The sequence below is a fragment of the Amborella trichopoda genome, chromosome 8, assembly GCF_054954075.1.
Source record: "Amborella trichopoda isolate Santa Cruz 75 chromosome 8, AtrichopodaSantaCruz75HAP2 v2.0, whole genome shotgun sequence".
In the NCBI taxonomy this organism is placed as follows: Eukaryota; Viridiplantae; Streptophyta; class Magnoliopsida; order Amborellales; family Amborellaceae; genus Amborella; species Amborella trichopoda.
Window position 1 is genome coordinate 39513065 of NC_142343.1, and position 71510 is coordinate 39584574.

General features: G+C 35.7%; 4 protein-coding genes and 1 non-coding gene across 8 annotated transcripts in view; 3 read left to right on the top strand and 2 right to left on the bottom strand.

Moving 5' to 3' along the window:
- The window catches only part of LOC105420588 (protein FAR1-RELATED SEQUENCE 5-like), a 5130-nt gene extending 4846 nt beyond the window's left edge, over positions 1-284 (bottom strand). For both annotated transcript variants that reach the window (XM_011624742.3, XM_011624741.3), the window contains exons 1-2: positions 242-284; positions 111-147 (exon numbers count right to left, since the gene is read on the bottom strand). The gene's annotated coding sequence lies outside the window, so the exon portion shown is untranslated. The remainder of the gene's footprint in view (positions 1-110; positions 148-241) is intronic.
- A 10561-nt stretch (positions 285-10845) lies between these two features.
- On the top strand, positions 10846-19101 carry ATERDJ3A (DNAJ heat shock N-terminal domain-containing protein). 2 transcript variants are annotated; one of them, XR_016061601.1, is made up of 7 exons: positions 10846-11265; positions 12370-12425; positions 12813-12886; positions 15921-16444; positions 16565-16909; positions 17185-17572; positions 18596-19101. XR_016061601.1 is itself a non-coding variant. In XM_006843574.4 (7 exons), exons 1-7 carry the CDS (start codon positions 11194-11196, stop codon positions 18875-18877), a joined length of 1713 nt encoding a protein of 570 aa, XP_006843637.1. In that variant the 5' UTR covers positions 10846-11193; the 3' UTR covers positions 18878-19101. The 2 variants fall into 2 exon arrangements, 1 of the variants encoding a protein (XP_006843637.1); XM_006843574.4 differs by having other exon boundaries at positions 17213-17572.
- Positions 19102-29303: 10202 nt separating this feature from the next.
- EM1 (Stress induced protein) lies at positions 29304-30742 on the bottom strand. Its single transcript, XM_006843575.3, has 2 exons — positions 30085-30742; positions 29304-29704 (listed from the first exon to the last, which is right to left on the bottom strand). The coding sequence occupies exons 1-2, from the start codon at positions 30197-30199 to the stop codon at positions 29535-29537; spliced, it is 285 nt and encodes a 94-aa protein (XP_006843638.1). The 5' UTR covers positions 30200-30742; the 3' UTR covers positions 29304-29534.
- A 7645-nt stretch (positions 30743-38387) lies between these two features.
- LOC18433488 (flavin-containing monooxygenase FMO GS-OX-like 4) lies at positions 38388-57584 on the top strand. Of its 2 annotated transcripts, XM_006843576.4 has the most exons (7): positions 38388-39147; positions 45400-45470; positions 55565-55717; positions 55838-55920; positions 56543-56678; positions 56783-56956; positions 57251-57584. In XM_006843576.4, the coding sequence occupies exons 1-7, from the start codon at positions 38502-38504 to the stop codon at positions 57452-57454; spliced, it is 1467 nt and encodes a 488-aa protein (XP_006843639.2). In that variant the 5' UTR covers positions 38388-38501; the 3' UTR covers positions 57455-57584. The 2 variants fall into 2 exon arrangements, with proteins under 2 accessions (XP_006843639.2, XP_088731055.1); XM_088874929.1 differs by lacking the exon at positions 45400-45470.
- LOC148781087 (small nucleolar RNA R44/J54/Z268 family) lies at positions 49689-49773 on the top strand. The gene has a single exon (XR_016039882.1). It is a non-coding gene; the product is annotated as a small nucleolar RNA R44/J54/Z268 family (small nucleolar RNA).
- Positions 57585-71510: the final 13926 nt, after the last annotated feature.

Genomic DNA, 71510 nt, shown 5'->3' on the forward strand with positions numbered 1-71510 from the left:
CGAGTGCTCGAATCATAAAGTTGGTTCTTGGATCTAAAGAATGTGAAAAGTCACAATTTTTCAGAACGAAAAATAAGCTAAAAAATAGAGAACGGAGTAACCGAGATTACATGTCGTAGGGTTTTCTAGCTCCCTGTAATTCTTCACCTGGATTGCAAAAACACAGAGGGAGATTACTTACTTTCAGGAGAGAGAAAAAGAGACACGTTAAGAGAGAGAAAGAACGAGAGAGAGTGGTTACCATGGCTGAATTTGGAGAGCTTTCGGGTCCAAGGGCAAGGGCTAGATGGTACCTATTAGTCTGGTTAATATATTTATAAGAAGCAAAACATATTGGAATTTGTACTGATACAATGTATGTTGTCGTGAAGGATATTGCCCGTCCAATCAACAAGTTGAACGGTGATGAAGAGTAGACGGGACCATTCGAAACAGGGGATAATTTTCGATCGCCGTCGAAAATTTGTGATGAACGATGATGAATGTCATGACCAGGTACTCATCATGAGTATGACAACTAAATTACCAAGGTTAGTCTTCTTGGGGTAGTTTTTTTGGGTATATTATGCTCTCTAAGAGGCACGGTGTAGTGTGCTCCCATGTACGATCAGAGGCATGCACCTTAGAGATCATTGACCACACTATTTACATGCTATTTATGAAAGGATGAGGTTTATATAAGGTGCCTACCTTCATGCTATTTATGAAAGGATGCGGTTTATATAAGGTGCCTACCTTTTTGGGGTAAGAAAAATAAATAAATAAAATGCCAGTGGGGATTTGGGCTTCCATCCTTAATGAAGTCAAAGATTTTACCATGGAGGCTCGGCAATACTACCGTCAAACCTCAGGTCATTCTCAATCTTCTATTATATAAATAACACCTCCTTCTAAATTCGGCTCGAAGATGTAGTTTCAGCGTGGGAAACTTTGAAATGACTTAAAAATCTATGTCCAACCCTAATTATCAAATTTAAAATTTTAAAAACGTTGTAAATCGAACAAATCTATAAATACTTGAAAATCTTGAAAATAGACGGTTCAAATAACTTGTTACAAGATGTATAATTTTTTAAAAATAATTTTTATATTTTTATATTCATACATCTCGAGATAGAGATAATCATTTGGAAGGTTTTCTAACTTTGAAATAATATTTTCTAATGGTGCACAGTAATATAAGGTTGTAAAGTTATAAAAACTTTTTCATTTATAAAATGTCAAAAGATTATATGCTCCCGTAGGTATGTTCTGCTAAGTTCGGGGGTAGAGACTTCCAACCCTATCCATCAACATTTTTTTAAAAAAAAAAAGGACAAAAAAAGAAAAGGAAAACAACATCTTTTATATACTTGAAAAAAAAAAAAACCCGTTTTCGAAAATCATGTAGGTCTTTTTTAGGTCAAAACTAAGTATTAAGCAAACTCAAAAATCTATTTATTTTATTTTTAAATATCATTTTATTATTCAAAGGTGGATTCCAAAATTGTAGATTTAAAAAATACTTTTGGAGGGCTTTTACATCTAGGAGTAAGTCTACGATGTTGTGCTCCTATAGATACAAATTCAACATTTCATTTGGTGGTCCTGGGGAGCCAAATTGTCCATTTTCTCCCTCCAGCAAAACACCAATTTGTGGGGCTTAAAATTTTTCAAGGATGAGTTTTCGTTGTGTGAATTGGTGCGCCCATTTAAACGGGGTCTTCTTTAAAAATCCATATTGGCTTTCGATTTTGAACTTTAAATTTTTTTTATATTGAAAATTTCAACCATCACAATTATGAATTTAAAAAAATAAAAAAATTGAATTGACACTTAAAACAATTATTTTAAAATTATTTTTAGACTGTTCATTTTAATTCTTCTCATATCGCCTGATATATACTATTTTTTAAGCTATATAATTATTATCTAAAGTCCTTGTTCTTAGAAACGATTATGATGCATAGTAGACAACTTTTTACATTGCTTTTGATTTCCAAAAAAAAAAATGTTATGATGCATCTTTTTTTTTCTCCGAAAATGGAAGACCGTGAACGAAACATAGAGGGTTGGAATGGTCATCTAGGAAGAAAACAAAAAACAACCAAGTAAAAGTGAGGCTGGTGAGAATTAGCCCAAGGCAGGGATGATTAGGCTAAGAGGGTGCCAGGCTTCCATTGTCAATAAGTTACAATTAAGCATTCACCAAAAAAAGAAAAAAAAGTAGTCAATGTCCTAAATCTTACGAACCATTTATGTACTTGTTGCATTTTCTTAAAAAATGGAGGATCATGCACAATCTAGAGAAGATTGGAGATGGTAATATAGGGTTAGAAATGATGATATAGAATTAAAAAGTGATGAACAAGTGAGGTTTTTTTTGTACCAATCTTAAACTTTCAAAATAAATAAATAATTCTTTATAGTGTGATGGTCCATATAAGTTTTATGGTCCTTTGGAACCATCACCACTTTTGTTGACTTTTGTTGACTTTAGTTGACGTGAATATCGTCGCACCTCATGTATGAGGGGAAGCTTAATAAATAATATAATAGTGTGTTTTAAGAATTTAAATAGGAGACGTGATTGCTCTCACCCTAAAAAACTTTTGTATAAGCTCTCCCAACACAGATTTTTTTCTCTCTAGTCAAAACGCAGTGAGCTCCTCTCTTTAGCTGAATTTTTATCGGAAGCTCCCTCTCAAATATTTTAAGTAAGTGACTTCATTATCTTGAAAAATAATCCATTCTTTTTAAAAATGAAATGAAATAATTACTTCTGCTTTTTATCATAAATTTTAGGAGCGATAAATTTTATGAGCAAGCGACCTCATTATTTTGAAAAGTAATCTTTTTAATAAAATTGTGATATTTTATTTATGTTAGAAATTTTAAATGCTGTAAATTCTTAAAAATAAATTTATTTTCTTGTTTATTGTTAGAGAATTTTAGATACGTTAAAATTATTAGAAATAAATGTGATACTTCTGTTTTTAGTAAAATTGTGAGATTTCTTTCTACTGTTTTTGAATATTTAGACATTGTAAAATTCATGTGCAAATGACTGCCTTATTATTTGAAAACTGATATTTTTGCATTTGATTATAACATTGTCTGTCAAATGTTTATTTGCGAATTGACATCCCATAAATTGTGATAATTCCATATTCTTGAATTTCTATAAGAGTTTTCTATACATACTAGATTGACAATTATGCTAGAATGTCCTTACGAACTGCTATCTTTCTGAATTTGAGCCCAAAATATTTGACTGGGTATTTTTGAAATGTTATTGAAAGTAACTGTTATGAATGGTTTCAGTGAAATTCATATTAATAATTTCAGTGATATGTTGAGTACATGATATTGCTGCTTTCGAATGTTTAAAGAGATTTAAAAATACTTTAAGTATGCAAGTGGACTCATCCGGTCACCGGTGAGGTATAAGTGGACCTATCTGGTACGTCGGTAAAGATTAAGTGGACTCCTCCAGTACGCCGGTAAGGTATAAGTAGACTTGTTGGGATTAAGTGAACCTATCTGGGACGTCGATAGGGATTAAGTGGACCCATCAGGACGCTGATGGGATATATAGGTGACCTACTTGGGACGCCAGTAGGGAATTTTGTGAAATCTTTTGAATTATGCATTGATGTTAAAATGTTATATGCATTTCAATTATTCGGATTATACTTAATTATGCATTTTTGAAAGTGAAACTGTTAATGCATTTCTGTTAATAGATCTCCTTCTTGAAAATATTGATATCTTTCAATAATGATTATTTTTAGAATTATGATGATCACTTACTGAGTAGCCAAACTCATCAAACTATGGTAAACATATTTTCAGGATAATTGCGGTTTCATTTGAGTGCTCGTTAGGATCAACTTTGAAAGATATTGTAGTTGTGCTTAAACTTTCTTTTGTTACTTTGTAAGAATTCGCCACTGTAACTTTGTCCTATCAAGAGATGTATATATGTTTTGACTGTCACATCTCAGGAATATCAGTATTGTAAATTCTTGGGGTGTGATATTTTTCCTTTATTAAAAAGCTAAAATTAATGGGGTTCAGACCTTAAATTGTCAAGTATGTAAAACCACATTATTACCACTAGGATTAATGCCTTTTGTAAAATAAAATAACGTACCAATAATAAATGTAGATATAATATCAGGCAAATGCAGATTATTTAGTTTTTCTAAGGGGTTTTTTTTTTTTGGGGTAATTTAGTGGGGAGCGCAAACCCTTAACCGTTTTTTCAAATAGTTTAAGAATTGTTTTTTAAGGTGTTCGTGGGGTAGTGTCAGTAGGAATGGAAACTACAACGTGATGATTAGGGTGTAGGGGTGCTCGTACCACTACCCAGTCCCTTTCTTAGGATTTTTTTACGTTAAAATTGAGTTTTTGATCACCGCTTCGGATGGCATGTAAAAAACATATAATCAATGATAAAATTAAATAAATAACTTGATCATATGGAATAGCGGTTCACCAAAATTACTAGCAATGCATGCATGTGTCCTAGTTCATGTCGATGATATTGTGATCATAGGCAATGATATTAATGCTATTAATACTATCAAAACCTTTCTTAGTGATTGATTTCATATCAAGGATTTAGGTCTTTTGACATACTTCCTTGGCATATCTTCGTTCTAAAAATAGGATCATTATCACACAAAGGAAATACACTCTTGAGATTCTACAAGACATTGGTCTTTTGACAGCAAAATCTGTCGTTTTCCCTATGGAACAAAATTTAAAATTGAATGGCAAGGATGGACCTCTTTTAGATGATCCCACGCCTTATCGACGTTTGGTTGGTAAACTTATATACCTCACAATTACAAGGGCAGACATTGTATACCCTGCACATATCCTCAGTCAATTCATGAACCAATCTCGAAAACCACACTTAGATGCTGCTACTCGAATTCTTCGTTACTTTAAAGGAACACCTAGTCAAGGCATTCTACTCTCTGCTAATAGTAGTCTGCAACTCTCTGCTTATTATGACTATGATTGGGCTAGTTGCCTAATGACCAAACGCTCAACTACTGGTTGTTGCACTATGTTAGCAGACAACCCTATATCTTGGACTAAGAAACAACAGACAGTTTCACAATCATCTGCAAAGGTGGAGTATCGGTCCATGGCAATTGCATCTTGTGAACTTACTTGGCTAAAATACCTCTTGTCTGATCTTGCCATTTCTCATAATGGCCCCATGATACTTTATTATGACAACAAATTAACCATACATATTTTTGCCAATCCAATTTCCCATGAGTGAACAAAACACATTGAATTTGATTGTCATCTAGTTCACAAAAAAATTTCAACAAGGTCTCATTCGTATGGTTCACATCCCAATTGAGTCTCAACGGGCCGATATATTCACAAAAGCTCTTGAAAAAGAGCAATTTCAGTTTCTCGTAGGAAAGTTGGGTGTATTCAATGTTTACCCTCCAACTTGAGGGGGAGTGTTGGGAGTTACCACAATTTTCGAATTGAAATTCAATATTTAATAAGAATTGCAACCTCTTGTATTCTCTACATATACCCTACATTTGGGTAATACAAGTATTGGAAATTTGTTTCATTCAAAATTGCTCCAAAGTTTGACAAGTTCAAATCGGGTGATATGGTTCTATGAATCGAGGTCATTAGTAGATCAAGTTAAAACTTGATAGCACTTACAAATCACATTAAGAAGCATGCTTCTATATGCATACAAGGAAGGAAAAAAAGTATAAAGCATCCATTTTAAAGAAGGATGCAAATAGGCGTTCCATCTAAAATGTTTTCTTACTAGAATTATTGTTTCTAGTCTTTAAAATTTACTAATTTTTTCATATTCATGATCTCCATATTACAGATTACATGTCCTTAAAAATTAAGTCCACAAATCCATCTAAAAAATATATTTATTAATAGGCCCACATTTCTACATATGAGGGCTTGGCCGCAGAGAAACCGGGTCCTACAAGTAATCCACAAGACCCGATAACATTGCTACTTCTGCACCAATGTTCAAAACCCGATGATTTTGGATCTTGATCACTAATTTGGATGGAAATCGATGGAATCAAACTGGTTTTGGATGGTATGATTCCCAATATGATTTCCAGTTTGGTTCTCTTATAAAAACCTAATTTTGTAGTTTTTGATATTTTTCTTTCAAGCTAACGTTTTCTTAGGTTCCTCTAACCCACCCCACATATCCCTTATTTTATTCTTATTCTATTTTATTTTAAAATATTTTCTGGATCATTAACTTTAGACCTGTCCAGACTGATCCGGATAACCGATCCAGAATGTTCCACCCCCACTGATCCGGGTTATAAAACACTAATTTACACTTGAACAATAATTAATCTGGATGTCATTCTACATATCAAAAAGAGGTTTCTGTACCAAGGCACCACAGGTCTACCAGTAATCGCATTCTCTATCCATTTTTGCCTTTCTCATTACATGAAATTGCATAGGATTTAAGAGAAATTCAATTTTTCATTTCTTCACATCAGCTGACTATTTTATCTATAAAATTGAATTGGGGATTCTAATTCTTCCTTGTCATATTCTCATAATTTATAACTAAACTATGTGTCCTTCTCTTTTCCTTAGATTTTAGATTTAGGCATTGTTTTCCCCCCTTGTTTTTTTTTCCTGTTTCCCAGTGCTTTAATTTGAATCGTTTCACCATTTTTTTTTTCCTGTTTCCCAGTGATTAAGTCTTTTGGGTTAGAAATTTGGGTTTTGAGTTTTATCAAGAAATTTGATAGAATTAGAAGCCCAATTGAATCATGTGGTACCATACAGAATACTATATGAAATCATGAGAGTCACTGCCTAAAACACCAGATCTTCATGAAGTTGAAGCAGCCAAAGCTATCACAAACACTCTCTAAAATGGAGAAAATTCATTGAAACGAGAAGCCATTTACACACGTGCACCATGCAGGTACCTGTCGCTCCTGCTGCTCAGTTACAGTAGCTGTTTTGCTGTTGCTCTCTCACTGCCAACCTCTACAGGCGTGCTTTCTTTCCTTTCTCATCTCTTTCTCTCTTATTTTTCCCTTTCATTTTTTTCTCTTCACCCCTTCCATCTCCATTCCCTTTCTTTGCCCATTCCTGCACCCTCCCTTCACCTTTCATTCATGATCGCACCCTCATTTTTGCCTCATTACCCTCTCCTAGACTCTCAGGTTAATGCCTAAGATAAGATATTCTCGTATTTAAGATAGAAAACCAAGGGCATTACCTTCTTATTTAGGAGGCCTTGGTGAGCTTTGTTGGTTTTCTAGTCTTCATTGGAGACTTCAACATGATCCGAAAGGGCATAAGAAAGGTGGCCATAATCCCAATGGATCTCATATGGAAGCTTTCAACGAATGCTGGACCTTGATCGGCAGCACATGAAATCAGTAGGGGTGGCAATGGACCACGCAGGACCCGGTCAGGTAATACCCGACATGGGTTTGGGTATGGGTCCAATATTTGGACTCGGTGGGTTGGGTCCGAGTCCAAAACCTTAATCCGAATACTATTCGGGTTCGGATCCTGATCCGATTGGACCCGACTCATACCCGACCCGTACCCGCAAACAGTTGGAGATATTCAAGCCCTATTCGGCTGTATTAAAGATCGTCTACAATAAGAACTCGTAGTCATCTTTAGCTATTAAACAACTAATCAGAAGGCTTGAACTCTAATGCTGGTGATTGTGACCTTATTGTCAACAATATAAGTGTATGATGGAAAAAAAATGGCAAAAAAAAAGCTCATAGTGAGGGTAGCAATGGATCTGACCAGACCAAGGACCCGATGAGTACGGGTATGGGTCCAACTTTTGAACCCGACGGATCGGGTCCGAGTCCAAGACCCAAATACTAGTTGGGTATGAGTATGGGGACGGATCGGGTCTGGGTCCAAGACCCAAATACTATTTGGGTATGCGTATGGGGTTCAGCCAGACTCGACCTGTACCCGACCCGAACTCACCCCTAGTTTCAAGTAGTTGGTTGGGATTTGAACTCCAGCATAGCGCCAAATACAAAAAAATTGGGGGAGTTGTAAGAACTCGTCCTATCTCCCTTTTCTTCAGTTCCGCTTCTCTTTGTTATAGCTTCTCCATCTGACTTCCCTCCCAGGTTTTTCTTTTCCCTCCCTTTTCTCCTTTGTTCTATTATTTAAACCTGAGTTTCTCCTTTGTTCTATTATTTAAACCTGAATTTCTTGTCGCTGGTTGTGTGCAACTCTGGTGCACTGTTATGTTTTTAAGGTTCCTTTTCTGGGTGTCGCTGCTGTGCTAGTTACATGTCACCTAAACCTCGGCCTGTGAGGTTATTGTAAAAGGGATGGTTGGTAATATTGGTATCTTTGTAAGAAAATCAGATCGAGTTTTAGAGGTCGCAATGGAAGTCAATCGTGGCTTAATTGGGGCTTTTGGCAGTGGTTAGGATCCCTTGAGGTAGGGTCAGTTGTGTTTGATAGTGTTGGTTGATCATCCTTGGATGGACGGAATACACTTTATATTTTCCTATTTCTTCCTGTTTTACCTGTACTTATGTAGCTATCTTCCCTTTATTAACGATAACAACGGTTACCACTATATAAATAAATAAAAGGAAAAATTACGTAAATATTTTTATTATTATCAAAATATCAAATATTTTCTATTATTATTGATATATCCATTTTTAGACTTCATAACGTATTTTTTAAAAAAAGACGAAACTACTTATTTTTGGTTTTTAAAAAACCAAAATCAAACTAGTTTCAGTTTTTGAAAAACCCTGCTGTTGAAGAACATAAAATTTTAATTTTTATGTTCTTCAAGAACCGAAAAATGTTCTCTCTTATGGTGTGTCATCTCTACCTCTTTAAAGTCTACCTCTTTAAAGTCAGAGCTATCCGATAAAATCAAATGTAACAACTAGTTTGAGCCCCTAAATTTAAGAGAAATCTTAGAGATTATGAGATTAAAAGATCGGGAGAAATCTTGTGGTTTATTCTCTCTACGTCTTCGAAGTCATTGTTATTCGATAAAATCAAGGAGGTATAGCTAGTTTGAGCCTCTAATAGATATCTCATGCATTATGAGATTAAGAGAAATCTTATAGTGTATTATCTCTCTACCTCAATTGTGGTATTTTCTCTATCTTGTGGTGTATTAGTAGATATCTCATGCATTATGAGATTAAGAGAAATCTTATAGTGTATTATCTCTCTACCTCAATTGTGGTATTTTCTCTATCTTGTGGTGTATTCTCTCTCTATCTCTCTGACGTCATAGTTATTTGATAAAATTAAGGGAACAACTAGTTTGAGCATCTACATTAGAGGAGAATAGAAAGCTGATGACCGAGCCCATGATGCCCTACCTTCAAGAAGAGAACTCTCGTCAATTCCTACCTTCAAGAAGAGATCTCTCGTCAATTCATCGAAACGAGGCCAAATTCCTCTCTCAATACGCTAGATGAAACTTACTAAAAAAAGGCTCGGTGAAACCGAAAATGCGTAGTTTCATTTTTTAAAAAAATTTGTTATGAAGTAAAAAACGGACATATCATTAATAACAGAAAGTATTCGGTATTTTGGTAATAACAAAAACTAAACACAGATATTTACATAATTTTCTCTAAATAAAAAGATGTAGTTGTGGTGCCAAAAAGCCTTGGCTCAAAAGGCGTATTCTCACCCTTAAATGTGAAGTTTAAACTTTTAAGGTTAAAAAAGGTACATATTAAGTACATTTATAAATAATTAAATATCTTAAAAAATGATGGTCTCGACACTCGATAGTGCATCACAAGATGCATTATATCATAAATTGATTTTTTTTTTTTTTTTTTTTTAATATTGGACTAGCATCGAAACAACTTTTTGATCTATAGGATTTGAGTTGTGCATTATTTCAATAGTGTATGGTTGTCATGTTATTCTCCATTAAAATGGCAACCCCTATTAGGGATGGGTACAAGGCTAGGTGGTTAGGATGGTGGCTGGAGTTCCATTCCAGCTACGGATGGCAGCCCCATCCTCACTAAACTACCCAAAAAAAAAAGCATCCGCTTTTGGTAAAGCTTATCTTTTGAGTCACCCAACTCGCAGTCACCCCTTCAAAATTCATCTTTAATAAGGGTTTTTGCCTCTAAAGTTTTAGGATCTGTTAATCTTTGATCCAAAATTTTGAGATTGGTTAATCTGAACTATCATGGTGATTTTAAAATATAAAAATCACATTTTTAATATATTATCCTCCACCAATTTTGAGATACAGTGGAAGCACCATTTATCAGTCGCAACAAGCCGGGCCAAAACAAATGAAGACAAAAAAAGAGGGCCAAGCCAAACCAATTGAGCAGCGGTGGCCCTAACCCGGCTCTTGGGCCTGACCCTACTTTCTTTTAGGCTCAGGCTGCGCCATACCGACTGGTCCATCGCTTGGCCTAGCACTATTTTTTGACGTCCATCTCCAAGATAGACGTTTGATATATGAGAAGACACATAGGACGTCTCATACATTAGGAGAAACAAATCTTTTGATGTGTCAGGCTGATTCACCGCAACCCGGACAACAAGGTGATATTCACTCTACACCCTCGGATCAGTGTACGGATTTCCGATTACCTCGCCACGTCATTTGGAAGTCGGTGCATTAATTGAAGCAGGAAACGACCACGTCAACACACACGAAACAAATCATTCATCTGAAACCTTATTGGTCGAAATCGTTGGAAACACAGCAGTCTGCCACGTGTCAAAGTTTGGAAGGATCTCGATGCGACGCTGATTTCCCGGATGCACTTCACATATATTTTCACTCGTGCACCTTCTCTGTCTGATGGTTTTCTCTGACCTAATTTTCAAAGCCGGATACCGTTCAAGCTCTCTCCTCGATTCCTGCAAATTTCCCGAGTTTTTTTCCTCTCTCTCAAAGTTACGTGTTCCTGCAAATTCTCCCCATCTCTCTAAGTTGAGCATTGTTAAATCTCTCTCTCTCTCTCTCTCTCTCTCTCTCTGATCCTGCACTTTTGAATCCTTTACTTTGTCCTCTCACTCTACGCTTCTGCAATTTTGAATTCTCTCTCTCTCTCTGGTCCTGCACTTTTGAATCCTTACTTTGTCCTCTCTCTCTACGCTTTTGCAATTTTGAATTCGGTTATGTTGTCTTTGGATTGTTAAAAGCTATCCATTATGAGCGCTTTCTTTCTTTTTTTCGTGTTCTCGACATTCGTGCTTGTGGCCTTCTCAATCGACCCATACAAGGTAAGCTTCTATTGTACCTTGTTTGTTTTGAATTTGTAGTTTGCCTGGTTAATTCGCATATTTCTTTTCATACTTCGTGAATTTCATTTCTTAGCCTTTTTTTTAGGGTTTGATCTTGAATGTTGGTAATTCACTATAGTTTTGTCCAATTCTCGTGCATTTTCTCTCCCTTTCCCTGGAGTAGCAGGTTAATTTTGATCCCTTTTGTTCGTTATCAACCTGCATTTTGTGTTGGTTTCATCTTGATAATTGCATAATTCCATCTGAATCTTCTTAGCATAATCTTTTAGGGGGTAATCCAATCGAATTTTTTCGGTACAAATTATTGGTTGCAGACTGAATTCCAGTGTTTTGGCTGGAATTCTCGTCACCTTTGTACCCCAAATTCCATATTCAGAAGCATATTCATTTCCCTGGTGTCAGCTCAGTTGAATCAAGATCAATGGTATTTTGAATGTTGAGAGAGTGTATTTTATTTTTTTAATTGTACTGAGAAATTGCATTTTCTGTTCCATTTAAACTCTGATGCATCCAGGCTCAACATTGAGTTTGAGGTTTTCATGCAACCATAGGATCAGTACTTTTTTCACGTGAAGTATTATAATTGCAGAGCAAGAAACATGGATTGTTTTAGTTATCTTGTTTTATAAGAGCGTTAGTTAGCATATAATGATCTGATGCTTCTAGCAAAGAAATGTATATTAAAAATCCATGAGCACTGATAATTTATATAATTATGAAATGTACCACTTAAATCAGATCCAGCAAGAACAAGGAAATCACTTACGTCTGAACTACTGAGAGCTCATTTCCACACAATTTGCAAGAGCTAATTATACCACAATCCAAACCTTTATTGCTGGATCCTTGTTTCTGCCCTCACTGAAAGAACTTAATCTACAATGAAATCAACTAATGATCGTCGGATTAGCCTTTTGGGTGAACAGTAGAATGTTAGGGCTGCAACATTATGTTTCTGTGATTTGGCCTTTTGGGTTAATTGTAGAATGTTTGGGCTGCAACATTATGCTTCTTTGGTTGGCCTTTTGGATTAATCGTATATTGAATTTGAACAAAGTCTGATTCATTTATGCATACTTTCAGGTCCTTGGTGTTGATCGAGATGCGAGCCAGCGTGACATTCAGAGAGCTTTTCACAAGTATGTACTCCTGGATAGTCGCATCCTTCCTAATGCATTCCTTTTCTTTAACATAACTAAGTTGTGCCATGAGTTCATTTTCAGATGATGTATTAGTAAAGTTCTGCACACTGTACTACCATTTACCTGTGGAAAAAGAAACAAGAAACATAATAGGGTTCCACATTCATCTTGCCTGATAAGTTTGCAGTCTGTTGGCATTCTTTTGATTGATAACACATAATTGATACTCTAAAATAGATGGGTTTTGGACCTCATGCTTTCATCTATAATTGTGGTGATGCTCATTATGAAGTTATGTTATTTGTATATTTGTACATCTTTAACTCAATGAATTGTTAACCGTTACCACTTCAAACAGTTGCCTAATGTATCAGATGTTTGCAGGCTCTCTCTTAAGTATCATCCTGACAAGAACAATGATAAGAGTGCGCAAGCAAAGTTCTCTGAGATAAATAATGGTAAGTAAATTTTTGTTTCTTTGGCATTTTGATTTTATCTGAGATTAAATAATTCCACATGAATTTTCCCTCTCCGGCATGCTCATTATCTTGTCTTCCATACATGCAAAACTGGGATTTTTAATGATATTCTATATTTTGAAGTAATTTGTAAGGAGAGATTTCTTCAAGTCTTGCAGAAGATTTAACAAGGCTTTTCAAGTGTCTCTCACTTTTAGCTTCATGCTTAGTTCACATGTACCTGTTTAGCCTACATATTGAGAATGCATAAAGAGTTCAATTTGTGACAATTTTGCTGAAATCTGTGTTCTAAACATGATTTTTTTAACATGCCCGATGTGCTTATTGAACAATAATTTACTTGATTTTGAGTCTTTAATTCAATTACTGTTTTTTGAGCTTCCCCATTATGAATCGTCTCGTGGTCTTTGTCTTAAGTTTTTTTCCTTCGTCCATGATGATCGTCTTTGCAAAGTTTTACGCCTGGTTTCTTCTCTAAGTGGACATGATCACATGATCATAATTACTACCATTGACATCTTTTGTCTATTCAAAGGAAACTACTTGTCTGTCCTTATGTAGCACATTGCAGGTATTTAAATTTAGTAAGTAAGAAGCATGAAATGAAATTGGTGGAAGTCAACCACTATGTCAGGGTCAAATTACGTTTAGAGGAATCCTCACACCGTAAATCTTCCTAAGTTCCCTTAGAAGCTGAAGAAATTTTGGTTTCTGGCAGAAAAGCTGATTGCTAATTTTGTAGGACTCAGCTGAGGCTTGCTTTCGACCCCAGCCAGTCTTATGAAGTAATAACTGTGTCCTTCCAAAATCATATTCTAATGGTTTTGTTGGGGTGTGCATTGTGTCTCCTTTTCGAGTATGTATGGACTGCTGTATAGATCATTTTAAATCTCTTGTTTCAGAGTCCTACGAAGCAAAGCGGATAAACTGTTATTTCTATAACTCCTTGTGGAGTTGCTTCTCTTTCACATGCATCATTTACCCTTTTGGATTAGACATTTCCTTCTCAAGGGTCTGACATTGGTTTGTAGTTGGCAAACTATGTTGGCTATGGCTAGTACATACCCTTCACAGGAGATCTAATTGGTTTGTTATTGCTTGTTGAACACAGAACACCATGTTGAGGGGAGGGTTGTACTTATTAGTAAATTTGAATTTTGATAATTTGAGAGTTGGGAAAAGGCTCTGATGATGTTGATGATATGTGAATTTTTTTTTTCTTTATGGAGAGTTCTTTGGTTATTTTAGTAATAAACATAATATGATCTTTTGGACTACCATTAGCACAATTATGCATGAAATATAGTTCTTATCCCATTGTAATCAATATAATCTTTGATTTGTCGTTTAGGATTTTATCATGAATCTCTGACAATGATTATGAGGGAAGAGTTTTTCCTAATCAATAGTTATAATTGTTGTGTCATGTGGAGGATAGGAAATGGATCTTTCCAGGATTGTTTGGTTTTTGATATTGCTTGGTCTTCTTGAGGATATGCAACTTGAACAAATGCTTCAGTTTCTTATCTACTAACTCCTTATACTGGACCGGTCCAAGATCTCTTGATCTATATATTTTTGGCAGTTGGTATAATATAAATAGGGCATGATAATTCTGGTGAAAGCTGTCACTGACTCCTTGGTTTTTGGTTGAAAGTGTCTGAGACTATTGGTCACCCTTCCTTTTCTTGTGGCCGGCACTTGTTTGCTTGTGTGGGAGCCAACCTGACAGATAAGAAAAGGATGCCGCCTCTCAGGGCATCTGAAAATGACTTTAGTCATCTCATGTCTGGTGTGGCATCCACTAGATCTGCAAAATTTAATAGTACATGTGTACTTGAAGCATTCAGATATAAAGGTTGATTCCTAGTATAAACATGACTGCGACGTCATTCTTGTATGTGAAGAAACCATCCTGATTTTCAAAGGAAGATGCTGCAAAAGATATCTTTCTCTGTTCTCTCATTACCATTTTCACTAGAGGGTCATAAGTCAGTTATGGGTCCAAAGGAGTGTTCCATCTCCTTTTTACAAATATCAATTTTCCATCTTCTTTTACAAAGATCAATTGTCCATTTGTACTTGAGGCATTCAGATAGAAATATTGTTTCAAGGATAAACATGACTGCAACTTAAATTCTTGTATATTGAAGAATGAGCCTGATTTTCAAAAAGATATCTTTTTCTCTCATTACTATTTTCACTAGAGGGTCATATTTGTTGACACTCCCTATTACAAATGTTGTTTCATGCGCTTCTTGTTCTGTTGCACATGGATCATAGGTGCAGTTAGAGAAGTTTTACAGCTTCTCTCGGTCCCTTTGAAGACTCCATTGAAGCTAGTTATGTAATATTTTTGAGGGACCAAAAAACCCCCAAAATTTTATCCTTGAGGTGTACAAGAACAAGAATCACCATTAATGGTGAACTTATTGCATGAGATTCTCAAAATGTTTTGTGGAATTAGTTTTTTGAATTACGGTTTGTCACTCAAAGGCAGCTTGAAGCACACCTTCAAGTTTATTTGGCAAAAGCCAAATGTTCTTTTTTAGCCACTGTAGGATCTTGTTTCTGTGTCCCCAAGGTTTATGAGAAATGAACTATGAAATTAAGGTTATTGTTTTTTGGTTATTTTATGCATTCTTTATGTTTCTAATGGAATTTATTTGAGTCTGTGGCGCATTTCTTATGCATTTTCTGTGACAATCAAACCAGAGTTAGCCATTCTGTCTCTATTCGTACTTTCACACTGCCACAAAAAATATACTGGTTACTGCAACAACTTGGGCAAATTTGCTTTTTCATTAACCTTGTTTTAGTTTGGATCAGATCTTCATTGTCTGTTCTGTTTGCTGAAAGGCCTGAAACGGCAATGAAGAATTTTTAGATTGTGATTCGGAAGCATAAGTTTCTACACGTAATCATTTATTCTACTGCTTTATGTCTTTTCTACTAAATGCTTTGATTTACCTCTGTTTTAATTGTTCACTAATTTGATATGTTCTCTCTGCAGCATATGAGATTCTATCAGATGAAGAAAAAAGGAAAAACTATGATCTCTATGGTGATGAGAAGGGTGGGCCCAATCTTGGTAGTGGCAACCCAGGAGGCCCAGGAGACAGATCCACATATTTCACCTATGGCGGACCAGGCAGTGGTAATTTTAACTTCAGACCTGGTGGATCTCATCAGGCAAGGCCGTCCTTTGGCAACCCGAGTGGGAGCAGCAGCTCATTTAGTTTTGACTTCAGCGGGTCAAACTTTGCTGAAAATATTTTTTCCACCTTTTTTGGTGGGGGTAACCCAAATGGTGGGAACTTGTTTGGTGGTTTTGGAAGCTCACAGGGGCCTAAATCGGGGCATGGTTCCACTCCACCCTCAAATGTTCAGCCCATTAATTCGAAGGTTTTTGCAAAGGAAGTGGCAGATGAAGGTCTCACCTGGCTTTTGTTGTTTTATACACCCTCATCAAATGGGTATGAAAATGCAGAATCCATTCTTGAGGACGTGGCAAATTCCCTGCACGGTGCATTGAAGGTCTCTCTCTCTCTCTCTGTCTCTCTCTCTCTTAAGCGCACCCATGTTTTTGTGTTAGTGGAAGTCCATTGCTTCTCTACTGAAAGTTCAGTGGGAATTAACTTTTGAAATGTGTTGCAGGCTGGTAGTGTGAACTGCAAAGACGAGAAAGCATTTTGCAAAGAGCGCGGTGTATGGCCCTTAAAATCTAACAGGATCTTTGTATACTCTTATAGAAGCAATGAGAAGGGCTCATTGGTGGAATACAAAGGTGACTGGAATTTCAAAAACTTGAAGAGTTTCTGCCAAGATCATTTGCCCAGATTTTCTAAGCGGGTGGAATTAACTGAGCTTGATCACTTTTTGAGGACGGCCACCAATGATCTACCAAAGGTGATACTCCTCTCAAGAAAGAAGGAGACCCCTGTTATTTGGCGGGTCCTGAGTGGATTATACCATAAAAGATATGCTTTTTACGACACTGAGGTATGCTAAATCTATATTGCGGCATAGCTATGATTTGATTCTAAATCCTTTAAAGTATGCCAATACTCTGATGGAGGAGGAAGAACCATTATTTGTTGGATTCACGATTGTAGGGTGACCAATGGAGAGTGGGAGGCACCCTAATTGTGGGTTTTACTCCCTCTCTATCACCATCATCTCACCAGATGGTCATGACGTGGTCATGAGTCATGACCCCAGTTGACCATGGTTTTTGTAGTCTATTGACTGTAATTTTAATTTCTCCTATTTTTCAGGGGTTATATTTGTTACTTTTTCCTGTAGGTTCATGATTCTTCAGACCCCAAGGTGAGAAGCCTTGGCGTGAAAGCGCTTCCAGCTATACTTGGCATGATGTCGAATGGTCAGAAACATGTATTGAGCTCTGGAATTGTTGTGAAAGATTTAAAAAATGGAGTCTCAGAGCTCCGTGGCATCCTTGAGAATTTTGAGAAAAAAAATAAGAAGGCTGGGGCTTTCGGTAAAACTACCAAGTCATCACCTTCAGAAGCTCGAGATGAGAAGGTCCCCCTCCTAGAGAAAGAGAACGTGGAGACTGTATGTGGGGAAAGTGCGGCTCTCTGCATAATTGGAGTTTTCAGATCATCCAGATCCAGGGAGAGTCTAGCATCCATTTTATCCACTGTGAGTACCCAAATTCCAATGCTTTTTACCTTTGTTCTACTTTCTCAGGTGGCTTAGCACGGAATTGTGATCAATGTTGTCTACACAAAAACTTCGATTCTTCAAATGATCTATTTCCAGAGCTCTTTAATAAGATTCTATACATGGATCCCTCCTTCCATCCTCTCTCTCATGTGTTTGTTGTGTGGGTGTGGAAAAGTTATGTTCAAGCCCTGGCCATAATGCTGCAATCTGTCATAACTACTTAACGTCATAACCACCTCATTGAGAAGCCAAACCCTATTAATTTCAAACATATTTCACTCGCAAGTGTATATTTTTGAAGGTGCATGCTTCACCTTAAAAAAATATGGCCTTTGATAAAGCAAAATAGCAGATCAAGATTCGTATAGCCGACCTTAAATAGTTGGGAAGGTTCTGATGATGATGATGTATGCTTCACCCTTTGTGAAACTTCTCGTTTTGGACCACTGCATTCCCATTCTTGGTATCATGGGAAAGCAGTGGATGTTGCACCTGGGAAAGCACTAGCGTGTGCCAAAAGTAGGACACTAATGTATTTTCTTATTGCCAATCACTTTGATGCCTATTTTGGTATGAAAGTGCTTCCCCATGTGACAGAGTTCATATTGGAAAGCTCTCTCCATATAGCTTCGAATGAAACGAACGTATCTAGCACGGATGGTGTGCAATGCTCCATTATGCGCTCTGCAAGTCCAGACATTTACATGCTTGATTCTGGGCCCATTATATTAGTTTTCCTAGGGCACGAGTTAATTTCCTTGGAGCGCCACTGACCACTGTAAATAGCGAGGGGGCATTTCCCCAGAGTGTTACCACTGTAAATGGGGAGGTCCCCAACTCAAGTTCACCCTTTAGTATTTTACTTTAATACCATTAGTATTTTACTGTAATGCGAAATGTCACAATTTGTCATAAAGAGAATAGAAATATTGATTCTGTATGTTTCGTTATGGAATAATGGCTAATAAATCTTGTGATTGTGAATACTTTGAAATGCAGATGTCACAGAAGACATTAACGAGGGGACAGTACCATGGTGGAAGAGATCCAGTTTCTTACTGTTTGTTAGATGCCAGTAGGCAAGCACAATTCTTGAATGCATTTGACAAGTCAGGTTTCAAGTCTCAAGATAAGCTTCTGGTGGCGTACAAGCCTCGGAGAGGAAAATTTGTCGTGTTCTCTGATGATTTTACACTGGAAGAGGTGGAAAGATTTATTGGGTCTGTTCTCAATGGTGACACAGAACTAAAGAAGATCCTTCGGAAACCTGAGCTGAGGTAGGATCAAGAGCAGTGAGTGAGGTGGAGAGAAAGAGAGAACAAGATGCCTGCTGTGTTCAGTATCTTTTGTGAAGAGGATGGATCAGGTGTGGGGTGGGAGCCTCTATTATTTTGGCTCCATTAACTAATGTGCCTATCTCATGAAAGGAGAACAATTGTACATATTAGAATTGTAGTTAAAAATATATATTTTGCCTTCATGGAAATAGAATGATTTTCCACAAAGTGGTGACGAAACGTATAACTAAATCTTTCCATTCTCATTTAGAACATGGTTTAAGAGGTAGGCCATAGGAGATTCTTATTTTCATACCCTCTCTCCTTCACTGCATTGAGATTGAGAGATGAAAAATCTTCTAGTTTTTTGAAAAAAATGTAGTTGAGAGAGGGTGAATGGTTATTTTTTGAGGAAAACATAATTCAGAGGACACACAGAGAGTCCATAAGAATGAGAATCAATCTATATGCAAACTGACATATTCTCGGCTCGTTCCAAAATAAAATGAGAAAATATTTGGCACATAGCTTATTTTCATAAATGAAGGTGTGGCTAGACTTTAACTTTCACTTATCATATGTGCAACATTCATACTTTTTGGAATATACAATCACCTAGGGATCAAATTGGGCTAATTTGAGGTACTATATGGGTTTCAGACAATAGGGTGATATTCAGGATTTTCTCTAGGGGTACAGTGGGCTAAAAATGAATTTAAGGTCAAATATTTCCCAAGTTTTAGTTCTAGGTTTAGGGTATAGAGCATCTATTAAATTCAACCAAACTAAAATGGGATATCTACAACCAAACTAAAATGGAATTTCCTTAAATTGGAAGTTCGTATAATATGATATGAGAAATGATCCTATACGACCTTTTCCCACCATGTGCACGATCTAAAAGATCACCATTAAATTTAATACAAATCTATAAAAAAATCAAATCGAGTCCCACACTATGTGATAATTTTTCTAAAGATCCGTGATAAATTTAATGATAATTTTTCTAAAGATTTGTGACATATTTAATAATGATCTTTTGAAATCCTACACGGGTCCATAGATTCATTACTCATAAAATATTTAACCATTTGTCCCATATATTCATTACTCATATAATATATTTAACCATTTTTCTTCTTTAATAAGGATAATCTAAAGCTATAAATTCCGATTCCCGAAATTGAGAGAGATTTTGCTGGTTTGGCCTAGTGTAAGTTGTGATATCCTAAAAAGTTATACTTAAACCACTAGCATCACTTTGTCATAGCATCCACTATGTTATATCTTAAAAATATGAGAAAGTACCTTAAAATACGAGGCATCCATGCTCTTTGAGAAATGTCTCATTTTTTTTTTTTAATTTGGCTCTCTTTGAGAAATGTCTCGATGTAAATTTTTTTCTATTTTTTTAATTTGATTTGTAGATCAATTAGGTATAAAAGCTGCTCAAATTTAATGTCTACATTCCACATATCGTACATATAAACGTGTGGTTCTCCAATCTGAACTATTGTGCTCGTACAGTCAAAGCGTCCACCTAGAAGCATTATCAACTCCTGAATATCGAAATCAATAGAAGAGCTTTAACCTCTGCCCCTTTCTTGAAAGGGGGTTTTAACTTTTACCAAAAAAAACAAAATCTTGAAATAAGGTCCTGGAGATCTAAACTTTCAAAAATTGATTCTTACAAATGCAGGGGTCGACCATTTTCTCACGGAAAAACGTCCAAACACTTGATTTTCAATTTAAAAAAAAATCTCGAGGGGTCTTTTAATCTACACGATAATCTTGGAAAAAGCAAATCTAGGAATAGGTTCAAAACTTCTACTCCCATTTCCGGTAGGACATTTAAAGCCAAGAGGAGATTTCTAGAAGGAGAAATTCTAAAAAGACGTAATATTCCAAACCTCAACTTCAAAATAATTCCAATATTTGGGAGGGACCTTTTGAAAAGGGTCACGCCCCAAGAATTTACAATACTGATATTCTTGAGATAAGACAGTCAAAACATATATACATCTCTTGATAAGACAAATTTACAATGGCAAATTCTTACCAAGTAACAATAGAAATTTTAAGCACAACTACAATATCTTCCAAAGTTGATCATGACGAGCACTCAAAATAAAACCGCGGTTATCCTGAAAAAATGTTTACCATAGTTTGATGAGTTTGACTACTCAGTAAGTGATCATCATAATCCTAAAAATAATCATGATTAAAAGATATCAATATTTTCAAAAAGGAGATCTATTAACAGGAATGCATTAACAGTTTCACATTAAAAAATACATAATTAAGTATAATCCGAATAATTGAAATGCATATAACATTTTAACATCAATGCATAATTCAAAGATTTCACAAAATACCCTACTGGCGTCCCAAGTAAGTCACCTATATACCCCATCAGCGTCCTGATGGGTCCACTTAATCCCTATCGACGTCCCAGATAGGTCCACTTAATCCCTGCAGGTCCACTTATACCTCACTAGCATACCGGATGAGTCCACTTAATCCCTACCGGCGTACCGAATAGGTCCACTTATACCTCACCGGCGATCCGGATGAGTCCACTTGCATACTTAAAGTATTTCTAAATCTCTTTAAACATTCGAAAGCAACAATATCATGTACTCAACATATCACTGAAATCATTAATATGAATTTCACTGAAACCATTAATAACAGTCACTTTCAATAACATTTCAAAAATAACCAATCATATATTTTGGGCTCAAATTTAGAAAGGTAAAAGTTCGTAAAGACGTTCTAGCATAATTGCCAATCTAATATGTATAGAAAAACTCTTATAGAAATTCAAGAATACAGAATCATCACAATTTATGGGATGTCCATTCGCAAATAAATATTTCACAGATAATCAATTTGCAAAAATATCAGTTTTCAAGTAATAAGGCAGTCATTTGCACATGAAATTTACGATGTCTAAATATTCAAAAACAGTGGAAAGAAATCTCACAATTTTACTAACAGCAGAAATATCACAATTATTTCTAATAATTTTACAGTATCTAAAATTTTCTAACAATAGACAAGAAATTAAATAAATTTATTTTTAAAAATTTACAGCATTTAAAATTTATAACATAGATAAAACATCACAATTTTATTAAAAAGATTATTATTTTTTAATAATGAGGTCACGTGCTCGTAAAATTTGTCGCGCCTAAAATTTATGATAATAAGTAAAAGTAATTATTTCATTTCATTTCATTTAAAAAAGAAACGGATTATTTTTCAAGATAATGAAATCACTTACCTAATATATTTGAGAGTGAGCTTCCGATAAAAATTCGGCTAGAGAAAGGAGCTCACTGAGTTTCGACTAAAGAGAGAAATATCTCAAAATTTTCTAGGGTAGAAGTCATCACTTCTCCTATTTAAATTCTTACGACACCTTATTATATTATTTTATTAAGTTACACTTTATACATGAGGTGTAACAGTTATATTATATCTTAAACGCTTAAAGCCCACGTCCACTAATGGACGTGGCAAGAGCAAAGGCTTAAACCAGGTAAAAGCTTTTGAAAGTAGTGATGGTCCCTAAAGACCATCATGCTCATACGAACCATCACTTATTTAAAAGTTTCTTTTCTTTTTCCTTTTTCTTTTTTAGGATTATTACATTCTTCCCGCCTTAAAGAAATTTAGTCCTCTAAATTTGTGTACCTGATTACTGAAAAAGATAGGGATATTTTTCTCTGATATCGTCTTCTCGTTCCCAAGTCGATTCCTCTCTTGAATAGTACTGCCATAATATACGTACCAAAGGAATCTCCTTATTGCGCAGCACTTGGACCCTTCTATCCAGTATCAAAATTGGCTGCTCAATGAAGGATAGGTCCTTTCTGATCGGTAGAGGTTCATATTTTAAGATATGGGATGGGTCGGGCTGATATTTTCGTAGTGATGATACATGGAAGACATTATGAACGTTTGCCAATTCGGGTGGTAAGGCAAGTCTATAAGCGACACCTTTGATTCTTTTCAAGATTTCAAATGGTCCGATGTAACGTGGGCTCAGCTTTCCTTTCTTGCAGAATCTCATAATGCCTTTTATTGGTGAGATTTTTAGGAAAACTCGATCACCTTCCTCAAATTCAAGATCTCTCCTTCGGTTATCGACATAACTCTTTTGCCGACTCTGAGCTGTCCCGAGTCTTTCTCGAATTAATGCTATCTTATCTATGGTTACTTGGACAATTTATGGCCCCAAAAGTTTTTTTTCACCAACCTCGTCCCAACAGATGGGTGACCTGCATTTCCTTCCATACAGGGCTTCATATGGTGCCATCTGGATACTGGCTTGGTAGCTATTATTATAAGCAAACTCAATCAGGCATAAATGGTCATCCCAGCTTCCTGTAAAGTCAATGACACAGGCCCTCAGTATATCTTCCAAAGTTTGGATGGTCCTCTCCGATTGTCCATCAGTTTGGGGGTGAAAGGCAGTGCTAAAGGTGAATCTCGTCCCTATGCCTGACTGTAACCTAGCCCAAAATTTAGAAGCAAACCGAGTATCCCTGTCTGATACAATATTGACCGGAACTCCATGCAATCGCACTATTTCCTTAATGTACAACTGGGCCAGTCGATCCAAAGTATGCATCGTGCGAATAGGCAGAAAGTGGGCAGCTTTGGTCAGGCGGTCCACAATGACCCAAATGCTGTCACGTCCTGAATTTGTTCTAGGCAAGCCAGAGACAAAATCCATAGAGATGTGCTCACACTTCCACTCTGGCACGGGTAAAGGCTACAACAACCCAACAGGCCTTTGATGCTAAGCTTTTACTTGCTGGCATGTTAGGCACTTAGTCACAAATAGTGCTACCGCTTTTTTCGTATTATTCCACCAAAACGTTTTCTTCAGATCCTGATACATTTTAATACTTTCGGGATATATCGTATAACGAGAGTGATGTGCTTCGTCCAACATAGCTTTCTTCACACTCTCATCGTTCGGGACACAAATCCGACCATTGAATGTTAGCAAATCCTCACTACATATAGAGAATTCGTCTCTTTTTTTTCAAACTTCACCTCTTCTATAATTGTTATAAGCTGAAGGTCTTTCTTTTGTGCCGATCGAATATGTTGGATTAATTGGGGTTCTGCCTTAATGTTGGCAATCATACTTACCACACCATTAATGGACGGAGCCGGATGCCAATCCACTATTTTCTCTAACAATCTCATTTCTTGGATCATTAGATGAGCTAAGACTCCCGTAGATTTTCTATTTAGAGCGTCGGCCACAACGTTAGCTTTTCCTGAATGATAATGGATTGTACAATCATAATCTTTTAAGAAATCCATCCATCATATCTGCCGCATATTTAAATCCTTCTGAGAGAAGAGGTATTTCAAACTCTTATGATCTGTGTATATTTCGAATTGCTCACCATATAGATAATGCCTCCACAATTTCAAAGCGAATACTATTGCAGCCAGTTCCAAGTCATGAATTGGATTTTTTTCTCATATTCTTTCAACTGTTTGGATGCATATGCCATTACTTTCCTATATTGCATTAATACACAGCCCAAGCCTTTATGTGAAGCATCACTATACCAATCCCCCACTCCCCTCAGGAATAGTTAAAATTGTGCAGAAGTTAATCGAACTTTTAGTTCTTGAAAACTCTCATTACATTCACTTGTCCACTCAAATTTGATATTTTTCTGTGTCAATCGAGTCAATGGGGTTGCGATTCGAGAAAATCCTTCTACAAATGTTCTGTAATATCCTACCGATCCCAAAATGCTCCGAACTTCAGTCACATTACTTAGTTGTTTCCAATTAACAAGCTTCAACCTTTGAAGGATCAACTGATAGACCTTCCTTTAATATGACATGTCCTAAAAATGTCACTTGTTCAAGCTAAAATTCACATTTACTAAGTTTGGCATATAATTTCTTTTCTCTTAATATTTGCAATACCATTCTTACATACTGCTCATGTTCCTTCTGATTCTTGGAATAAATTAAAATATCATCGATGAATACTACAATAAATTTATCTAAAAAGGGCGTATAGATCCGATTCATCAAATCCATAAATGCAGCCTGTGCATTGGTTAATCCAAAAGGCATGACTAAACATTCATAATGGCCATACCTTGTTCTGTAAGCTGTCTTGGGAACATCTTCACTTTTAATCTTAAGCTGATGGTATCCAGATATAAGATCAATTTTTTAAAACACTTGTGATCCTTGTAATTGATCAAGTAAATCATCAATTATAGGTAATGGATACTGATTTTTCACTGTCACTTGGTTCAACTGTCTATAATCGATACACAATCTCATAGTCCCATCTTTCTTTTTAATAAACAATACCGGAGCTTTCCAAGGTGACACACTGAGCTTGATAAAATCTTTATCTAATAATTCCTCCAATTGTTGTTTAAGTTCGTTAAGTTTTGCATGTGCCATTCTGTAAGGTGCCTTCTAAATTGGGGCTACCCCTGTCAATAATTCAATAGAGAATTCAATTTCCATGTCAAGCGGTAATCCTGGCAATTCTTCAGGAAAAACGTCGAGAAATTCTCAGATAATAGGAGTGGTATCGAAATTTATCTCTTCCTTCCTATCTTCTTTGATATATGCAAGAAAACCTTGACACCCTTTTCGAAGGAGGCGATTAGCTCGAATACAGGAGCTTAAATCTGATGGAGAGTCTTTTTTGGTACCATTAAAATAAAATACTGGTTGATTCGGAATACTAAAGGTAACCATTTTCTTGCAACAATCAATACTTGCATGGTATGCAGAAAGCCAATCCATGCCTAAAATTACATCGAAATCTTTAATTTCTAGAAGTATTAAATCAACCAACAGTTCATTTTCTTCTATCTTCATTACACAGGATTTGTACACTATATTGGTGTCACTTGAATTTCCCATCGTGTGGCTACCTCTAGAATGTATTCTAATTGTTCTGGTTCTATCTTTAAGTGGCATGCAAAGTATAGTGACACAAATGAATGAGTAGATCCATGATCAATCAAAATATGAGCTACTTTTTGAAAGATAATAAGAGTACCTTGGATCACTAATTTTGAGGCCTGAGCGTCTTGCTGGGTGATTGCAAATACTCTTCCCTTTATCTGAGGCTTTTGAGCTATCTCTCCCTGCTTTGGAAGCTGTTGTATCTATAAGCTAGGATATTCTTTAATCTGGTGCCCCAATTTTTCGCATTTAAAACAAACTTCAGTATTCCAATAACAAGGGCTCGATCCATGGTTTTTTCCACATTTTTTACATGGTTCTATTGAGCTTTGAAGTTGCAAGATCCTTAGCTTCTTGTTTTCCCTTTCAAACTGATGTCGATTAGATGGTGTGGGTCTAACCTGAATTTTCTGATTTTTCATCTTTTGGTAATCTTCAAAATCTTTTTCGACAATTTGGGCTCGATCCACTATTTCAGCATAAGTTCTCAATTTTAAGACTGATATTCTGCTTATAATAGCTGGCCTGAGACCCCTTTCAAATTTTTTCACCTTTCTTACCTCATTGTTAATCATATGTGGTGCAAACCTGACCAATTCAGTAAACTTGGCTTCGTACTGTGCTGCCGTCCGGTTTACTAGATTAATTACAGAAATTCCATTTTGTTTGGTCTCGAATAAAATCTGGGAAATACTTTTCATTAAATGCCTCTAGAAATACTTCCCAAGTTAAGGGTTTATTTTATTTGACCAATACTCCTTTTGCCATTCGCCACCAATGTTGTGCTTCACCTTCTAACATAAAAACTGCCAAAGCCACCTTCTTATCATCAGGACATTCCATTACCTCAAATATTTCTCCAATTACATAATCCATCCATCAGCTTCAAGTGGGTTTACAGTACTCTTAAAAGAAGGTGGGTTCAATTTCTTAAATTGTTCGAATATTACTCCCACAATTTCCCGTAACTGACTGCCTGGGTGGATTGTTGTTTTCCATCTGATGTTGCATTAAAGCAATCATATTTTCCAAGGCTTTGTGAATTCCTTCCATATTAGCTTCAGCTATTCTGGATCTTGACTTCGTCCCAGTCAGTACACGCAATAAATGTGATTTTAAGTACATTGTTTTTAAATTTCTTAAGAATCTTAAACCTATTGCTCTGATACCATAAATGTCATGCCCCAAGAATTTACAATACTGATATTCCTGAGATGTGACAGTCAAAGCATAAATACATCTTTTGATAGGACAAATTTACAGTGGCGAAATCTTACAAAGTAACAAAAAAAAGTTTTAGCACAACTACAATATCTTCCAAAGTTGATCCTGACGAGCACTCAAAATGAAACCGCAGTTATCTTGAAAAAATATTTACCATAGTTTGATGAGTTTGACTACTCAGTAAATGATCATCATAATCCTAAAAATAATCATGATTGAAAGATATCAATATTTTCAAAAAGGAGATCTATTAACATGAATGCATTAACAATTTCACTTTAAAAAATGCATAATTAAGTATAATTCGAATAATTGAAATACATATAACATTTTAACATCAATACATAATTCAAAAAATTTCACAAAATACCCTACTGACGTCCCAAGTAGGTCACTTATATATCCCATCAACGTCCTGATGGATCCACTTAATCCCTATCGGCGTCCCAGATAGATCCACTTAATCCGTACAGGTCCACTTATACCTCACCAACGTACCGGACGAGTCTACTTAATCCCTACCGGCATACCGGATAGGTCCACTTATACATCACCGACGAACGAGATGAGTCCACTTACATACTTAAAGTATTTCTAAATCTCTTTAAACATTTAAAAACAGCAATATCATGTACTCAACATATCACTGAAATCATTAATATGAATTTCACTGAAACCATTAATGATAGCCACTTTCAATAACATTTCAAAAATAACCAATCAAATATTTTAGGCTCAATTCACAAATAAATATTTCACAAACAAGGCTATAATCAATTTACAAAAATGTCAGTTTTCAAGTAATAAGGCAGTCATTTGCACATAAAATTTAAGTTGTCTAAATATTAAAAAACAGTAAAAAAAAATCTCATAATTTTACTAACAGCAGAAATATCAAATTTATTTCTAATAATTTTATAGTATCTAAAATTCATGATAATAAATAAAAATAATTATTTTATTTCATTTAAAAAAACAACGAATTATTTTTCAAAATAATGAAATCACTTACCTAAAATATTTGATAGGAAACTTCCGATTAAAATTCGACTAGAAAGAGGAACTCACTGCGTTTCGACTAGAGAGAGATCTCAAAATTTTCTAAAATGGAAGTCATCGTCTCCTATTTAAATTATTACAACACCTTATATTCTTTTATTAAATTACACCACACACACTTGTAACAGGTATATTACATTTTAAATGCTTAAAGCCCACCTCCACCTCTAAAAGAGGCGGCAAAAGCAAAAGCTTAAACCAGATAAAAGCATTTGAAAGTAGTGATGGATTTTAAAGACCATCATGCTCATACAAACTATCACTTATTTTAAATTTTTTTTTATTTAAAATAAATTATTACAAGAAGAGTGTATGAAGACTATCATGCTCATACAGACCATCACTTATTTTAAATTTTTTTTTTTATTTAAAATAAATTATTACAAGAAGAGTGTATGAACCGAGGCTCTTAACACACTTGGGAGGGGCACTTTGAAAAGAGTCTACCTACGAACCGAGACTCTAAACAAATTAGAGCCGATATCAAAAATTGCCCAAATATCCTTTTGATTATCGCGACATCAATGATCACCTGGACAAGGAGTATGGACATGATTAAGAAAAAAGGTTCTCAAAATAGTAATCTTGCAACGCTTTCGCAAGTAGTACATCTTTAGAGTGTCCATGGAACCAAGGCTGTAAACAATCAAACTAAAACCCACATCATAAACTTCACTAGTAGTAATTTTGATGCCCAAATATCCTTTTGATTATGGCGACATCAATGATCAACCCTATAAAATGTACGGACATTTTAAAAAAAAAAAATTTAAATCTCCAAAATAGTTCATCTTATAACGCTTTCAGAAATAATACTACCTTATAATGCCACATTGGATCGTCAATTTTCAAGATTTAAACTGACAAAATAAATTTAAGTTCACAAAATAATACATCCTTTAACGCTTTCAAAAATAGTATTATCTTATAATGCCTTAGTAGACGTCAATTTTCAAAATTTTCAAATTTTCATCGATCGACGCTACTCATAATTAAGATGTCACACGCTTGTAGAATTATACTCGAAGGTGCGCTGTAACCTTTCAAGGATAATCATGAAGCCACACATTCGGAATTACTCGTTATCAGTCGATCAGGTTTGATGCATTCACCTTTATAAACTACGATCAATGTCACAACCATTCAAAGACAGAAGAAAAATGTTCAAACCCACAAAGAACCAACACCATTTCTATTCAAATAAATCAGCAGTACTCCAAGGAGCACTAGAACCCAAGGAACCAGAACATATCGGAATGTAGCAAAGCTACATCACTCTTTATCAACTCCAACTTGAAGGAGAAGCACAAACCCCACCCCCCTATGAAGAAAGACCCAACCAGACGCTGCATACAAAACCCATAAATGCAAGGAACAAAGAGGAAACACGACATGTTCTACTTGGTGTTGGTGGTTCGGAACTTCGACTCGTTGATGCCGATGTCTTCCTGCTCGGCACTCTCGCCACCGGACTGGTTTAGAGTGCTGAGGCCTCCCTTGCGTCCCATTTCCTGATACCCTTCCGTCCCAAGCTGCTCCCTTCGGGTCTGACCTCCACGGCTACGCCCTACAATCACCAAACCACGTTATAAAAGCCTCTCACAACCCATAATTACATCATTCATAGAATAAAAGATTAAGAAAACAATAACATAAACAGGCCTACGAAGGTATCGGACTTGTTCACTTGAGGGCTGAGCCTAGCCCTTAAAGTTTTCAAATTTTAAAATTAAAGAACCAAAATAAATAGAAAAAAATGGCCCGCTGCTTGGGCTAAGTTAAAATTTTAACGGAAAAAAAAAAAAAAAAAAGCCGGCCAGACCATGAGCTACATTTTGTGGTCCACACCGTAGTTTTTTAAAACCCAAAAAAGCCACCCGGTCCCATTGCCACTCCAACAGTCCATAAGCAAAGCTAAATCCCTAGAAAGAGGGACCGACATCTGACCCTCAGCAAGGTGTTCCTGCGCCTCGAGGCTCTTCCCTCCGGTCCCTCCAGGCACCACAGTCTCCCCCTGCCTCGCCTTCTCGTCCAGCTCTCTCCTCTCCTGACGAGTCGTCATTATTTCTCTAACAACCTCAGAAGAAACAACCCCAACAAAATCACCTAAACCCAATAAACAATAAACAATAAACAATAAACAATCAACAAGCTTGCTTTCAACTCAGTTCGATCGCAGAAAACGGAGATTAGGTGGAATTTATAATGGATTGAGAGGAGCTCATGCTCGCTGTGGTGACGCCACATAGGGCCTGGCAAGCCGGTGAACGCGGCGCAATGGCGAGCCTCCCTCTGTCTCTCGTCGCCACGACGAGCCGCTGCTGCTGACGCGTCGCTCACGTCTCGTTTCTCTTGTTTCCCGGCGAACGTCGACCCGACAAATAATTATCCCTGTGAGAGAGAAAACAAAATTTTTTGAACTTTTTGTTTTCTCTCTCTAGACTCTTATCGTGTTCTAACAAGTCTCTACCAATATGAAGACGAATAAAATCATTCTTTCACTTTCGAGTGACTGGGAATCGTGTTCTAACAAGTCTCTACCAATATGAAGACGAATAAAATCATTCTTTCACTTTCGAGTGACTGGGATTGGATTTTCTCTCTGTCTTGTTTCTCTTTCAACGGTACATCACAAGAAATATTTATCCGATAACTTTTTTGGTGGACCCAAAACTTTCAGGACCCATCTTCTAACCTGGGATTGGATTTTCTCTCCGTCTTGTTTCTCTTTCAATGGTACATCACAAGAAATATTCATCCGATAACTTTTTTGGTAAAACTTTCAAGACCCATCTTCTAACCTCCTAATCAATTTTACTAATTTTTATTTTGACTTTTTAACACAAACAAATTTGTAAAGATATTTTTTTATTTGGATGTGAGAGAGACCTTAATTTGGTATAGGACAGGGACCGTGATTTTAGAGAGAGAGGGAGAGAGGATGGGAAAAATGGTGATTTAGAGAGAGGGAGGGAGAGGATGAAAGAATGGAGAGAGAGAGAAGGGGATTTGGATAAATACGGTAGAGAGAGAAGATGAGAAAATGGAGAGAGGGGGATTGGAGAAGCACAGGAGTGATAGAAGATGGAAAAAATGGAGAGAGATATGCAGAAGCATGGGAGAAAAAGGCATTTGGGAAAACATGGGAAGAGAGAGGATAGGCATAAATGGAGATAGAGGGATTTGGCGAAGTTTGGGAGAGAGACAGAAAGAGAGAGTTGGGGAAGTACGGAGAGAGGGCTTGAGAGATTTACATGGAGAGAGAGAAGGAAACATGTGGAGAGATGGAGTTTAAAAATAATGTCTTTTTAAAAATTTTGTTTGGGCAAATAATATAAAATAAAAATGGATAAAATTGTTCTAAGAGGTTAGAAAATATACTAGATAAAATCTCTATATATTAAGATAGGTTTTAAAACCAAGGATCTATAGAGAAATGAAACTTAAAAAGAGAGTCTACAAAGATATTTTCCCTAAAATTATATATTTCTTCATATCCAACTATTGATAGCTCTAATCACAATATCATGTTTCAGCACTAATTTTTTATTTCTATTTATAAAATATTTTGACACCAAATTTTGGTTCATCCCCTCTCGACCATGAAAGATTAGAAGCATCGCGATCTACAATAGTCGATATATCTAAATTGGCGTAGATATAAAGGTCTACAATAGTCGATTCCTCTCCAAACACTAGACCTCAATGCTTTGGATCTCGAGCTTTTAATAATTTCATAACTAGCATCCACTCCATATTTTATCTTGGAGCACATTACCCCACAAAGAGTTATGCTGTAAATGAAAACGCCACCACCACTTTGTAAGAGGCTTGTATTCATCAACTTTAGCCTTTTGATATTCAATCCCCCATCTTTAATGGATGCACATACCTTATCCCATCTTACGAACCGCAATTTTTTTTTTTTTCTCTCTTTCCCGTTTCACCCCATAGAAAAGCTCACATAATATCTTCTAAATGTTTCACTACTGCTATAGGCATGCGAAAGATGGACATAAGGTAATTAGGCAAATTGGATTTCCAAATATCCATCGTCTTATCAAATCTCTCAACAATAGGATCCTATATCAATCTGGAAGGATTTCCTGAAATCAGGGGAATCCTAAGATATTTACAAGGCAGAGCACTCACATTACAACCAATTATATTTGCTAGCTGTCTGGTGCCGTCAAGGGCCTAAGGTGCTAGTCTGAATCCTATACTTCAAGCTTGACTGGTGGAATACAGACTGAAAGGAAAGGTACTCGACTGGACTGGCATGGGAGAAGAGAAAGAAAGCCTATTCTCTTTACAACCAATACCAATCAAAGTAGTTTTACCCAAATCGACCTTCAGGCATGTAGTTATAGCTCCTTACATTTTAAAAATATCCAAGGAGCCCTGACTTCTCCTTCCTCAGGATTGCAAAACACGATGGTACCATCAGCATTTTGTGGATATGAAATCTTCAAACCATTTTACCAATATTGATACCATAAATTAACCCTTTCTCCACCACTGATTTCAACATGACACTAAAGCTTTATGCCATTAGTGTATAAAAATACGGTGATACTAGATCCCCTTATCGTATTCCCCTGGATGCCTTGAAATAACCACAAGCATTCCAATTAAAAAGAATAGAAAAGTGAGCAGTTGAGAGACAACCGTGTATCCATAACCCCCATCTAGATCGAAAACCCATTTTGCAGATAATCTTTTGAAAAACTTGCTAATCAACTGTATCATAAGCTTTCTCGAAATCTATCTTACAGATAATCTCTGGATTCTAATCCCTTAGTCTTTAATGAATACATTCCTTTAATGAATACATTCTTAAGCAATAAGGATATTGTCTATTATTTATCTATCTTTCAAAAAAGCAAACTGAGGCCCTACAACCACCAAATGCAAAACCTCCTGAAGTCTATTAGCAAGTACTTTAGCAATGATATTGTAGAGGTTTCCAAGTAACCTAATAGGCTTGATATCTTTCATGTAAGGACCAAAGTTTTCCGGCCACAGTAACACGCATGGCGGTATGAGTCTGTTGAGGAGAGGTATCGTCGTTCGTGACTCAAGGAGGAGCACCGAGTGTGAACAAGAGGTGGGCAACACCATTTGGAGAAGAGAGAGAGTCAACGCCGTCTGAAGAAGAGAGAGAGTCAACGCCGTCTGAAGAAGAGAGAGTCAGCACCGTTTGGAGAAGAGAGAGAGTCAGCGCCGTTTGGAGAAGAGAGAGAGTCAACGCCGTTTGGAGAAGAGAGAGCGCCGCGCTTACACAATGACGCATCGCCGTCTGTGGCATTGCCGTCTGTGAATGAGGAGCAGCGCCAGCTATGAAGAGAGAGAGAGAGTCAGCGCCACGTGTGATAGGTCAGTGTTGTTTGTGAAATGGGAAAGGCATCGCCGCCTGTGTAAGGAGAAAGGGGAAACAACATCGTGAGTGTATGGAAAGAAGAAGTTTCACACACAGCAGTGGAATGGAGCAAAAATTAGTGCATCGTCTTGTGAGTCACTCACATACATGAATAGTTAGTACCACTTGCTAAGTGCATGCAGCCTTGAGTGCTACTTGTCTAGACTTTAAGGCACTTGGACGACCACCCCAACCACATGAGTACTTAAGCTCTCTCCTCTCACTCCCACGCCATTCGTTTCTTCCCTTATTTCTCTCTCTCTTTAAGGCAAAGACTTGAAGAAGCCAACCATTGTTGGAGTGGAAGAAAGCTGTGAAAGAAGGTTTGGAGAAGGCACCATTGTTGTTCATGTAAGTGGATCCATCATTATTGCATTATAGCGATGAGAATACATGAATTTATATGATTATGAAATAAGCAATAAAAATGTATGTGATGTGATGATTTCTTATACCTTGTTCACTGAAACTAGGGTTTTTGTTCTATGATGAATGTGGCTGCTGAAAATGAATATATGTTTCACAAATCCTGTAAGAAATGTATGTTTATGTGTGTACATTGTGAAAGAATAGTTGTTATCATGCTCATTACCATGAAATGAAGGTTATGGAACATGTTATTGAGGCATGTATAGTATTACCGTGAAGTTCAAGGAATATACATGTTTTATAAGGGGCTTTTGAACAGTCGAACGAAGTCTTTTTGACGTCAAATCACCGCTATTAGAAGGATATGTGAGTCTAGTAAAATGTTCGTGTTTGCCCATCGTCGAAATTCTTTATAAAAACGAAGTTATATTTCAAAACATGGGGGTATGTCACTGTTGGTGGTTTTTCCCTGAATCTTCCACTCTCACTATTGTGGTCACTAGTTTTAACTAACCAAACGAAGTCCATTTCCTGTCAAACCACCGCCATTTGAAAGGTCTTTGAGTGGGCTCAAACCACCATCATTTGAAAGTTATGCATCATTGTGTGATGATGTGTCACTGGGGACAGTCTTGGTAAAACTTAGAACTATCACCTTGTTTGGCATGGGTCTTAGTACAACCAAATGGAGTCCAAAAGTTTCAAACTCCCTTGTTAGAAAGATATGTGTCTTGGCTCAAACTTTGATTTTGAAATTGTCTCAAAATACTTCATGGATTGAGAGTTATCGTGATACGAAACAAGGTATGTCGCTGTCTCATGTACACAGCAGGATGCAGCTAGCAAACCCCCATTTTCATGTACCTCTAAGAAGTCAAACGAGGTCCAATTGTCTTCAAACCATCCCCTTGTGAAAGATAGATGTGTCTAATACAAAATTGATTTTGGAACCGTTTTCAAGTTTCAAACGAACCAAAAGTTACGACTCTATTAGTGAGCGCACATCATTGCCTATAATTGCAGGGAATTGAGCTGTAACGCTCGGGGGTGCTACTGCTACTGTGCTACTGTTACTGTTATTGCGCTACTGGTACTGTTACTGTGATACTGCTGCTGTTACTGTGCTGCTGCTACTATTACTGTGCTACTTGTACTGTTACTGCGCTATTCGTATTGTTACTGTCATACTGCTGCTGTTACTGTGATACTGCTACTGTTACTGTGATACTACCACTGTTACTATGATATTGCTACGGTCACTGTGACACTGTGGATATGATACCGCGATATTGATGAGCCGTAATGATACTAACCACTACGCAATGGGCCACTCATTGGTAGTGGGTAATGTGATATTGTTTATACTGTGAGATACTATGCCTTTGACCACCACGCAATGGGCACCCATTAGTGGTTGGATACTACTCTGTCGGCTACTGATTTAATTATACCTCGACTCCAATGATAGGAATGGGGTCAGGAAGTGAAACTAGATAATAGGGTGGGTCGCTCTCCCCCCCAGTTGATATGGGCACTACGCATTGGGACACTCGTTGGCAGTGTAACGCTCTCTCGCCAAAAAGGCATAAGGAGATGGTCGTGTCTTACAAGGCCACTGCCTATCGAATACCCCAAAGCGCACTAGGAACACATGTGTGTGTGTGTGTGAGGGTATTATGAAGTGAGACACCCACTTGTCATTGTCCTCCCTCCTGAACGAGGGTAGAGGTTTAATGCCGCAGGATTGGTTTAGCCTGAGCAATGAAATTTCTATTTCAAGAGTAGGCTTCTCTAGCTTCTATAGCTGTGATTTGTTAAACTTACTGTGCTAGCTAAAGTGAAGTGATTTATGCCTTATACACTGTGTATCGAACTGCTTTTATCATTATACTGTTAGAATACTGAAAGACATCATAGAGGGACTCTTCTTGATATTCTGTGAATTAGTATGAAATGTTTACTGCTATCACTGTCACCAAGTTGGGACGCAATAGTGTAGATCTGCTTACTGGGCTATTAGCTCATTCCATCTTATTTACATGATTGTAGAGTTAAAGTGTTGATCTCTGAGCTGAAGGCAGGTAGCTGTGTCGTGCTCGGGTGGTTGAAGCTTCAAGTTTGAAGAACCGTTTTCCAAAGCTTTCTATAGTATGTTTTTGGTGGTTTTACCACTGTGATATTTACTTTACACTTTGTATTTTTGGGGCATTAGTGCCTTGAAGAAAATTGTACGAACTTTTTGATATGTAGTGAAATAGAAATGGTTGTTCTTTTGGTATAATATCTGTCTTTATGTGTAGATTTTAGTTTTATTTCGTGGTTTGCTCTAGATTTCGTGTTTTTTTGCGTTGAGCTAGTCCCACTTGAGTGACGTTTGCCACCTCATGTCGCGATCTCGCCCTCTACCGCCCTCAAACATGTAGGGTTTGGGGGTCAGGGGGGTGGGGTCGTGACACTTTACCTCGTTGATGACTGCTTTTTTTAAAATAAGAGCGATGAAAGTAGCATTCATCACCTTACTAATTTTTCTCCTGGAATGTAATTCATTGAGCATTAACTTTTCTTTTATGGGAAACAAAATCCTAGTAGATATAAGAAATCTATAAGATTTAAGAATTGAGATAGAGGCTTCACATGAATGACCCATGAATTATTCTATTTATATAAGTTATCTTGTAAAGAGAGAAAATAACATATGGAAAAAATGCAATATCATAGAGAAAATTGTTATTGTTTTTTATCATTGGGTAGGTGTTTTAGAGAGAGAGAGACCCTATTTTAGGGCTTGAGAAAGAGAGAGAGATAGCTTTTAATCCCTTGTATTCTTCATGCTTGCATGATGCTTTCTTATTAATGGAAGAGAACTTTGCTGCCCTGTGGACGTAGACAACTTGCCAAAACACATAAGTCTTTGTTCCTCTCTTATATTATTTTTCTGCACTATTTTTCTTTCTCTTATTTTTGCCAATCCTTGATTTTTATCCTCTATAATTGGTATTAGAGCCTTAGGGGTTTAAGATCCTTGTTGGGCACGAGGGTTGCGGCAGATTGTAGATCTTTGAAGATGGTTGGAGGAAGTTCAACCAAATATGAACTTCCAAAATTTGATGGTTCGAATTTCTCAACCTGAAAATTAAGGATGCATGAGGTGTTGGTGAAAGATGGTTGTGTAGTGGCTTTAAAGACAAATAAAAAAAAACCTACAACGATGGATGATGAGGAATTTGATGAGAAGAATGAATTGACCAAGGTTGATCTTTTCTTAGTGTCTGATGAGTTCATTTTATTCAATGTCTTCTAAAAAACTATTGCGAAAGATTTATGGGACAGGCTGAAAAGTATTTATGAAGGTAAGTCTCTTCTTAATAAATATTTTTTTGTAAAAAACTTTACAATCTCAAGATGAATGATAGTGCATCTTTGCAATGGTACTTAAATGAGGTTAATGCCTTGATTAACAAGTTGATGTCACTAGATATAAAAATTGATGAAGAAGGCAAAGCAATTATTTCACTTTGTTCTATGCCAAAATCATGTGATGGATTAATCAAGAATATCAGTAGTACAAAATCTCTTGAATATTATTTTGTTGTTTCATCACTTATGATGGAGGAGTTTAGGCGGAAGTCTAGTCAAGATTCCTCTTGGGATGTGTTTGTAGCAAGAAGAAGATCAATTAAGAGAACTACGGATACATGTAAGTTAAGATCCAAATCAAGAGGGTGTAAGAAAGTGAACAGTTGGAGCTATGAAAAATTAGGTCATGTGATGAAGATTGTAAAACACAAAAAGGAACAAAAAAGTCTTTAAATCCAGTTCTAATAAAAAACCTAGTTGAAGTAGTTCTCAAGAAAATCTAATAGATTTATGGATAAGAAGGAAGTTGTAGAGTATTGGCTACTTGATTATGGTCCAGTTTCAAGAGGGTGAGGTCCAAGTACTAGAAGATTCAAAATTTATCTGAAAAATTAGGGTGCGGTTTTTATAAGATTGCAATTTAAACAAGCTAATTAAGGCGCACCTTAAAATTTTATCATAACATGTAATTTGTTGTAAAAAATTCTTAGTATTATCTTAAAATTTATTTTCATACCTAATTAGAAAATTTTAAATTCCAAAACTGGTTAAAATCAAGTAGATCTATAAATATATGAAAATGGACGGTCTAGATAATGTGTTGTAAGATGTACTATTTTTGGGATTCAAGAACTTTTTTTTGTTCATATTCATCGATCTTGATGTCGAGCTGATTGATTAGAGGGCTTTTTCAACTTTAAAATAACATTTCCAATAGATTTTTGAGGTGAATATGTGATTCTACATTTTTAAGATTGCAACCTTATATAAACTTTTCTCTAAAAAATAATCATCTAATACTTTTTAAGTAGTTTTCAAAATTTTAAATTGGAAAAAAAAAAAAAAAAGCTCTCTTATATATCTTACCAGAGAATAGATGTATATTATGCTCCAGTAGGAGCATGGCAGACGCGCCAATACCAAATCCCTACAAAGCTTTCGCATCCCCCCGAGAGCGGGCATTTCTGGAGACGGAGCGTAGATAGGGAGATAGAGAGAGATGATGGCTTCTTCCTCTGTGTGCAACCCCTCTCTCCCAATCCATCATCATCACAATCCCTCAGCAGCTAACACTACTGCGTCTGTATTTGCTGGAACTGGTGGCGGAAGCATGGTCACGGCGAAGAAGAAGGTGGCGGTGATAGGTGCCGGGGCAGCTGGGCTTGTGGCGGCCAGAGAATTAGAGAGAGAGGGACACAGAGTGGTGGTGTTTGAGCGTGGAGAGAAGGCAGGGGGCACTTGGGTCTATGACCCATCTACTGAAACTGACCCTCTCGGCATCGACCCCTGTAGGAAGGTGGTCCATAGCAGCCTCTACCGTTCCCTGAGAACCAATCTCCCCAGAGAAATAATGGGTTTCTTGGACTTCCCTTTCTCTATCAAGGAAGGGAGGGACTTGAGGAGGTTTCCGGGCTACCAGGAGGTGGAGCTCTATTTGGATGATTTCGCAGCCGAGTCCGATGTTTTGAAGGCCATTCGGTTCAGAACTGAGGTCTTTCATGTGGGCATGATGGAGGGTGGGAAGTGGGTGGTGAAGTCGCGGAGGGATTTTGGAGAAGACGTGGCGGTCGATGTTAATGAAATCTATGATGGGGTTGTTGTCTGCAGTGGCCACTACGCGGAGCCTCGTATTGCGGAGGTTCCAGGTAATCCTTTCTTGTGCGTGTGAAGTTTTTAGCTTATCTTTTCCATTACTTCAGGCTTCATTGTTTTTTAAAAACATTTGGGTCTTGGAATTTTTCTTCCTTGTTAGTCTAGAATCTTTAGATGCTATCAGAGATTTATTTATTTCCATTTTTGTTTCATGAAAGCCTTGTTAGTTTTTACTACGCGCCTGGTTCTTCTTTCCTTTCTTTAGAAAGTTGTTTATAGTTTACTGAAGGCCTTGTTTATTTTTTCATCTGCTTTTTTAAGAAATTGTGAGCTATAAATTTATGATTGTTGGGTGGATTTGAGTTCTTTGCACAGAATGAGTCTACTTCAATTATAATTATTTGATGTCAAGTTTTGGACCATTTCATGTTGAAGCTCTTGGACGCATGGTTTGAAGTTTTAATCGGAGTTTTTTTTTTTTTGAATGGAGAAGTTTGAATCGATATGTTCTGTTAATTAGTCCAAGATGACATTTAAGCTGGTGCGCCGTGTCATTTTTTCAAGGAAAAATGTGATTGTATTCTATGGAATATGTTTAGGAGTTAGGACACGTATGTGGCTTAATATTTGCATAGGTAAACGATGGTAGCCCCATGTTGCCAACTTATAAATCTGCCTTATATAATTTGGATCTGGTTTCTGGTCATGTCATCTTCTGTTATCTACAAGTATTAGTTTAGGTCTAAAGAACCTCATCTTGATTAATGATCTTAATCTTGAATTATTCAATACTAGTAGCTCGGGCGATGGAAGGAGATAGCTGAGAATAGACTACATCATTTGGTGTTGTTGGGATGGTGGCAGTCTAGTAGGTAATACTGTACCCTCACTTTGCAAGGCAAATCAATTAATCATTACTGAGTTTATTGGATGTAAATAGCAAAGTCTCCATTTAGTCATCAACTGTGATTTGCAATAAATTCATAATTATTGAACCAAATTTCGCTACAAAATTATGTTGTACAATCACTTTCCAAGGAAAATTAGTTAATCATTTTTGAAGTCTATAGGATGATAAATAGCATAAGACCCCAATCAGTGCACCACTGTACTCATGTCCTTCTCATGGTCAATGTACTGCTGCCTTATCTCATTGAGCTTTTGGCTCTTGAAAGCCAAAATATGCCTTCTCTCAGGTTATCAACGTACTTCATAAATATGCCTTCTCTCAGGTTATCAATCTACTTCATAGCTCCAATCATTAATTTACACCTTGAACAGGTGTTTAAAGTTTGGGAGGTGCAACACATGGTTGCTAGTTATTGCCTTCTCCAAATCCTCAAATGCAACGTTATAAGCTTCAATCTAAGGCCTCTTAAATCCTTCTTGAGAAGGTTTGTCAAGGCCACTATCTTTCTAGGGTTGTCCATGGTGAACAATGTTTTGATGGTTCACAACTGACCAAATAATAGAATTCTTGATTGACCTTCTCAAGAGGGATGTTAAGTGGGCCCAAATAGAGGCTTTCGAGGCAGGGTTAGATGATTTGACGGTGGTAATAACCATAAATCCTATGTTTTGCTTCCTAGACTTTGAACACCCATTTGTGGTGCAAATTGATGCTTCAAACCAATGGTTTAAAAAGTAGATCGGTGACCCGGATTGGGCACCTCAAAACCGATCCGGATCGGCGAATCGGCGATCTGGATCGGGAATCGGCTGAATCGGTCGGAGCTTCAAAAAAATCCGAAAAAATTATTAAAATTCATTATAAATGTTGTTTTTTAGGAATCCAATAAGAAATGAGGGTACTACATTATTAACTTTCATTGTTTTCATCAATTTATGAATATTGAGATGTTCTTTCCTTGTATGAACTTATGTTGACCTTTAAATTTACATCGCACAAAATAAATCATAGAATTATCATGGATTAAGTATATAATCATATATGGACTACAATAAAGAGTTGACTAAATCGATGAAAAATTGGCCACTAAAATCTCGAATTGGCGGAAAACCCTAATTCGTTAAAAAACCCAAATTATTACAACCGAACTAACTATAATATTATATACCAACAATATTTTATAATTATTTTATTATATAAATAATAACAAATCCAAAATATTTTATAATATCATCTAATTTAAAATGTATTATTGACAACTGTAAGAAAAATAGTACACTACATGATTTATAATACCAAAATTAATAAATAAAATAAAAGATTTGGTGTTAAAAGTTCAATGCAGTGATCCTTTCATATATCTGTTTTAAAAGTTCGAAATTCTCTCACTTGGTTCTCTCCTCAGCAAAGGTTTGGTTCTAACTTAAATTCATGGCTTAAAAAAGGAAGCGATAAAAAGGGGAGTGAAAGTGAGAGAGGAGATTTTTGAAGGCCATTTTTGGGGCTAATTTGATGCAGAGATGGCGAATGTTGAGTTGTTGTTGTATCAGATCTTTGAGAGGGAAAAATGGCTACTATCTCAGCTTGAGCAGCAGTAGAAACTGTTCACTCAAGCTATGGCCTCCTCTTTGTATCTCAAGGGGATTAACCCACCTTCTTGGCTTCTTAATGGTGAATCATGGACTGCCAATAAAGATCCAAAAGGTATTTCTGTTTCTCATTTTTCTTTGTTTCTTAGTACTTTGTTTTTCAGTTTTTGGGTTTTTTCATGGTGGGTTCTTGTTACAGCTTTGCATGGTTAGAGAAAAAGTGGGTTATAAGCATTTCTATTTGGTTTTCTCCAGATTATTATGGACATGCTTGGGGAATTTTGGCCATTTTTTCTGAAAACTTTTAGGGTTTTTGGGTATTGCTCTGGATCATTGGTATTCTTGGTTTTTTGGGATTTCTTGAGACACCATAAGGTTTCGAAGTTTTTAAAATTGATTAGCTTTTCAATTTCGCTGAAACGTTGAGGGGTTTGCAGCAATTGTTGATGTTTTCGATCATTTTTTATGGTTTCTAGGGTTTCATGGAATTTGCGGCTCTAGACATTTCCAAAATGAAAGTCGTTGGGGCTTGAGCGATTTCTGAGATTTTTCCTCTGATTTCTCTTAATTCCATTGTTTATCAGTTTTTCACAATATAAATCATTATTTTATATTTGCTAGTTGCTGAATTTTCAAGGGTACTGAAGAAATGTAGCCATGGCAGTTGATCCATGATTTTTTTATCTGCTATTCTTCATTTTCATGGCAGTTTCCTTTCTGTGTCTAAAATTCTTCAGGCAGTCCTCGTTGTTTTACACTATATTACTGTACAAGCGAACTAAAGATCATAAATGATCTTGCATGGAAAATGCCAAAATATTCAGGGAACTTCGGGATTTTATTCAGCCATATGCCACCTTGAGTTCCTTGTGGTATTGTATTTCCTTTTGTATTCAACTCACAAATATATCCCACATCGAAGCGATGTGAGAATTGAATACTATAAAAAACCCCAAGGAGCTGGTTTGTTGAATGTTGTCTTGGCCATGTGAAGCGTGCGTATTGTACGTAGAGCTTTAAAGATCTTTTAAGCTTTAAGCTAGCAATCACGTGGGGGGAAGCTGGCAATCACGTGGGGGGAGTAAGGTGGCAGAAAATTGTCAATCACGTGGGGGGAGTAAGGTCAATCACGTGTGGGGGAGTAAAGTGGAGTGCCAGTTGGCATAAATCACATTTCGAAAAAACCAGGGTGGGTGCATAAAAAGAAAACCGGATTGAAAAGAAAACCGGATTGAAAAATAAAAATGTAGGAACCGCCCGGTTTTATCGATACTGCGTTTGGATCGGTTATAACCGATACCCAATACGGATCGCCCGATTCCGGATCAGATCGGCGATTTTTGAAACACTGCTTCAAACTATGCTTTTGGTAGATTGTTAATCCAAGAAGGGCTCTTGAGGCGTTTGAGAATCGAAATCTTAATGCTTTCCTTGCTTTCTCATGTTGCTCATATTAGACATAGAACTCGTTGGTATCTGAACTTCCTATTGCTACCCATGACAAGATCCCTTGGTGTATACCATCAGAAAACTATTAAAAATAAAGAAGAAAAAAAAAAAGTAGCTCCTCTGGTGTATGCATGGAGACTTTGATGTAGCTAGGTTAATGGAGAAAAAAACTGGGTTTGCGAGGAAAATCAGGATTGCTTCATGAAATTTAAAGAGTTCTGTGTGGTGTGGGCTTGACGCCTCATAACACATGAAGAATCCAGTCAAATTCACATCTAGGTGGTCGTCACTTTTCTTTGTTTGTGCAACTTGGCTTCTCTGAAGCATGTTTGAACCATAAGCCTATCTCCTGCAAATCAGATGTATTGCAGTTAGGCCAAAAGCCTGCTCGACTATGAGCACCTTAACTTCATCAAGGTGGTCTATCAATCAATTCAAAACTGCCATGACCAACTTCATGGACTAAGGTTTGGCCGCAATAAAACTCTAGAGATGGATCTCTATCTACACAGTAAGCAGAAGGCAAGGAGCACAAAAAGCTCAGTATGAATGGTTTATATTGAAAGGTGGCTATGTAGAATTCCAGGCTATAAATTCAAAAAATTTCTTTCCTTTCTTTATTAATTGCTGGAAATACTACTTACAGGTGCTATAAATACAATATGGTGCCGTTTGATAATTTTTACTGCAGTTTCCCTAGGAAAATCCCTGTTGCCGACTTTCCTGGATTTTGGGAGGCAGGTGAAATTGGTAGTCTGAAAGCTGAGAACCCTGTTTGATAAACTGTGGTGCTGGTATTTTCACCTGTTTGGCATTGGGAAAGCTGGAAACTGCCTGTTTTAAATAAGGTTCCTTTCATCCATGCAATATGACACCAAAACCCATCTAATGCATTTCTTATTAAATTAAGCTCTTCCATCCATTCAATATGATACCAAAATATGCAAATAAATAAGCAGGATTTTTAATCTTATTTGAAAATATACAATGTTAACTTTTATCAAAAAAAAAAATCTTATTGGAATATATTTATTTATATTAAAAATATCTTCTGAGAGCTATTTTTTATTTTGAGCTCAATTTTTTAATCTATTTAAATCTATATTTGTCTTAGCTAAAACTATTTTTCTAAATTATGTTTGTACATTGGTTCCATGTAGCATCATCCACGTGGTGTTGTATAATGGGTTTTATATAGCATCATCTCATTTAAATTGGGTTTAAACATTGTACAATGGGTTCCCAATAGCATTGGGTTTAAAGATTGACTAACAATAGAGTAGCATCATCCATGTGGTGTTGTATGATGGGTTTCTATAGCATTGGGTTTAAACATTGACTAACAATAGAGAAGCATCATCCACATGGCAGCTTTTTGCTGTTGGTTCTTGATTCGGGTCCATATCCTATCTATGTCAGCCACTGATTTGGCACATCTCTGACCATCAATTGGTCCTTGATGGCCTCTCCACTTTTTAGCTGCTCTCTTGATTCCCGTCTCCCAAACATTGTGGTCCTGGCCCTGACTGCTGGCTGTTTCTCCTCACTTTTAAACTGTCGGCTTTGGTACCCGGCCTTCATCTAGGGGAGAGTTTCAGTTCAGGGCCAATATGGACTAGGAAAGTGAATTTGCTGTGTGAAGGTGAATAAGCTCAGGGATCAAGGCTGGGTAGGAGCTTTCAAGGAGGATTTGGATTGATCCAAGAGGGTGGGATGCAAGTGAGCTCCAGTTAACCTTGATGAAACCCCCACAGCTTGAACAGATTTTCCCAAAGTATGAAAAGGGTGTCCTCATGGTCCTTTAGTCCAGGAAATGCCTTCAGCTCTTCCGACAGAGTAGAAACGATTTTGGGGGGTTTCAGGAAGGGGAGCATAGGGGCTCGTTGGGTTGGAAGTCTCTCTCGCTCTCTATTACACACACACAAATGGAAGCATTTTTCTATGTATTATCGTTGCACTTTTAGCACTTTGTGTATCGATGGCCTTGAATAAAAATGTAATGGATTACCAAATTAGATCACCAGTACTCAATTTGAAAAACTGTTTATATTTTTGCATGGCTTTTTTTTGAGTTGTATCATCTGCGCATTAACAACTGTGTTTTACTTTCCATGTTAATTTAATATCCTCTATTTTTCATGTGACCCTTGCTTTAATAATACTATTTACACTTGGACTCATGGTGAAAGCTGGATAATGTATACACTTTCTTCGATCAAACTTGTAATCATTCTTGCAGCAATTATGTACTTTATGAAACAATATTTTCCATGTCATGTACAACTGAAATTCTATCGAAGAAATAATCCTTGTAATTTATGACTTAAAATTGTAATTGCTAGTTTTGTTTTGCGTAGGTGTTGAAAGGTGGCCGGGTGAACAAATACATAGTCACAACTATCGTATTCCTGAGCCATTTCAAGATAAAGTATACTTTTAGAGTAATTTCTGGTCGTTCTGTTTTATTGTACTCTTCAGATGCGAAGTAGCGTATGTTTTGCTTAGGACTGAAGTGGAGCTTGACTTTTTCTTTCTTTTTTCTTTTTTCTTTTTTTTCCAAAGCTTTGGTGTGGGACAGTTAGATTATCCCTTACATGCTAGATTTGGTTTGTACTAAATCTCTCTCGTTTCTTATTGTATCCAGGGTAGCATGTTGTTTTTATCCTTATGGTGTATATAGTTATATATGTACAGAATTTTTAATTTGCTACATTGTTTTCGTTCTCTTTTTGCTCTGGATGGTTGAACTTGTTTTTATCCTTATGGATTCACCTTTGAAGTGTTCTTTAGTGCAGCTGCTGCAGCATTATTATTTCATGATGATTAATGGTGGATGTTTCTGTGAACTCCTTAACCTGCTCAACACAGTAAAAAAGAAAACAGTGCAATAAGTCAGTTTGGTTTTTGGGACAAACTTCAAGGATTCAGACACTTGACCTCCCTCACACAAACTAGGTTCTGACGATTGGAACTAAAACCGAATAAGTCATCCTTACATTAGATTGTCTCTTTACCATGTCTCTTTCTCTATGAGCACCTGTTGATTCCTTTTATCATTTTTGAGCTCATCGTGCCCATGGATACTTGCCTAATGTCACCTGCCCTGAATATGCTAGCCTTTCGAACCTCCTTGTACCATAGATAGTTGTACAGTCTTCTTGTGGATCTCAATAGCCCTTTGTGGATCTCAATAGCCCTTTCCTGATTACTGCATCCTTTTTTCCTAGGTCTAGGTTGTTATAAAACTTAGCATCCTTGACAGTTGTAGGTCAACATTACATGATTCGTTTGACCTGAAGTTTTAGTCAAAGCATAGTTACGAGGAGCTTCTTCCCCAGGGGATACTCCTGCTCCGCAAAACAAGGTTCCATGTTCCCAGAGCTAAACCTCTTTGGGATCTCGATCCTATTCAGCATGGTTCTCCATCCCACTTAACTTGGGATTGTGATCCATATTCATTAGATATATGGTTGGATGATATTTTTTTTTTCTTCTTTTGATAATTGATATTTGAGATGAATTGCCAATTATCAAGATGGTTACAGTCAATAACTTACTATAGCATAACTATAGTAGTGCGTTTAATAATTATAGAAGATGGGAGATCAATCTCAAGGTTTCATGAACACCATCGAAAGACTATAGTGGATTCAGAACAAATATCAATTCCCTTTCTTCTCATGGTCCTGTGACCTCAATGATCTTGTTTTATGGGATTCTATCGCTAAAGAATTTTTTGGTACATATGTATATAATATTAAAAAGTGAGTCTTTACATAATTTAGAATTTTAACCCCATTTTATAATGCACACATACATGTATAATATAAGATAATAATACAAAAAATATAGTGGTCAAACCACCTTACAAATTCATAAAAGTGGTCAAATCATGATATTTAACATCAGAATAGTAACTTTGTTTCATTTCACTCAGGTACCTCCTCAAAATATTTGTTAAAAAGTGCCCAAGTTGCCCTGTTTAGTTTTGGAAGCCTAAATTAGTTGGGGCATTTTCGTAAAAGGTCTCTACTTAAGTAGCCTGAAACAAACGGTGTGGTTGTTCAGGCTTTTGAATCCTTAACATGTTTTCCATGTTAAAATATTTTGTTAAGGTTCAAAAAATGGAACGAGTAGGGGATTTGCATCATTTTGCCTAGGCCAAATGATTTGAGAGCAATGACAACCACCACCCTCCTTGTTCAAACTTGGGAATTCATAGCAAAGTGGGGTAAAACCATCATTTCACTTTGGTTCTCATTCCTTATTTTTCCACGCTCCTGAAGTAAATTACTCTTTTTCGTGATTGGGGCTGGGGATTAGGCATATGCAAGTTCTACCTGAAGAACTAGGGAGAATGTTTTCTTTGAAACTCTCTCTGAGCCTAATTTTGATTTTCTTGCTTTCTTGGTCTCTACTTTTTCTAGTTTCGACCTTTTAATGGTATTTACTTATTTTGCTTGCTTCTAATTTTGGGTTCTTAGCGATTTTGGGGGATCTTGTTTTTGTGATTATTGTTGTAAGAGTTTTGGCTAGTAAGTGGTCAGGGCCTATTTTCCTGTCGGTCCTTGCGCGGATGGGAGGTGCGCACGAGGTAGAAAATCCTCTCTCAAACAATCGCAAAGGGTCCGCGCGTGTTGCATGTACGTGGGTGCGCGTACACGAGCTCTCTTGAGTGCGGATAGGAACCAACAACGAGAGAGATTTTGCGGCGGGGATACGTTCAGATGCTTACCTCGCCACTTGGGGTTCGGGGGACACAACGGGGTGGTTTGACCTCTTAAAGCAACAATGAAGCCCACCGGCTGTCTGTCAGCGCGGTTTGGACACAGACTCTCATCAAGCTTTCAACAAGTCTCTTCTCTCTCTCTCATGCTTGCAATCGCGATGTGGGTTCGATTGTCCCGCTTTGTGACGATTCTCTCAACGAGGCTGACTGGCAAAAAGAATAGAGGGCGGAGGAAGGGCGGTGAAGGTCTTCCTCTCTACGCGAACGTTGGGTGTCCGAGTACTTGAGGTTACTGAAGAGTTAGACCCCTCTTACCTACCAGCTCAGGCGGACTCCTCCCAAGTGACCGAGGGAGAGAGCGTATGCGCCTCTTGGCTCCACTCGACTGTACGAGAGGAAGTTAGAGTGATGGCCCGAGGGTTAGAGCTCTTGGGTTCGCTCGTGACCGCGCATTTGTCGTAGATGGGGGTTACTGCACGGGGCAGGTAACGAGTAGAGGAGGAGAGAGAGAGGGCTTGGGGTGTAGCCTGGTTTAGGAAAGAGAGGGAATGAGACCGTGCACTTTGGGGTATTTTCTCTCTCTGAAAGTTTTCTCTCTCCTCTCGACGAGATTAAGGATTTAGAAGCAAAAGTCAAGTGAAAATAAGTGTGATGCCTCTGTTTGAGTGATGAATAATCCGCCTTTTTACAATTGACTTAAGTTTGTTTATATAGAGAACTCACTAAACATCGGTGAATGCTCAAAAACTAAGCTTAATTAGCATTAAAAGAATTTAGAACAAAATCTTGAAATTAGGTACAATGACCAAAACGCCCCTAAAACCTTTTGTGCTAATGACGAAACCATCCATCTCTAAGGGGCCTCCCACCATTGCTAGATCTTGGAAGCTTTTCCAGAAACTTGTAGCGATGGTTCAGACGATTTGACATTATATCTTCAATGTTCATTTGATTCTGAGCATTTTGATGCCCTTTAATCATGCTGAGGCAACCTTTTCCCACAGGGTGGAAGTCCGGCTAGATTCTTGAACTTTGGTTGCTAATGCTATTTGACCTGTGAAGTTCTGAGTCTTTATTTTGTTTGCATATCAAAGAGGAGACTGTCACAGTCGTTTTGCACCAAGTTTGGTCTGTTTTGGTCTTCAATTGCAACATTTCCTAATTTGGGAGGTCACCGGAAAAGGGATTCCGGCGACCGAGCGGACTTGCTTTTTTTGTAACCTTGGGGTTTGTGCTTATCTGACCTTAGATTTAGTACAATAGTTATACCAGTTTGCAGCTCCTCGCGAGATGGTCGCATTGAACTAGGGTTCGCGATGATCTGATGCGCAGATCTTGAGTTGTGCTTCACGAGGTTCGAGATGTCTTCTTCTTGAAACCTTGATTTTCCTGGTTTCATGCTCATCTTCTTTCTAGAAAAGGTTTGACTATGGGTCAAGCCATGGTGCATTCCCTAGGTCAAAATGACGGGGTCGCCGTGATCTAGAACATGTCCAAGTTTGAGTTTGTTCTGATTCCAGGTGAAGGTTCTGTGGCTCTTTGAAGTCCATCCCGAGATGTGAAGTCGCAGCCTCCATGATTGGGGATTGGTTCAGTGAAGCTACACCGCGATAGTGTATAACCTACCCGTTTTGAGGCATTTGGGCACAGGACCTCATGGGTGGTCCGATTGAGCCCAAATTTGGTCCTCGGGGGTTTTTCGATATTTTGAATGCAACGGCGGTGGTCTGGTACTGTTCTGAAGCCACTACTACAGGGCTATAGTTGTAAGTTCTTTTCTTGACATGATAGTATTCTTCTCAAGTTGTCTAGTTTGGGGCTTATTTTGCAGTACAACTTTGCAGGATCGAGTTGTCTCCTTATTCGTGTGAGGGACATAAGTATGTCAACAATGACTTGCAACAGTAAGCTCTGTATCATGCATATAATCTGAAGATATACAGGGACATCAGAAATCCCATGGGGAATAATGATTTGTCTTTGGGAATCTCTTTGATGCATTGTTTTCCTCTAATAAAGTCTGTTGTCTCTTAAAATCAATTTGTTGTGAGTATTGATATGCGTGTGATGTGAAGGATAGACATAGAGACATCAGAAATCCTTTAGGAAATGATGACTGTCTTTTGGGAGTCTCTTTGATACATGCATACCATACTTTGTACTGCCTTCACATCTCTCTCTCTCTCTCTCCTCTTTATTCATAGAGAACAAAAATGGTTTTCCAAAAAATAGCTGGAATTTAGAAGCCTCTATTTGAACTTTGTTCAGCTCTTATAAGTCAGAAAATGGGTTTTTGTTAGGTCTGTTAATGATCTTGGCTCTTTTTTTTTTTCCCGTCTTGAGTGTTTGTTTACCTTTTAACTGTAATGACTCTGTCTGGTTGAAGGCATCCAGTTTCATTAAGTTTGTGATAAAAGTACAACCATAATGTTACTGCTTCCCATTTGGGTGCATCCTAGTTATTTAAGTGTCCAATAATGTAACAATTTGGCTTTACTCTGGTATATGATGATCCATCATATAAGTGCTAATTTCAAATGATCTTAGGTCTATATTTCTCCGGTGTGGTTCATCGAAGTCTCCATTTCTAATTATTATTCTTTTTGTGAGGCCTTTTTTTGTGGGCATTTGTATTGTTTTTTCCCTAGTTGCAGTTTTCTTAAGGTTTTGTAGTGGTCTGAATTTCAGTGTCATTTTGTTTGTTTTCTTACCTAGTATGGTTTTTTTTTTCAATTTAATGTTAACATGCAACCTCAATTGTTAACTTCTTCAGGAAAATTTGAAAAAGAAAGAGCATTGACAATGATACTCTTCTTTGTTCGGAGTCTTCAGACTTAGGATCACGGAACAAGGATCTTCATTGAAAAAAAGAAGTCCCAAGTTCTTAAACCTGATCAAGTGGGGGTTGAACTATCGTTTTTCTCAGGCCACTTATTTTGAGTTTAATGACTAAATTACCGTAATTGTTAGAGTTAGCAACTTGAAGCATGCATATCCAATGGAAAAATTGAGTTATGAGTTTCTTGATTTGAGCAAGCGAGGGTATTCACTTCCTTTATCTCCAACACTTAAGTGGCTCAAATTATCATAATGCCCCTACTTATTCAGGCTTCCACAGACTGAAGAGGAACACTTTGGGTATTGTAAACAAAATTTTTGAGGAGGTACTTGAGTGAAATGAAACTTCTAAAATAGCCATTCTAATGGTAAATTGCATTATACATCCATGCATACATACATACATACATATACTCGGGTGCTCTCAGACAAGCGATCCCATACGCTTCTAAGGGAATTTAGGCTGGATATGACTGGGAATTGGGTCGAGGCGACCTGTTGACCTGGCTGGTCGACTTGATATGGGTCCGAATCTGGGTCTGGGTCGAAGAAGCATTGAATAGATTATGAACTTGGTCAGAGTTGGGTCCAAGTAGACCCGAACCGGGTTTATATATATATATATATATATATATATATATGTATAAGAAAATGTTTATATAAGGTTGCAACCTTATACTGTTGAAGTAAAGTGCACCTCAAAAATCCTACAGAGGAGAGTGTTTCGGTGTTGGAGAACCTCCCAAGTGATCATCTTGGCATCGAGATGAATGGACATGAAGAAAAAAAAGAATTCCAAGTCCAAATAATAGTGCATCTTGTAACAAGTTATGTGGACTGTCTATTTTCAAGTATTTATTGATTTGCTCGATATATACAATTTTTGAAATTTAAAATTTTATAACTGAGGATGAAAAGATATTTTCGAGCCAACATAAGATTATTGGCACCGAAATGACATCTCTAGGTAAATTTTATAGGTGTGCCTTATTTTTACAGTTTAAGGAGGCAACTTTATACAACCTATATATATATAATTCGCATAATGGCTTATGGAACAGTGTAAGCCCAACGACCCAGATTGAATATGGACCGATCCAATGATCACAATTGTATTTCGTAATTGAATTTTATTTTATTTTCTACAAATCCAAATTACTTGAAATTTGGAGCGTCTATTTTTCAAGAACAGTAGAATCTAATAAAAATATCAAAAAAGTAATTCGCATAAATTAAATTGATCAAAATACCATTGAAAAGTTTTGGGGGTATTTTGATGAATTTATTTTATGTAAACTAATTTTTTAATATTTTTATTAGGTGCGCTTTGATGAGAAGTGTTTATGCTCCAAATTTCATGCCTTTTGGATTTATATAGAACAATATTAAAATTATATTACCGATATACAGTCTTGACCGTCAGATCGACCCTGATTCAATCTGGGCCATTGGGCTTATACTATTCCATGAGCTAGTGGGCTCACCCTAGCTTCTTCCATATATATATATATATATAACACATACCAATATGTAAAGGGAAAAGTTTATATAGAGCCGAGGCTCTAAACAATCAAATTTGAGCCTACCTCAAAAATTTCACTAGAAGATGTTGTTTTGATGCCCAAATATCATCAAATTGATCATCTCGACATCAAGATGCATGGACATGAGAAAAAAATGGATTTCAAGTTTGGAAAATAGTGTATTTTGTAACGCATTTTTGGACCGTCAATTTTTTAAATTTTTTAGTTTTCATAGATATGTCGATCTACACTATTTTTGAAGCTTTAAATCTTATAAATAAAGCTGAAAATATATTTTAAGGCTATCACAAAGATTTCCAGTATTGAAATTGCATTTCTCGACACTATTTGAAGGTAGGCTCTAATTTGATTGTTTAGAGCCTAGGTTCTGTACAAACCGCACTTAAAAGCACTCATGAGTGAATTTCTACATTATTTTGCTCATGGCTTATCACCATCCGAAGTCCATTAGACATGATCGTCAAATATTGTTTGGATTTGAATCATTTTTCTACAGATCAGATTGACTTGAAATTTTGTGGACGTGTGCGCCTTAGTGAGGTATACCAAAATAAAATATTAAAAATACAATCCAAATATTAAATTATCTCAATGAATATTTCAAGGGTATTTTTGTTGTTTTATTTTTTGATAATTATTTTTAAATATTTATTTAGGTGTAAGTTGGTTAGATGTACACACGCTCTAAATTTTAGGTCAATCTAATTTGTAGAAAAATTGTTAAAATTCAAACACTATTAAACAAATGTGACCTTATGATGGACTTTGGATGGTTATAAGCCTTAAATGGAATATTGTAGAAATTCACTCATGAGTGTTTGTAAGTGTTTTCCTATAATTATTATCGTGGAATTTTGATACAAATTAATCAAGTCACATTTAATTTAATTGCCTAAAAATGCACTGCCTTGTCTGGGCCCATACCAGTCATGGATGTCCCAAGCCCAGGTTACGGAGGAGGGTTGTGATAAGTAGGCAGCCATCATAAAATTTTGCCGCATGTTTTCATGATTCTTGAACCTATGTTGGAACATGATTCGTGTAGGATAAAAATAAATCAACATAACTGAGAAATTAAATTTTAAAAATCAAACCTCTTAGCCTTCATACCATGTGGATGACAATCAGGTCAGACCCTGGGGTTATCGGGTCCTGTTCCCCGCACCCTCCATTGGGTGCAAATTTCGGGTAGAGTGGTCTTGGACCCAGCTGGGCTTGGGTCCTGGGTCCATTCTATATATTGTCAGGTAGGGTCCCGGTTGACCCATTCCCAGCCCTAAGGCTGGAGACTACTCTCCACCATGGTTGTGTGGTCATTTGAGATCTCCTCAACTGCGCCTGACCTAGCGAATTAGTCAGCCACTGAGTTGGCTTCCCTGTTGATGTGGAGCAATGAGAATCAGAATCGTCCTGCAAAGATGGAAAATATGGTCAATGATATGCGCCAGTTTCCAATGGTAGGGTGCAGACTAAGACACCTAAGAAATGATGCTTGGAATGCCCTTCCAGAATTAGGTGAGCTCCACAGGTTTTGTCAAATCCTTTTAGAATAGCAATTGATTTGGTGATTGTGCAGTCGGCAATACCAGCGAATATTGAGAAGGATAGAATGATGAGGGGCTTGATGCTGGTTATCAAAGTACTCTGTAACGACCAGAAGAATGGGATTACGAGCTCTAAACTTGGAGGTTCCTTATGTACTTCACCTAATGGTGATGCTGAAACGTATCATTATTTGAGCCTGCCTATGCCCAATATGATACATAAGATCCCTTAATTTAAGTTAAGCCACTATTGTTGCAGGAAGAGTTATGTGGACCTTAATGGAACTTTTTAGCCAATCCCACTAAACCCCTAGTGAATAAAAGTTTGTTGTTATTCTCCCTCCACTTGTTCAATATTGCTGGTTGAATAGCAGAAGTATCCTATTCGGTAGAGAGATTAAACCCTTTAGTGGCCTACTTCCCCTGAGCCCCATAATTAGGCCTGGGAATGAGCTGGGCAGCCCATCTTGGCCCTGCCTTAAAAAGCTAGTGCCTGGGCCATGGTTGGACCAATTCTACCTGGCCTGGCAGCCCTTTTTCTCTTACCTTTTTGTTGCCCTTTTATTTTCTTGAATTATATGTGGCCCAGCCCATCCTTGATAGGCCAGGGCCGGGTGTGGGCTATGGCCCTGTCTGGGCCAGGCTGGGCTTTGTTCAACTCTTTAGGGACTAGGTCCAGGCTAGGGCCAACGCTGGCCAGGAAGTTGTTTCTCTTGCCCATGATCCTAATTCTGAGACACCACACGTTAAAATCTGAACTGGAAACATCGCAATTGGGGAATCTTTTAGGAAAGCCAATGACAAAATCGCTCAACAGAAGGTTCTTAAGCGTTAAAATCTGCACATGTAAGCCAAGTCATCGAAGAGGTACTAGGGAGTCCAATGTTCCTCTCTCAAATGATGTGAGTTGTTGAAGGGATGCTGGACTTCCTTCCCTCATGATTCTAGAATTTGATTGGCATATTTTTTGGAATGATAGTTTCAAGTGAATGATATACAAGTTATAGTATCTGAATATCCACTTAAATCATGATCGTCTTACAATCAGTGAAGAAAGAGTTGGCAGCCTGATTGACAACCGCCTAGGCTGTTTGGACGGGCATGCCTAAGGCAGGCTCAAGGCGGTCTAGGCACCCATCTAGTATCGTCCAAACAAAAATAAGGCTGGGTATTGCCCTTCTCTCTCTCTCTGTCTCTTGGATCCATGTGCTCTCTACATATGAGAAGGAGAAGGAGAAGAAGAAGAAGAAGAAGAAGAAGAAGAAGAAGGACTCCAAGTGTTCGATGCGCGGCTTCTCTCTCTCTCACACACATGTACACACACAAGGATATATATGGACCTATATGCTCCCTCCTTACGTGTCAGAAAAAGAAAAAGAAGAAGATGACTTTCAAGTGTTCGATGTGAAGTCCCTCTCTCTCACAGACTCTCTCTCTCTTCACATATCCTCTAGGTGTACGAGACCTCTCTCTGACAAATAAAGAATCCAAAAGAAAAAAAGAGGATGAATCTTTAAGAATATCATGCGAGACCTCACGCACACATATGTGCACAGGCATACACATACACACTCATTCACAAAGCACACACACAAAACAACATATGGCCCCCACCCCACTCCCCTTTCCTTGGGGTTGCCCAGCTATCTGGGCACCCGCCCAGCCGCCTAGGCTGTCAAGGCCCTTGGCCAACAAGGTGGCCGCCTCCGCCTTTTTGAACATTGCTTACAATCCATCAATAAGAGCATTTCCTTGAAGTGATTTGATATTGCAAATTTGGTTTCTTAATCTGTCTAACATTGTCATGCAAACCTCTTATTTATCATTTGATATTAAACACACCCTTTTTCATTTCTTTTTTCATCAGGTTGTTATTGTGATAGGCAGCTCAGAAAGTGCTGCTGACATCTCCAGGGAGATCTCCAAAGTTGCCAAGGAAGTTCATGTCTCATCAAGATCTGCATTAGATAGATTTGGAAAGAAATTTTATGGGCATGAGAACATGTGGCTTCATTCAATGGTAGTAACAATTTCTCCTATGAGATGAAGATGAAAAGTTTGCAAGGAGAAACCTGAAATACCTACCATGCATTGATAAAGATTTCGAAGGAACAAACTAATGCCAGCTAAAATCATGCAGATACAAGGCACCCATGAAGATGGTACAGTGGTATTCCAAGATGGAACTTCGGTTATTGCCAATGTTATCCTCCATTGCACTGGGTACATGCATCAAAATCCTTGTCTAGTGAACTAAAACTCAATTTGAATTAGGATTGAGGGTTCAGCCTTTGAAGTTACTGGGCTTGATCATGGAGTTGGAGAAGAATTATGGTGGAGATTTTAAATCAAAAGTGTAAATTGAGAGAGAGAGAAAGAGAGAGAGAGAGAGAGAGAGAGAGAGAGAGAGAGAGAGAGAGAGAGAGATTTTTAATGAATTGATTTTTCAACTGGCCATTTTATTTTCCTCTTATTCAATCCTAACATATAATCATTTATGTGTTCAGTAGTATCTGTGAGACTGTGACCAAGGTTACAAAAGACAGATCTTAGTTTTTAATACCTTTGTCATGCTTTCTTGAATTCTTAAATGTATACATTGAATTATTTGTTTCCTGCCCTTGATCTCCTCCTTACTCGTTACGCCCAAATTTCTTGGTAGAAGTATCCTATACAACTGCCTCTCTCTTAAAGAGACATTATTAAATGTATGGTATGAATGTGGTTAATAGCACAGCAGGCTTGCAAACTACACACATTTGCACACACATATCAGAAGTTGCATGCTCAACATTCCTATACACTTTCGATGAATGTCACCCATGATTTCATATTAATTTTGCAGGTACAAGTATCATTTCCCATTTCTTGAAACAAATGGTGCTGTGACAGTTGATGATAATCGTGTGGGACCATTGTATAAACATGTCTTTCCACCTTCTCTAGGTCCTTGGCTTTCATTTGTAGGGCTACCATGGAAGGTTGAGAGAATAAATTCCTTTTTAGATAACTAAGGTTGTTTTTCTTCTCCCACTTTCTCTCTGTCGTTGATCCGGTTAACTGTTCTGTTTTCTGGTGGTGGCAGACTATTCCTTTCCCAATGATGGAATTGCAGTGCAAGTGGGTGGCAGGTGCTTTGTCTGAAAGGATTGCACTTCCATCAGAAGAAGAGATGATGAAAGATGTGGAAGCCTTTTACTCTAGGATTGCAGCCATGGGGTACCCCAAGCATTACACCCATAACATATCTGGTTGTCAGGTACCATTTGGATCTATTTTAGTATGAACAATAATTGTAGGTTTTAATTTGAGATGCCAAAACTCCCTGCTTTTCAATGATTACTACAAATTTTACTGTTGTCTTGATGGCCTGTAGTGGTATTTTTGATCTCTTTCATTGTTGTTGGCATATTTGATACTTGACCATCTTGAAGGAAAAAAAGAAAAAAATACTCTTTGCATGCACCCACCTGTGTACATGCAGTTTCCTGTGTTACGCTTTGTATTTCGACGACCTTTACCTACTTCTAAGCAAATGGCAATTTGTATTCAGTTTGAGTACTTTGATTGGCTCGCTACCGAATGTGGATACCCCAAAGGCGAAGAGTGGAGGAAGGAAATGTACTTTGCCAACACAAGAAACAAAACTGAAAATCCAGATACTTACCGTGAGGAATGGGAAGACCACGATTTGATATCACAAGCTCACGAAGAATTCTCAAGGCTCAAGCAGCAGCACTCTGTCAAAAATATGTAAGATACTTCTGAGCTTAAGTTTTTGGATCACAGCAATTAATAATTATGGAATTCCTCGTCCACTGAAAACCGGATTTCCATCAATGTATTGATGTCTTCAATAAAATATTGTCATTTGTATCATTTGAAAACAACGGCCTAGTTTAGACCTACAATAGCGCTGATCTACATGATGGTACTTTCAAACTCAATTAATCTTTTTATTTTTTTTCCCTCAAATCGGTATGGGAATCGAACCCCAAGACCTCTGGTGTGAAACCAAAGTTGCCTGGTGGAATCCTACATGTTAAATGTCCGGTATCTATATGATAACTTTTCTTACTTTCCTGGGAGTATTAAAAGACTTGACACGCCCCCACCTCAAAAACCACTTTCGATGTGCGTGAGAGACAAAGAAGGTTCAGATTATTTAAAAGTCATGATCCTCCAATTACATTTCATTTGGAGTTCCAATAAAGCTCCACTAAAAATGGACGGCTCATATCTAAATTGGGGGGAGAGGAACTTTGGAGCATTTTTGGACTTGGATCATATTTTGGAGCTCAAAGCCCTTTTTGTTTTTTGGTGATATGATTTTTTGAAGGGTGAGGTATGTATGAGGTGTCAACCTTATACCATTGAAGTTAGGTGTTCCTCAAATCTATATTGAAAATGTTGGTTCGGTGCCTCAAAGCCTTGCAATGATATGCAAATCTATTATTTTCCCCTATTATGAAATTTGGAGTTTAAGAAATGATGATGATCAAGCAAATCTATAAACACATGAAAATCTTGAAAATTGACGGTCAAGATTACGTGTTAAAAGATGAACTATTTTTAAGATTAGAAATCCTGTTTTTTTTTTTTGTGTCTATGAATCTAAAGGTTGAGATGATTGATTTGAGGGTTTTCCGACGTAGGAATAACCTTCTCTAGCGGGCTTTTTTGGGTGTATACAATGCAAAGTTAGCACCTTTCCTTTTTTAAATGGCTTTCCTTAGTGACGCCGTGTGTTCGGCTGAAGGAAGCATGAGATACCAAAGACACCCGAATCAACCCAATGAAAGTATGTTCATATTATTTTGGCTTTGGTTTGGATATAGAACTTAAAAGATTTGGGTTGAATTGAAGCAAATATGATAACAATAGTACTAATCATAGTTAAAGGCTTGACTGAAATGGTTGTCCGACACCCGTCTGACCGTTGATCAATATTTTATTTTGGTTTGGTTTGAGTAAGAATTAGATTTGGTCGAAAATCAATCAAAACCAATGATGTGACTGGTTGGATTAGCTAATATTAACCGGTTCAACTAACTAAAAAGTTCAACTAACTAAAAGAAATTCAGTACATTTTTCAATGTAATTTATATTTTTTAAAATATTAAATTTTTTTTTTTTGAAGTTCTTATATTGCCGGTTGAACCACTAGTTGGACCAATTTTAATTACATCAAACCCCTCTCTAGTCTGGCGACCAGTACGATCATAATAACACCAGTGCTATCATTATGCATCTCCTTACTTTGATCTAAGAGACATTATATGATCTGCAGTTCATGCATTTGCTGCCAATTGTGTCATCCATGTTTCGCTTTCATTGTTGCCATCTATTCCTTTCCAAGCTTTCCTTGGAGGGATATTTGTTTCTTCTCCTCTACTCGTTTAATTTGTATTCAGCTCCTATTTTGGTACGATGTTGTGGCATGCCATGTTGTTCATGGCATAACTTCCTATCCTCTCGTCTTTTTATCTGCATTCGACTTCTTCTATTTTGGTGGGATTGTATATTTTTTTTTTTTGAAATGTATATTCGGTGGGATTGTATATTACGAGAACATTTATTTTTAAGAAAATTAAAAAAAATCCCCAAAAAATACAATATCCGGAACTTATCCAATCCAAGCTTTTTCTTTCACTTTTTTCCCACAATAGTCTGTCTATGCAAAAACCCCCCAAAGTAAAAAATTCCCTTTTTTAGACGGAAATACCTTTCTCATCCAAAAAAATCAGCCGGAGCGCCTTTTGCTACTACTGCCGGAGCGCCCTTTGCTACTACTGCCGGAGCGCCATTTGCTACTGTCGGAGCGCTGTCTCACAAGTTCTACTGTCGGATCGCTGTCTCACAAGTTCTACTGCTAGAGCGCCTTTGCAACTACCGGAGCACCCTTTGCAACTGCCGGAGCGCCTTTTGCAATTGCCGGAGCGCCCTTTGTAATTGTCGGAGCGCGCTTTGCAACTGCGGGAGCGCTATTGCCATAGTACCTTTTGCTACTACCGGAGAGAGAAGCGTGTGCAATAGTGTTAAGGGTAGTTTAGTCTTTTTTTATTTTTTTTGGGTTGGGGGTTATTTGCATAGAAAGTTTGTTGTAGGGAAAAAACTAAGAAAAAAGGTTTAGTTGGGATAAGTTGCAAAGATAATGTAGTCTTGGGTTTTTTTTTTAATTTTCTTTTTAATTTTCTTACGAGGAGGTCACAATTACTTCCGGCCAGTATATGTCAAATTAGATTGCTTGCGATGTGTCATGAAATTCAAGATATTTTTTTTTTGAACTTTGAGTTTAATCAATGACATTCTTATGTCTATCCGATTTGAAATCTGACTGATAAGAATGTTTATGACCTCCTTGTGCCAAAACTAAATGATCTCTTTATATATATTTTTTATTTTAGTACTACGTTGTAACATGCGATGTTGTTAATGTTGCAGTATCCCTGTTATCTACATGCAACCTGTGTCAAAGCATCGTTGACATCTTATATGTAGTTTTTATAAGGCCTAGGCCTTATGGAAAATAATATAGTTTCTATAAGGCTTAGGCCTTGTGGGAAAAAAGTAAAGCTTCACTTTAAAACATTGCATTTGGGCATGAAAACTACAATGGCTTTGAGATTGGTGGTGGAAATAGATATTGGAGCTCTAGTAGGTGTTTTCTATGCTGGAAGTGATTTCTATACGAGGTTTTGAGGTGGGGCTTTACTTTTATGGGTGGGGTTTATAAGGTTAGTACCTTAGACAATAAAAGTATGGTGCATCCTGAATTAATGTCTTAAAGCGGCCCAAGTGTCTGAAATGGTCTACAAATCTATTTCATATCTAAGTATGAAATTTGAAGTTCAAAAAATATTATAAATTAAGTAAATATATGAAAAATTGAAAATGGACAGTCCAGATAATACATCATTACTAGATGCACTATTTCCAACATTTGAATTTTTTTTTTTTTTTTTTTTTTCACATCCATACATCTCGGAGTATAGATAATCAATTTGGGAGATTTTATCTTTTATATAGTATCACAATAACCTTTTCAACTAGTTTTTTAGGCGCACGTCATCTCTATAGGATATAAGGCCTAGGCTTTACAAAAACAAAGTAAAGCCTCACCTCAAATCCTCATCCAGAAAGCACTTTGAGCGTCTAAAAGTTTCATGCTAGTTCTACAATCAATTATTAATACTACCTATAAAATTTGAAGCTAAAAAAAAGGCATAGATCTTGCGAATCCATGAAAACTTATTTTTGGAACAAAATAAACGATCTAAATAGTATGGTGTAATACATATTATTTTTAAGGCTTGAAATCCTATTTTATTTTATTTCACAATCATAATAGTCAAGGCTGACATGATTGATTTAAAGGATTTTGAGAAATTATCTAAAATATCCCTTGCTTTTGGGTTATTAGAAAAAAATCACAAATATTTGAAAACCTCACTCGTATCCCTTTCCTTTATTGTTTGGGATCTTGTGGCCAAAATACCCTTTGCAAATTCTAAATGAACCGTGATTCTTAAGTAAAGATGGACAACTTAAAAAGCATTCTTAAGGGATCTTCACGGTTCTAAGTGAACTACTTAAGCAACCATGGTGGTTCACACAGAGAGCATCACAGTAGTAGCACAACCGTGATGCGTGTTGAACTTCATGATTCTAACTCCATCGTGATTCTTAAGTGCATGCATCATGGTACTAGCACATCCGTGGTACTCTATCATAGTCCAAACGCTACCGTGATGATTTTAATTCATTTAGCACACGATACTTAGCACCTCTCCGTTTAAAACATGATTTTTTAAAAAAATCTTGGATTTTTTGAAATATGTTAAGTGCTTCGAGTTTTTTAAAAGATATTAAAAATTCATTTTTTTTTAACGGAACTGATATAAATCTGTATTTTATCTTTTTTTAAAAAAATATATATTCTTTATAACTTTATTTCTTCATTAACTTAATATTATTGAATTTTGTTTTAAAGATAAGAATATTAATAATGGGAGTAAATTAAAAATCTTGATTTAACAATAAATTTCAACAAAAATTTTACCATTGAGTTCCCCTAAAAAAAAGTGTACGAAAAAAAACAATATATATATATTTTTTTAAAAAATAAAACAATTGTATATCTCCAAATAATAGGTAGAATTAGAAGCAGAGTAAGTTAGAGAATCATATATCTTCAAATAATTGGTATAATTGTAAGAAGAGTAGCCCAATATAAAATATTTTTTTTGTTTTCCTTAAACCCTTAGTGTCTTTTGAGCAGGAGAGCTAGGAATTCAGTGTGGGATTTGAATTTGCTTAAACATTTTGTTGTTTTTTTTTATGCATAGATAAATTTGATTAATTTTCTATTTTATTTTACATAATTTTTAAAAACCTATGTGAAAAGAACTTTTTCAGATGGATTTTTAAGGTACACCTTATTTCTAAAGTTTAAGGTTGCATCCAATATTTTTTGAAATCCCAAGATGTAAGGTTTCAGAGCACCAGTCGTAATGTTTTATGTTGTTAGCCATGCTCAAAGTCTATTTTTTGAGACTTTGTAGACATATCATAAATTGCTAAATTTCCAATGAAAGCAAGCATTCAAAAAACTCATAAAAAAAATAGCAAAAAATATAAAGGAATGCAGTTTGTCAAATATGGACCTAGAATGACCCTATCTTCAATTTGTGCTCTAAAAAAGATACAAAATAATTGGAAAGTTATACCATGAGAGTATTTCTCTTTGGCATAAGGTGATCACAATTAATATTCACCATTAGATGTGAACTTAGATAGTTGCATTTATTCCATTGACCAAGCTCAAACTTCGAAATAAATTTTATTGAACTTTGTGATACACTGCTATTAGATTTCACATCAGATAATTGTTGTATATAAGGTAAATAGTCTCATTGTATATAATCCCAAAATAATAAAACATACAAAATATACATTATTAAATTATGGCAAAAGATTATATAAGGTTGCAACCTTAAAATGTCGAACTACGGATGCACTTCAAAATTCCATTGGAAAGTTGTTTCATTGTTGAAAAGCCATCTAATTGAGCATCTCAACATCGAGATGTATGATTATGAAAGAAAAAAAGATTTTGAATTCCAAATATAGTGCGTCTTACAACACAATATTTAGGCCATCCATTTTCAAAATTTTCATATGTTTGTAGATCTACGTGATTTTAACCATTTTTGGAGCTTAAAATTTTATAATTAAATACGAAAATAGATTTTAAGATAATCCTAAGAATATTTTGCATCAAAATTATATGTCACGATCAAATTTGAAGGTGTGCCTTAATGGGATTGTTTAAGATTGCAACCTTATGGAAACCACACCTTTGAATTATAGTCAAGAGAATTAAGCTTGTGGATTGATTCTCTATAGTCTTCCTGCATTAGCCAGATGGTTTCGTCATGCTTATTGGAAGATCAGCTTGGACTATTGAACTTGGACTTAAAGAGGACGTTGGTGGTCTTGGACTAGGGACTATATATAGCCTGGTCATGGTTATGAAAACTTGGAATGGTATTTCTTTGAGATTTAGGTTGAAATGGTAGGCTCATGGTCCCTGGATTTTCATTGACCTACTAATTTCGACCCCTCAAATTTGATTTCTTGTTTTTTGTAGTTTTAGCTAAATTTTGGTTAGGTGGTCCACAGTGGTATTTTAGATTTATTTTAGGTTATTTTTCCCATAGGATAAGGGAAATTAAGGCTTTAAGATTTTGTGACTAGGATATTATTAGGCTTAGGTCCTTAGGATTTGGGTTCAGGGGCTTAGAAAAATAGCCAATTCACAGGGGTGCCTACAAATATATATAAAGATCTATTTGAAATCACTGATCTTATTTTTTCTGTTAGAAGACAAATTCAGATCTCTTTAACCAATAACCCAGAAAAAGTTGTGTAATCTCTTCAAATAGGTTAAACCTATTTAAATGGTTTTCTAAAATTTATTTCCTAACTGAGTAAAGAGACTTAAATCTCTCGGGTTTCAATCTGAAATCCTAGGAACTACCTAAGAATTACTAAATGATTCTTAGAAAAAAAAAGAAAAGATTTTAGGTTCTCTAACACTTATTTTGAGTTCTCTAAAAAAGATTTTGAGTTCTTTAACACTTATTTTGAGTTCTCTAAAAAAGATATAACCCAAAGAGGTTATATCTTTGGGTTCCAGACTATTTCGAAATTGTGTTCTACCCAAGGGAGTAAATATACAATACTGAAATATTTTATGAGGTAGGTTTAAGGGTTATTAAATCGGGGATTTTTTTGGGGTAATTAAAAAATCGGGATTTTAGTTAGGGTTATCTATTGAAAGTGCATCTTTTTGTATGGGAAATGTTTATATAGAGCTGCGGCTTGAAACAATCAAATTAGAGCCTACTTCAAAATTTTTACTAGATGAGGTCGTTTTGATGCCTAAATAACCTCTAATTGGTCATCTTGACATCAAGATGCTTGAACATGAGAAAAAAAAAAAGATTTCAGGCCTTCAAAACAGTGTATTTTGTAACGCATATTTGGACCATCAATTTTCAAGTTTTCATAGATCTGTCGGTCTACACTATTTTTGAAGCTTTAAACTTTATAAATAAAAAAGAAAATATATTTTAAAGATATCACAAAGATTTTCAGTGTTGAAACCATATTTCTCGACACTATTTAAAGATAGGCTCTAATTTGATCGTTTAGAGCCTAGGCTCTATACAAACCGCACCTTATACATAAGTTTCCCCAGGTACTTACCCAAAAATTGTTTTTCCGGATAGATGGACATCGGCCCACATAGCGGAACTAAAATTTGCGATAAAAGCCGTCAGAATAATTAAAAAGAAAGACAGGAAGGCATGAATGAGAATTTTGGATTTACAGTTATGCCCTTAGCTCATGAATAAAGGGAATATTTTTTCTTTTGGCCTTTTATTTAGGAATATCCAATTCTCTTTTTTTATTTATTGCATGGAGTTTCTATTAGGCCGAAAATTTATGAAAACAAAATAAAGACTCACTTCAAATCTTCATCTAGAAAGTACTTTCATAATCAGAAATCTCCATTATGGCTCTAAAATCAATTTCTAATACCGACAAAAAAAAAATTGAAATTAAAAAAATAGTACAGATCTGGGTAAACCTTTGAACACTTATTTTTAGGACGACATGGACGGTCTAGATGATTTATTGTACTATACACTGTTTTTAAATTTTAAATTTTAATTTTTTTTCACAACCATAATGTTTAAACCGAAATGGTACGATTTAACCATTAAACCATTATCCTTGTTACAATCTTGAATGCTTATATACTCATTTCGTCTGGAAATTAATGAACATCATTTTTTATTTAGGAAAATCCAATTCTCTCTTTTTATTACAATCTTGAATTATTATTAGTGAATTCAGATTATTTTATATCTTGCGTTTTGATTTTAGGAAAGAATTTACTCTCATTTTAATGAAGGAAGGAAAGAGATTATCTATTTTTAACAACGGATTAAGATTTCTCAACAACTTTCAGAATCTATCTCTGTATTTCGGATACCATAAATTAAGTAATATGTAATTCTCAACAACTTTCAAGAATCCATCTCTAATATGTATTTTGGACCCTAATATGTATTTTGGAACCCATAAATTAAGTAATATATTCTACATATTGCAACCCATAAATTAAGTAATATATTCTAGATGGGGTTGGCATTGTGTTGGGTCCTTATATAAAATGTATACAATCTTAACTGCTTTTTCGTTTTTTTACAAACTTACTTTTGCATCTCTGCTCTGATCTCAAATAACTCTTTTTCATTTTTCACAAACTTTTGCATCCGTGCTCTCAAATAACTCTTTTTCATTTTTCATAAACTTTTGCTTCCTTGCTCTGCTTTATAATAACTTTTAACTTTTGCATCTCTGCTCTGCTCTCAAATAACTCTTTTTTACTTTTCACAAACTTTTGCATCCCTACTCTGCTTTATAATAACTTGATGTACTTAAATTAAGTAATATATTCTAGATTACGGGTGACAATATGCTGGTTTTTATATAAAATGCATACATAAACAAGGGTGCGGTTTGTATAGAGCCTAGGCTCTAAATTGTGGTTTCAATATTGGAAATCTTTGTGATAACTTTAAAATATATTTTCGTATTTATTTATGAAGTTTAAAGGTTAAAAAATAATGTAAATTGACATATCTATAAAAACTTGAAAATATTGAAAATTGAAGGTCCGAAAATACGTTACAAAATTCACCATTTTCAAAACTTGCAATCCATTTTTTTTCTCATGTCTAGGTATCTTGATGTTGAGATGATCAATTTGAAGATATTTGGGCATCAAAACAATCTCTAATGAAATTTTGTAGGTAAGCTCAAATTTGATTGTTTAGAGCCTCGGCTCTCTATAAACTTCTGCTTTTTCGTTTTTTTACCAACATTTGCATCCAGCTATGTTATCAAATAACTCTAGCGTTGGTGTGCTTTATTTTTTTTTATAAAGGTGAGTCTGCCTTTGTTTCTTCTTCCTTTGTTATTTAGCCATACTTGAAAATCAGCCATACTTAGAAAATCAGAATAGGCTGTATTTAAAAATAAGCATTCGGCCCACTTTGAAGGTATCTAATTCTAATCTTCATTGTTCTATTCGGATAATTTCTGAATGAGATTGAATAAAAAAAAGAAAAGAAAAAAAAAAAAAGGAGTCCTCTACCTCTGGATTTCTATCCGACTAGGCGGATTCTAAGCTATATTAGTAAATTTTTATTTAATGATGTACGGTACTACGAATTTTTTTTATTTAATGATGCATGGTACTATGAATTTTTGCATGCTGGTTTGTGAGGTTTTCTCTTTAGTTCGGCTCTGCATCGTACTTTATTTTATTTGATTAAACATGACATCTTGAATTATTCTCAAGTGGTACTTTTTCTTTTTATGTTAACTATCAGTAATATGCACGTGCGTTACACGTGATATTTAATATTAATCACTAAAACATATTTATTGTTGAAAAATATTTTCAATAAAACATGATCTTAGAGATCATTGAATTTATTCAACTGTGAGGACAAATTCAATGATCTCTAAGACCAACTTTATGATATAATTATGATTTTTTTATCATTAAAAAATATTTTTTAATAAAACATGGTCTTAAAGATCATTGAATTTGTCTTCACAATTGAGTAAACTTTACGAAATAATTAAGATGTTTTAAAACCATGCAAAAAATAAATAATTTAGATATACCATTTGTGATAAAATATGTTTATAGGGAGAACAAAATTTTTTAAAAGCTATTTTAAATGGTGGAATCAAGATTGATATAGGCAAATGAAAAGTAATGGGAGAAAGGTAGAGGAGATGGGATCAAAATTTATAATTAAAAAAATAAAATTACTCAAGTAAAAAAATAATTAATTCTTATATATACTTTATCAAATATTTTTTTGCTAAAATATAATATTATAGTTACAAAAGCAATTTAATGTTTAAATAGTTTAAAATATAAAAATTATAATTAAAATACATATAAAATAAAAAATTGAGATGAAAACAATTTTTCTTTAGCATTCATGATGAATGGGTTTTACCTAATAAAATAAAAGTAATTTATAAAAATAAAATAAAACATTACTTCCCAATAGACCCAAAAAGACATAATCTATTTGGAAAATAATTAAAAAAAGAGAGTAATATAAATAAATCAATTATATATAATTAAATAAATAATAATAAAATGATTCAATTGAATAAAAAATAATAATAACAATAATGATAATAATAATAATAATTTTAAAAAAACAACTATAGTTATAGTTGTTGCTGTCATTATTATCGTTATTTTATTGCTGTTGTTGTTAGTGTTATTGTACATCAACTGCATAACCACCCATCACCTACGTGAAGAGGGATAGGGTGAGATACCTACCCATACCTAGAAGCTATCCATATACATAGATAGAGAGAGTTAACTCTCCATTACACCCCTACGCATCATCCTTACCACTTTCCGTTGATGCAAAATTTCAATGCTAAAACCAGGCTTCAAGGTTTTCAATTTGCTGTATAATTTCACAAATTTCCTTTTCCCATTCCATCTTGATCTTCTCTTCTTAGTTATTTTTAATTTCAATTTTCATTTTTACCAATTGTGATATGGTACAATAGATTGCACCGTAATTTCAATTATTTCTTTTATTTTTACCAATTGTGATATGACAAAATAAACTGCACCGTGTTCGGCTTCTTTTGTTTGTATCCATATAGGATCCTCCAACTCCTACCTCGCAACTTTTGTTTGTGTCCATATAGGATCCTCCAATTTCTACCTCGCAAATAAAGAAAAGGGCTATGGTTAGTTCTTTTGTAAATTGGTTTTTCAATTTTTTTTCTTTTAAAAAAATTCATTCAACTTTTTTTTAGAGTAACAATTGCGATATTTCTTTTTTTTTGAAACACTTTTCTACCCTTTTTTTCATGCACCATTTATTTATTTATTTATTATCTATTTTTTAATGCCTTCTCATTAGGCACCCTCATACCTTTCACCGCATCATCATGCCTTTCCATGGCATGACAAAAAAATCATTTTCATTTTTTTTATGCCTACATAGGCATGGATTTTCCATGAGGTCTACTCATGTCTTTTTAATTCCCCTTTCATAATATTTTTTTTTTAATCTCATTTTCTGAAAACTTTTATAAAAATACGACATCAAGAGCTCTCCAATTTTTTTTCCCCATTTTTTTTTAAATTTCCATCTTCTTTTCTAAGAACTTTACATTTAAGAAATTTTTTTTAAATTTTTTTTTTCTTTTTTATTGCAAATCACCTAACATTTTAATCAAATTTTTTTTTTTTAATCATCCTTTTTTTTTTTTTAAATCAAGACCCAAACATTGTTTTCATTTTAATTTTCCAATACTCATAAAATTCAACTTTGAAAATTGGAATCAATAGTTGAAAAATATTTTGACTACTATGGTGTGCTATATGGAATAAAGCAGGAAATTGAATAAAGAGATTTAAATTTTTATCACCTTTCCCTTGAAATAAAATCATAATTTTGTTTCTATTTCAATTTTGGCTTATGCGCATTTTAACTATAACTTTTATGTTTTAAAAGTTTTATGACTATTTTAATTACATTATTTTTTAATGACAACACTATAATTTTTTTAATGTGATTCAACATATATAAAATTTGATTCTTTGTTTTTTTAATGACAACACTATAATTTTTTTTTATGTGATTCAACATATATAAAATTTGATTCTTTGTTTTTTTATATACTTTATTATTTTTTATTTTTTAATTATGAATTTTGAATTATTAAAAATTATTTATAACTGATATGTTGTAACTTTTTCTTACTATTTTTCATTTGCACTATGTCCCTCTTGATTTTTCCATTTAAAATAATATTAAAAATCTTTTTGGTTGCATTTAGTCTTTTTCTATGACAAATACTCTATCCGAATTTTTTCTTTCTTTCGTACTTTTTAAAATAAATTTTATACTTCTTAAGTTCATGCAATAGATTGGTCGCATTTAGTCTTTTTTTATGACAAATACTCTCTCCGAATTTTTTCTTTCTTTCGTAACTTTAAAATAAATTTTATACAAGTTCATGCAATAGAAAAAATACGACCTATTGAACATTCACATCTCTCTCGCATTCACGTCATCCTCTCATTTTCCCATGTTTATTTCTAATGGAAATATATGGGTTAAGGAAAGAAATATGTATTAATATCACCTCTCACCCCTACATATCTACCTCACTCACTTTTTCCTCATCTCTCCCGATCCCTTTTTCCTCTCCTCTCTCTTATTCTTGAAATTAGGTATTGATCAATATATATAAATTTTTATCACTCTTTTATTTATAATAAGGTGAATGCTTCTTAAGTATACCTTAATGGAATAATATATTAGATACGGACACTAATAGGACCTAATGATTTAACTATATGGAATTTCAGCATTGGTAAGATCCTGCATAAATTTATGTATTAGTTTTATTTATGTAATTTAAATTATTTATTTAAATCATCTTTATTATTTTAATTATATGTAAAATGGACCCGTTTTAATTAATAATATATTAAAAGTAATATTTACTATTATATTTATTATTATTTAGTAAAATATTCAATTGTGAAGATAAATACATTAAAATCTCTCTCTAAGATCATGTTTCATTGAATTTTTTCAATGATAAATATATTTCAGTTTTCAAATATTATTGTATTATTAAAATTTAAAATATTAACTGATATGGTATAAAATAAAAAAACTTAAAAGCAATATACCTTTTTAGTCTCTTCTAATGCTCTAATATATTTTATCCAATCACCCAAATATATTTTATCCTTCATTGTAATCACCAAGCTTTTTAAATAAAGTTAATCTATTTTATCCTCTATTGTAATCACCAAGATTTGTTCGCTAAATAAAGTTATCTTCGACTTTTAGTTTTTGAATGTTAGCATCACAAATTAGGTCAAAATTATATAGAGAAATGCTTGAAAGGTCTATAGAAAAAATGGAAAAAAAAAACTTATCACAACAAAAAGTAAGTTATTTCAAAGCAGTCATATTAAAAGCATGTGATTCTAATATTTTTTGGAAGAATAGAATTGACTTCTTATGTGTTTTTAAATTTTTTTTGTCACTGCATTTTTTCAAGGCCTAAAAAAACAGAGTTAGATTAGAGCACAAAGCTAGGGAGATAGTTCGAAAATTACCATCAAATAAAGCCTATAAATTACTCACATACAATACACTTAAAAAAAAAAAAAATCCTATAAATCACATAAAAATATCATAAAAGAGAGCCTATAAATTACTGGAATACAATACACTTAAAAAAGAAAAAACCTAGCAATCATATACTCCCTACAGTTATAAGCAAAAAAAATAAAAAAATATATTTTACAAAACCCAAAAAAAACCTGCATTTTACAGCCACAAAAAACCCAAAAAAAATTTATGTTTAGTAATATATAGTCTCTCTACTATCTCTCTTGAGAGTTTTGAAAATTCCATCACTGAATTTTTTTATTTTTATTTTAAAAAGAAGCGTTTTGAAAATTCTATCACTAAAACAAAAAACAAATTTTTTGTCTCTAGGTTTTTTTAGAGCCTTTGTTCTTTAGTTCTCTTCACTTCTCTTTACTCTTGGCTCTTATATTTTGTCTCTCTTATGACACTAGTAATGCATAGTCTCTCTAATATCTCTCTTGAGCGTTCCGAAATTCCATAACTAAAACAAATTTTCTTTTAAAAAAATACCTCTTCAAGTCATTGTTTCTTTACTACCTCTCTAGTTCCGAAAATTCCGTAACTAAAACAAATTTCTTTTAAAAAAATACCTCTTGCAGACTTGAAGGTTCTCAAGGGATTTTGTTATCTAAGGGACTTGTTATCTAATTCCCCTCATGTCTCTTTACTCTTCGTTCTTGTATTCTCTCTCCTATGGAGAGAATAGAAATGGGATCTGCAAATTCCAGCCCCAAAAAAAAACCTATATTGATACACAATACACTCTAAAAACCCCTATAATTCACATACTCCCCACGGTTTTAAGCCAAAAAAATGAGAAAAAAAAGGCATCAAAAAAATTTCATTACAAAAACAGGAAAATAAATAACAGCTCTTGCACATTTGAAGGTTCTTTCTCCATGGCCTATGCTCTTTGGCTCTTCTCACAACTCTTTACTCTTGCCTCTCGTATTCTCATTTTCCAGTAATAAAAAACATATAAATTACACCTCATAAAAA

Coding starts and splice junctions, on each gene's coding strand:
- EM1 (XM_006843575.3), bottom strand. CDS start 30,199: ATGACGACTCGTCAGGAGAGGAGAGAGCTGGACGAGAAGGCGAGGCAG. Junction 29,705..30,084: donor GCAGGAACACCTTGCTGAGG/GTCAGATGTCGG, acceptor TGGTGATTGTAG/GGCGTAGCCGTGGAGGTCAG.
- ATERDJ3A (XM_006843574.4), top strand. CDS start 11,194: ATGAGCGCTTTCTTTCTTTTTTTCGTGTTCTCGACATTCGTGCTTGTG. Junction 11,266..12,369: donor TCTCAATCGACCCATACAAG/GTAAGCTTCTAT, acceptor GCATACTTTCAG/GTCCTTGGTGTTGATCGAGA. Junction 12,887..15,920: donor GTTCTCTGAGATAAATAATG/GTAAGTAAATTT, acceptor TTCTCTCTGCAG/CATATGAGATTCTATCAGAT.
- LOC18433488 (XM_006843576.4), top strand. CDS start 38,502: ATGATGGCTTCTTCCTCTGTGTGCAACCCCTCTCTCCCAATCCATCAT. Junction 45,471..55,564: donor CTGAGCCATTTCAAGATAAA/GTATACTTTTAG, acceptor TTTTTTCATCAG/GTTGTTATTGTGATAGGCAG. Junction 56,679..56,782: donor TTGTAGGGCTACCATGGAAG/GTTGAGAGAATA, acceptor TGGTGGTGGCAG/ACTATTCCTTTCCCAATGAT.